This window comes from Bufo gargarizans, chromosome 3 (assembly GCF_014858855.1).
Source record: "Bufo gargarizans isolate SCDJY-AF-19 chromosome 3, ASM1485885v1, whole genome shotgun sequence".
Lineage (NCBI taxonomy): Eukaryota > Metazoa > Chordata > Amphibia > Anura > Bufonidae > Bufo > Bufo gargarizans.
Genome location: NC_058082.1, coordinates 609,851,447 through 609,912,394, shown reverse-complemented (window position 1 = coordinate 609,912,394; position 60,948 = coordinate 609,851,447). Strand labels below are relative to the sequence as shown.

General features: G+C 43.1%; 1 protein-coding gene and 1 long non-coding RNA gene across 4 annotated transcripts; one reads left to right on the top strand and one right to left on the bottom strand.

The window, feature by feature from the left end:
- Positions 1–368: 368 nt before the first annotated feature.
- LOC122930856 lies at positions 369–10,719 on the bottom strand. Its single transcript, XR_006388181.1, has 3 exons — positions 10,589–10,719; positions 2,844–3,023; positions 369–567 (listed from the first exon to the last, which is right to left on the bottom strand). It is a non-coding gene; the product is annotated as an uncharacterized LOC122930856 (long non-coding RNA).
- Positions 10,720–10,830: 111 nt separating this feature from the next.
- Positions 10,831–56,747, top strand: LOC122933078. Of its 3 annotated transcripts, none has more exons than XM_044287831.1 (11): positions 10,831–10,996; positions 24,564–24,736; positions 24,856–25,035; positions 45,964–46,083; positions 49,713–49,823; positions 52,890–53,018; positions 53,162–53,269; positions 53,590–53,700; positions 55,356–55,484; positions 55,628–55,735; positions 56,042–56,747. In XM_044287831.1, the coding sequence occupies exons 1-11, from the start codon at positions 10,873–10,875 to the stop codon at positions 56,483–56,485; spliced, it is 1,737 nt and encodes a 578-aa protein (XP_044143766.1). In that variant the 5' UTR covers positions 10,831–10,872; the 3' UTR covers positions 56,486–56,747. The 3 variants fall into 3 exon arrangements, with proteins under 3 accessions (XP_044143766.1, XP_044143768.1, XP_044143767.1); XM_044287832.1 differs by lacking the exon at positions 10,831–10,996 and adding an exon at positions 22,294–22,355; XM_044287833.1 differs by lacking the exon at positions 24,564–24,736 and having other exon boundaries at positions 10,861–10,996.
- Positions 56,748–60,948: the final 4,201 nt, after the last annotated feature.

The window sequence follows — 60,948 nt, the reverse complement described above, 5'->3', positions numbered from 1 at the left end:
GTTGTAAGATATTGATTGGTGGGATTTCAAAACCCTGTGGGCAGTACTATGTTTGTTTTTATGAATAAAAGGGGCTGTACCTGAAGTACAGTCAGAGCACTGCTTGACCCTCGACACGGAGCCTTGTCTCGTTATTGGGGGGATTCCCTTTATGCTGTTAGAGACTGATTGCCAGGAGTGTAAGCCGATTGTATGCTTTTCCTGTTCGTCTGCTGGCAGCTATCCGCGAGGTTCCAGTTTGGACTGCTATTTTGTATCCAGTTCGGGAGGTTGATGTTTTGCAGTAGCTGTGCCTGTCTCTCAGAAAGGGGCATATCGCCTAAACGGATTTTAACCCCTTGTCTGCTGAAACGGTCCGTTACATTCCAAATTCAAACAATACATCCATGGTAATAAAGGAAACAAACCTATGACTCACCTGATTAAAAAGAGACAGGAAGCCCATTTCGTCTCTTCCATTAAGACGAATCGGGGAAGGATGGTCTCGTCTTCACAAGAAATTGCGGATGAATTCCGCTCTTTCTACAGTAACTTGTATAACTTGGGACCCCACGGGTGCAAGTAACCCTGAAAAGGAAAAACGCATTGATAATTTTTTACAAGCCTTAAAACTCCCCACACTCGGCATAGACGATCGTCAACAACTTTTAAAACCAGTCACGGAAGAAGAAATTAAAAAGATCATTAGAAGTATGCCCCAGGGTAGAGCCCCAGGCCCTGACGGTTTGCCAATAGGCTATTATAAAAAGTTCCTACCCACCCTCCTTCCTCATCTTAGAAAATGGTGTGGCTCAATGACCATGGGAGAGACTCCCCCCAAACAGACTCTAGAAGCTACAATAACTATCATACCCAAGGAAAATAAAGATTCTAGAGATTGCAGTAACTATAGGCCAATCTCATTATTGAATCTGGACATAAAAATTTGGGCTAAGATTTTGGCCTCTATGCTTAACATTATATTACCCCTAAGATAATTAATAAAGAACAGGCTGGCTTTGTCTTGGGGTGGGAGGGGAACTTCCAGTCTAGTAGGCTAATCAATGCTGTCCAATGGGCCAGAGAGAAAGGAGTCCCTTTAGTACTCTTAAGCACAGATGCAGAAAAAGCCTTTGACAGGGTTGATTGGCTGTATACTCAACATACACTGCATAGATTTGGTGTCCCCGCTTCATTCATCCAGGCAATAATGTCTCTGTATAGCACCCCAAGTGCCAGGGTAAGGGTAAATGGGATTCTATCCAAGCCGTTTGCCATCTCCAATGGCACGAGGCAGGGCTGTCCCCTGTCCCCGTCCTTATTTATTATTGTAATGGAAACACTTCTCCAAGCATTTAGGGAAAATACCCAAATTAAAGGGCTTCAAATACAGAAGACAGAGCATAAATGTATAAAAGAATGGAAGTGGGGCACTCACTGAAAGTATAGGGATCTTTTATTGAGCAGCAGAATACAATAAGAGCACAAATAAGAATACAATATAGAAATACAATAAGATATCAGCAATATAATAAAAGAAGATAAAAATTGATGCTGACGATGATATATATGATGATAATATAAAACAGCAATAAAAAGAGATTAAATACAGCGATATTGATGCATTAATAAATAGGATCCCAATATATATTAAAGGATATAATAATAAATCCAGATATTAAATAATGGAAGTATTCAATAATTGAGCTCTGATGAGTAGTTCCATATATGGTAGTCCACTCCGACGACCAGTCTTTATAGCAGGTCTCTCATATAGGGAGAGTCAAAGTCCCAGGCGTATGCAGCTGTAAAGTTTAACTTGGTAATAATTCAGCTGCTAATACGCACACCGGCGTCCCACTGTATTGGAATAGAGCGATCGCTTTGGGGTGGGATAAGCAAGTTCTTACCCGAGGCTCCTTTGCATTGGATTATGTTCCCTTGACTCGGCGTGTGGTATTCAGCTCCGGTCTCAAGGGTTAGTATCCAGATTCAAATTTTGGCGCCAGTGGAGATGTTTGTTACACGTGGTTGTAACACCGATGTACTCCGATATTCTCTGGCCCACGGAATAAGGCTTCCAGGTTTCCTCGGACTTGCAGACCCACTCCTCCTGGTGGGGGGGGGGATACCAAACGCGTTTCGGGGATTTACAAAACAGACCCCTTCCTCAGTGGTTAACCACTCATCAGAGCTCAATTATTGAATACTTCCATTATTTAATATCTGGATTTATTATTATATCCTTTAATATATATTGGGATCCTATTTATTAATGCATCAATATCGCTGTATTTAATCTCTTTTTATTGCTGTTTTATATTATCATCATATATATCATCGTCAGCATCAATTTTTATCTTCTTTTATTATATTGCTGATATCTTATTGTATTTCTATATTGTATTCTTATTTGTGCTCTTATTGTATTCTGCTGCTCAATAAAAGATCCCTATACTTTCAGTGAGTGCCCCACTTCCATTCTTTTATATATTTATTTCTATCAGACTGGGTGCTGTCTGTTAGTGGGAGCACCTCTCTTGGATCCCTATCTCATTTTTAGTGCGACATTTCCTATATTGTAGAGCATAAATGTGCTGCATTTGCAGACGTTCTCATGCTTATGATCTCAAACCCTACACAGGCCTTCCCGCAAGTTATGGAAATGTTCACTACCTTTGGTAGACTATTGAACTCTAAAATAAATTACACTAAATCTGTAGTGATGGGAGTGGGACTCTCGCCCCAGACGAAAAACATATTACAGAATTCCTATCCCTTTAAATGGCAGGATTCTTCTCTTACATATTTAGGTATAGAACTTATTAACGACCCCTCTGCACTTTATAAAACCAATTACTTACCACTACTGAAGAAGATTCAGGAACAGTTGAGGTCCCTAAACATCCCATGGGTTTCATGGATGGGCAGGAAAAATCTCCAATCATACATTGTTCCCAAACTTCTATATCTTCTCCAGATGATCCCCATACATCTCCCCCTGTCTTTTTTTCCAGCAGGTGAGAAAGGTCTTCACTTCATTCCTGTGAAAAAACAAGAAACCAAGAATAAAATATGACCGTTTGATTATAAACCGCTCACAGGGGGGCTTTGGATTGCCTGGCATCGCTTACTATTACAAGGCTATTCAATTAAAGCATTAGCTCCAACTTTGTATCCCAAGATTCCGTAACCTAGGCTCGGATATTGAACTGTGCATGCTTTCAGACAGACAATTTGCAAGTCTCAGGGGGGTCATAACCCCTCATGATTTTCCTACGGGGCTAACTAAAGGCCTGCACCTCAATGTCACTAAAATCTACAAAGAACTGCACCTCTTTGCGAACCCACCCAGTAGCTTGCCAACTGATGTAGTCCCTTTCTTGACAAACCCAGATAGGACAAGCGTCCCCCCGTGCTGGAAACTTTTGACAGGATTCACCATGGCCTCTTTATTGAAAGAGTTAAAAGCAACGGGAGATGTTTCCCCCTTCTGTGCTAAATTTACCGGGGAAAGAAACTTTCTGGCTACAAGGGAGCTCCAGAATGTCTGGACTTCGTTGTCCTCCATTTACCCCTCCAGCCCCTCTCCCACCTGGTTCGAACAATTGGCACTACAGAACACGATCCCGAAACATTGTATGTCCCTTTTTATATAATCACCTTTTAAACAAACAGGGGGATACCACACCTGCATTCATTAGAGCGTGGGAAGCGGATCTCAGTGATTCATTCACTCCCCAGGAATCGGCTCAGATAATGCTAAACTTACATAGTTTCTCTAGGTGTATCTCAACACAAGAACACTCCTACAAGACCATGACCCGGTGGTATAATGACCCTGTGAAACTTTTCAAGATGGGTTTGTCCTCACATGACTTATGCTGGAGATGCAAGGCAAGTAGTGGTTCGTTAGGTCATATAATGTGGCGTTGCCCACTTATACGAACTTTCTGGGAACAGGTGGAACACAAAACTAACGAAATTTGTGGTACCTCCATTGAACTGACCTCTAAATCAGTACTGCTTTGGCTTCACTCGAAAAATTGGCATCCTTCCAGGTATAATCTTCCAATTATTATCATTCAAGCAGCAAGACTGTTAATACCCCTTAATTGGCTAAATACCTATCCTCCCGGTAGACCAGGGCTGGCCAACCTGCGGCTCTCCTGCTGTTGTAAAACTACAACTCCCACCATTCCCTGCTGTAGGCTGATAGCTGTATGCAGACTGGGCATGCTGGGAGTTGTAGTTTTGCAACAGCTGGAGAGCCGCAGGTTGGCCAGCCCTGCGGTAGACGATTGGTATAGTAAAATTGACCAAGTCTATTCAATGGAGAAATTAGCAAGTTGGGCAAACAGATCACACTCCAAATTTGAGAAATGATGGAAACCATGGTCGGAGTTTAGGGCCAAAATGCCTAACTGGCCGAAGTGTGTATAGCCTTGGGCGTTTTGAGACCCCCCCAGACACATTGAATAGTAGTAACCCCCCACTCCCCCCCCCCAGCTACAATATAGGTTCAGGTATAACATGCAAGACAAGTGTCAGTTGTTTGTGTTACTTCCAGTTCTATTAATTTTCTCTTCCCCTGTTACCCATAAACCCAAAGGTTGGTAGTTGCAAATGCTAAAGCTATGGCAGGTCTAATTCATTTCAGGGGGTTTCGAGTTGCTCATTTGTTTGCATATCCGATACAGCATCAAATGTTCTATCGTATCTTTGATTATCTTCATCATTTATGTCTTAGGCTGTAAGTTATAAAGGTTGGAATGAACTACACCTATATTTTATGGATTCTGCAATGTCTTTATGCCCTGCATTATGTATAATGTCTTGTACTACTATCCTTTTAATAAAAAGAGATTTAATAAAAAAATAAATGTCCCCCATAGTTTACATGTCTGTATTCCCATTTTTTTTTTTTTACATCATTACAATATAGCAAAAACAGCAAAAAAAAAAAAAGGTTGCTTACCAAAAGGATTTGAAAAATTTACAATTTAGGCCTCATGCACACGAATGTATTTTTTTTTTCCATGTCAGTTCCGTTTTTTTGCGGCGAGGATTCAGACCCATTTATTTCAGTGGGTCCGCAAAAAATGCGGACAGCACACTGTGTGCTGTCCGCATCTGTATGTCCGTTCCATAGCCCCGCAAAAAAATAACCTGTCTTGTCCGTTTTAAGCATTGTTACAATGGATCCGAAAAAAAAAAACGTATGGCATAAAGATGTCTTCCTTTTTTGCGGACCGCAAAACTCATAGGGTCGTGTGCATATAGGCTCATAGTGAAATCCAGAACAAAGTGGATGCAGTTCAGAACCAATCAATGGAAAAAAGCTGTAGAAAAGATCCATACCGTGCATCTGTATGTCAACCATTTTTTCATACTCAAGTTGGAAGGACCTTTACTGCTTGTAAAAAGAAGGTCTGGCTGCAATACCAAGCACAGCCATTTTCTGGAAGAGAGCAACCACTCCGGATTGATGGTAGTTTCTCTTTGGGTATGTTCATTTTGAAAATCTGCCTACAAAAATCTGCGCAGAATCAGTTTTTCTTGATTTTTTATTTTTTTAAACCAGTGGGTGTTTACTTCAATAGAAAACTGCATTTTCAGTTTATAGTTGTTGCCACAGATTTGCGCCAGAAACTAAGCAGAAAATGCACAAATAAACGCACGGACACGTATGGAGCTGTTTTCTGATGCTTCACATTGATTTCAGTTGGAGATTCAGCGTGGATACTGCCCCAAGGTTGGGCATGCTGCTTCTTTTTTGTGTGTGGGGGAAAAAACTGCAAGTGCAGCTTCTCATTGAAAAGACTGAGGAGCTGTTTTGAGGCCGGTTTTGAGGCAGAAACGCGCCAAAATCTCTGTGTGAACTGGCCCTTAAAGATATGGCTAGGATATGCCCCCAATGTCTAATAGGTGGGAGTCCCACCTCTGGGACCCGCACCGCACCTATACTGAGATCGAGCCAGCAACGTCCCAGAGGGTACACCGTGGCCTCCCTCCATTCATTCCTATGGGAGCGCCGCTGACTCCGCTATTTCCTTCAGCCCCCATAGAAGTGAATCAAGTGGTGGCCGCGCTTGCATTGTGCTCCTCCTATTAATTTCAGTGGGACTTCTAAAAATAGACAAGTGCGCCACTTGCCTTTTTTTGGCACTCCATAGGAATGAGTGGAGGGTGGTGTGCTCTCTGGGACTTTGCTGGCTCCGTTCTAAGTATAGCTGCGGGTCCCAGAGGTGGGACCCCCACCTATCAAACATTGGTGGCATAACCTAGCGATATGCCCCTAATGTCTGAGGTACAACCCCAGTAGTGGTCTCTTTTAACCCCTTTCCATCTCTGAGCTTCTGTCACATTCTGTTTAAAAAAATATATTTGATAAAAAGGGAAAAAGAATGAAAAGTACTAGGTATAAGTAGTATGCAAATTTACCCATACCTCTTAATTTTATGAATAGAAAGTACCCCATGCCCCCCCCCCCCCCCAAGAAGAGAAAGAAACAAAGCCTCATTCAGCTGTGTCCCCAAATATACATGATCCAGAATGATGGGTGGTCAGATAATATCTATAGATGTTCTGCTTTGCTGTTGACTTGCATAATGTTATATGAAAGACCAGTGTTTGACTTGTGGCTCGCAAGGGTTTGATTCTCACCGTAGATTGTCTGAGGCGCCATTACATGGCATTGTTCTGGTGGAGTCTTCTTTCGCACATGCCCTGGCCGCAGCACGGTTCCTCTTTTGACTTCCTTCACTTACATCCAGAAGCCAAATCACAGCAGCTTACAAAATATAATAGGATTTCCAGCTGCAATGTATTTCTAAAGGCATGGAAGACAAAGCAGGATGAAAAAATGCTTACCTCTCTTCTGTCCAGGGGCTGTATATGATATTGTAGATTATTCCCATTCAAGCACAGTCTATGGACAGACGTGGTGCTGCTCCCTTTTTGGTATTTTCACAAACCTCTTATTTTAAGCATTGGTAGGATATCTCCTATTTCCTAATGTGAAGGAATGGCAGTACACCCATCGGAAATAATGACCATATGGGGCATGTGGTTAGTACTGTATATTAAGGAAGATTTCTCAATGTAAAAGGAGTTTTTGAGGTAATAAAATTATCATTTTTAATCTCAGCTAGGAGCAAACAAATAAGATAGGCTCGCCTCAACAATCCCTCACTGATCTCGTTCCAAGGAGCCCTGGTTTCCCACTTTTCTTAACTGCCTGCTGCAGCAATCACATCCCAGCACAGAGACGTGACCCCTGTAGCCAACCACTGGCTTCAGCAGGAATCGGAGAACGGGATATCCTCCAAATGGCATGGCCGGGTGTCACGGCCTATGGTGTGTTTTGTGACACTTTCCTTCACTTGGCTGCCCGTGGCAATGTGGGGTGTTGTGTGCATGTGGAGGCAGTGTCTCAGCCCTATGGCTGATCCCCAGGACATGGTTGCCACACATGCCATTGCCCGCAGCAACAGGTGAAGTGTATGTTTATGTGTGTACTTCCCCTTTAAGTGGCCGTCTTCCCTTGCCTGGTTTTGGAAGGGTTAAATCTCTTTTGTGTGTGTGTGAACACTGGGTGTATCTGTGTGGGTGTGGCTACTTGGGCCTATAAAGCCTCAGTGAATATCTTTAGTCTGAGGGGTACTTCAGCCATGGCTAGCTGGAGCAGCCTCCTGTGTATTCCATCTGCCAGTGGGGGCCACCCTTGTGGTCATAGGTTTATGTATGGTGTTTAGAAGATGTTTGTTTGGTCTTTATTTATTGCAGAATAGGGTTTCCTGGGTTCCCGTGTGATGTCTGGTGTGTGCGGTGTCCTTTGTGTTGTTGTGGACAGCAGCACTTGCACGTGGGTTCCAGGTTGTGTGTCTGTGGCAGGTAAGTGTGGTACTAGTCTCACTTACCTGTCATTGCCATATGTCTGTTCATGTTCCCCCTTTCTATGTAGCTTGGCCAGTGAGACTCCTGTCCCTCCGTGTCTAGGAGGAACAGGTCGTCTTACCCTGCTCCTAGTCCAGGGCCACCCTGAGGGCTAGCAGGAATATTAGGTTCCGGAGTATGAGCCCTCCTACCATCAGGGTCGGCTCATACGGATAGGAGACAGGGTCAGAATTAGGGATGTGTAGGAGGTGACCTGCTCCCTGATTCGTGTCCTGGCCTGGCATTGACCATCCGCCTTCTGATACCGCACGGCTGAGAGTTTTCCCCATCCTCAGCCGTGACACCGGGGGATCGTTGAGTATGTAAGTAGCTAGTCACAAGGATGGTTACACACTCGTGTTAAAACCTTCTGGCAGTCTGTTACAGCAGAGGAGCCCAAAAGGGCAGTCACAGTTTCATGTCAGGTCCACGTTATTGAGGGTGTTGTCTCCTCAAAGGGCATCTGTCAGCAGACTTTTATCTATGAAACTGGCTGACCTGTTTACATGTGTGCTTGCCAGCTGAAGGCATCTCTGTTGGTCCCATTTTCATATGTGTCCGCATTAATATATTCAAATGAGCCTCTAGGAACAACGGGGGGTGTTGCCGTTACACCTAGAGGCTCAGCTCTCTGTGCAACTGTCACACCCTCTTTACTTTGAGAGGACCAGGCAGTGTAAGCATAATCACACCTGGCCCTGTCAATCAAAGTACAGAAGACGCGGCAGTTGCAGAGAGAGCAGAGCCTCTAAGTGTAATAGCAACACCCCCGTTGCTCCTAGAGGCTCATTTGCATATATTAAAACATTAGTTTTTTCAGCAATGCGGGCACATATGAACATGGGACTGTGATGAATACCGTACTCCAACTGACGTCGGACGTTAACTATGTAGAGCCAGCGAGATACAGTATGGTCACTGGTTACCAAGGTGTGACGTTATGCTCTCCTGAAGGTACAGTGTTGGTACAGTGTTCACAGACTCCTTCTGTCCACGTGGGCACAGAGAGGCAACAAGCTGAGAGAGCCTTTTCACTGCCCCAGTGAAACAGCGCTTTCTCAGCCCGGGTATACTGCCACCAGTTTCTTGTTTGATATAAGCCCGTTCTGCTACCAGGATTATACAGGGTAAAAACCAACCCGCGGTAGCGACTAACTAGGCCGGAACACGGACGTGGGGTTTCGTGATCGTGATCGAGATAGAAGACAGCACAAGATTAAATTATATATTTAATCGCCTTAAGGGCTCACTAGAATTAACATTATACACACAAAGAATATATACAGTGGTTTGAGGTTACAAGTACAGATGGTGTGGTACAAACAGGGTTAAGCAGAACAAAAGTCAGTTTACCAGGTATAGGGGTCCTTTGGGTTGTGATGAGTTCTTAGCTGTGGTCACATGGGAAGCAGTGATGGCAGCAGGTCCCTCTAAACACATGGCATGATGTGACCTCCCTTCAGAGAAAGACACGCCCGCTTGCTGGCACAAGCCTTTTAATCCCGTGGTCCATTTGTCAACCGCTCTCAGCAGGGCCCGCATGTATTCGGCCCAGCTCTGGGTAGGACCCCGCTACAAACTTCTGAGCTTTTTCTGGTATGTCTCAGGGGTCAAGTTGTTCTGACGGACCAGAGCCTGCTTGATGTCCTCATAGCTCAGGATGGTCTCGCTGAGCAGGTAACTGAAGATTTCAAGGGCTTTTCCCCTGAGACGTGGCATTAGGAATCTGACCCACTGGTCCTCCGGCAACTGGTACTGATGGCAGGCCGTCTCAAACAACAAAAAGAACGTGTCCAAGTCAGATAATTTTATTGAATGTGAAAAATCGGCAATGTAAAAATCGCGTAATGTGAATTCGTAACATGAAATACATGTCTGGGTCACTTTGGCAAAATGTTTCAAGCTGCTAGAAGTTTCATGAGATTCTCCTGAGACTGGAGAAAATAGTTGGCACGGCAGAACATTACAATAGCTTTATATGCAAATAGAGTCAAGTGCTCCAATATATTTGCGATTGCGCTAATCGGCAGTGATTAGAATATTTTTTCGCACTACGTGCAACTTCACATTTTAGCAGGTCTGACTACAGATTACTGATTGGCGCACTAGGTATTGTTGTGAACTTGACATTGCTTCCTTCTCATTGACCCACAAGCAAGAAGCAGAGAGAAATCTTGTGTTCAGATGGAGCAAAATGCTGAATATTCGATATAACGAATATATAGCACTATATTCAAAATATTTGCAAATTCTCAAAGTGGCGATATTCGCAAAAAAAATCGCTATTCGAATATTCGTGCTCAACACTATTCATAAATGTCAAGAAGGGCAAAGCAAGTAACCATGATGGGGCCCCCTAGCAAAACTTGGTATAGGCCCCCACTTTATACGACTACTTTTATCAGCAAAGCTCATGAGTGGTCTACTTAAAGCTGATGGGATAATGCACACACTGACGTCACAATACAGAGATATTGTACACGGTGATGCTACAACGCACGTATTATACAAACCCTGATCTCACAGTACAAGCGTAACGCACACAACATTGCATAGCACAGAAATAGCATAAAAAACAGCACCATGTTCCTGTTTCCTCATTAAAAAACCATAATGATGTCACATGTAGGTATAATACACACAGGACGCACAATATCTTAACATAGCTAACCTTGGGGCCACGTTCGATGTTTCATGCCATTTTCCATACACTTCGTTACTAACTGCACCAAATGTTTGAGTTTGGGCCCAATAGCAACTGCTACGTCTGCTTCCTGGTAGTTACGCCTATGAATGTGAGACTCTCCACACTCATCAGTAGTGAAGATTGTCACTGGTGACCCCTGATGGCAAGACCTGTTATTACATTGGGCTTCAGTTTCGTTTCCCCTTTCGTCATTTGACGGTCCGGACTGGTTTGGTTGCTTTCACTATAGTCTCCACAATACTGGGTTCATGGGGCTGAGTGCACGGGAACAGGTGGGCAGCCGGAGGCTGCTGGAGTTACTGGACACCGCAGACTTACTCTCCTTGGCTGGCACTGTCACTAAGAAGAAATCTACAACATGCACGAGGGCAGGTGAGCTGCTGGCGCACAATTATGTATAGAGTGTATAAGAGTCTATAGCTCAGGGGCAGACACAGCATCCGCTCCCTGGGCAAGAACAGTGTGGCCACTTACTCCCCAATGGTTTCACATAGAATACCTCCTCCTGTCTCTGTACAATCCACAGGTAACTGTGAGCTGTTAAATTCATTACCTCTGTCTCTTACCCAGTGGGGTAGCGTGGGTTGCCAGCACCCGGGGCAAAGTCAAGTATTGTGCCTCCCCTCCCCCAAACTTTGGTCACGCCCCTTTTTGCAGATAATGCAGTAGATGTCACCTGCAGTCCTATGTAACACCACAGGTAACACAGTGATAACGCTCTGAGTACAGATAATGCAGTAGATATCACCTGCAGTCCTATGTAACACCACAGATAACACAGTGATAACTCTCTGAGTACAGATAATGCAGTAGATATCACCTGCAGTCCTATGTAACACCACAGACAACACAGTGATAGATCTCTGAGTACAGATAATGTAGTAGATATCACCTGCAGTCCTATGTAACACCACAGATAACACAGTGATAACTCTCTGAGTACAGATAATGCAGTAGATATCACCTGCAGTCCTATGTAACACCACAGACAACACAGTGATAGATCTCTGAGTACAGATAATGTAGTAGATATCACCTGCAGTCCTATGTAACACCACAGATAACACAGTGATAACTCTCTGAGTACAGATAATGCAGTAGATATCACCTGCAGTCCTATGTAACACCACAGACAACACAGTGATAGATCTCTGAGTACAGATAATGTAGTAGATGGGTGTGAGGTCCCAGAATTCGGAACACATACAGTATGACCTGAAGTCTGGGGCTGGACTGCGGCAGTGTGGGTCATATTCTATATCCAACCCTACTGTAAACAGATATTTGGATGGACATTTCATACATCGCTACAAAATACACAGTAGAATACAGCAGAACATACCTCTTACATCCAGTGACATCTCCTGTGATGTAGATTCTTTCCTCAGCGTCTTCATTCCGAGATAAGACTGCCATGACACCTTCTGTCAGCCGTGTCTCGTGTCTGCAGAGTTTCACAGATTTTTTTTTTGATTTTTTTTCACTTTACTATCATCCTCCCCTCCTGGTGCCTCAACACTGTCATCCTGCTGCTACCTCCTATACTGTGGTAGAGCCATACAGATAGTTCCCCATAATGCCATGCTCCCAAACTGTCCTCAGTGGTAATAGCATTCCCTACACCAGTGTTTCTCAGCTCAGAATTTCCTTAGTATTGAGCAAGTGATATGCAGCGTGACAGGGCTCCCTAAGGATTATTTCGGGTGTGAGCATACTAGGGAAGGAGGTGCTGAGGATAGTAGTACTCACGGTTTCGTTGTCCCTTGGGGCCGGCATTGCAGTGGAGGGGAAGACAGCACGAGATCTTCCAGGCACTCTCGGTTGCAGGGAACACCAGCCAGATGGAAGTTGAGGTGCCCTTGATGGTGGTGATGTTTAGGGTGCTTGTGGTGGCTGGGCCCCTGTGTTTGTGACTCCAGCACTGTTAGGTGCAAATGTTGAGAGTAGTGGTAGTAAGAATAAGGAGTCGGTAGTTGTAAACCAGTTGAACATTTACTAACAATCAATAGTCTCTGGACAGTTGGTACAGTTCATCAATGGAAAGTTTTTTACATAGTATGATTACAAGTGAACTTACTTATGCTATCAGGCAATGGCAGTTGTCAATGAAGGAGTTGTCCCTTTTAAAGTAGACACTTTACAGGCAAGGATCCAGGTGGTAATCCTACGTTCACTTTACAGCACTCTGGCACTAAGGATGCTAATACCTATTTATCTAGGAGTTATCCTTTAAGGGCGTTCCCCTCAAGGCAGGCAAACACATCTGCTTTATTCTTTGGCAGGAAACTCATCTAGAAAGATTTAGGTTCTCACTACCACCCGGAAGGTTTAGTTAGTGATAAAGACAATTCTGGCCTTAAATCGTCTAGTTGTGATCACTTGTGCTAATGAGGTCCATAAGCTTACGTTTAGCTGTTACCCTCGCTAGGCTCTCTGCATCTCGGTGTATAGACTCACTGTCTGGTGCTTGTCTTCTGTAGATATCTTCTCTAGGCTTGATCAGGGCCCAGAGGAAAGTGAAGCAGCTACATGGTGAATTTGGCCTGTCTCCTTCCTCCATGAACTTGCTTCTTCCTCCTCCAACTTCCTTCTCTACATTCTCTACATTACTCTGCTATAAGCAAGACACACCCCACTATATATACTATGTGGTGCCAGCACCACCTAGGGGCGAATGGATGTAATGACATTGCCAGCCAGAAAATAGAAAATACCATACAATGCAATTACAGATGTTTGAAGCGTCCCATTTACACACATATGTGGGACGCTGCAGATATAATTAGTATCAATGCATCAGGACTTACCTCAGATATTCATTCTGTGGGATATTCTTACATCATGACCAGCAGGTGGGCCCTGAGGACTGGAGTTGAGGAACACTGCCCTACAGTACCTCCAATAGCATCCCCATTAATATGTGCTAAATAAAAATGCCCCCATAGGGCCCAAGTAGAAATAAGGCCTCATATAGTGCCCCCAGCATTAACAAGGCCCCTCTATTATTATTATAATGGCCCCCTCTATATTAGTATTGTGATATATAATGGCCCATTCCGTATTATTAATAATAATAATACAGAGGGGGTCATTATAATAATAATAATAATAATACAAAGGGGGTCATTATAATAGTAATAATACAGAGGGGGTCATTATAATAATAATAATACAGAGGGGGTAATAATAATTATAATAATAATATTATGACCAACCTCCTCTTTATTATTATTATTATAATGACCCCCTCTGTACTATTATTATTATAATGGACCCCTCTGTATTAGTATTGTGATATACAATGGCCCCCATTCTTTCTACATAATTGCCTCCTTGGTATGCTTCCTCCTTTGTCACAGTGAGGTAATCACGATCTCCTGCGCCACTATACTGCCTCATAGGCTTTAGGCCTTGTGGCCTGAAGCCTATGTGGCAGAACGGAGGGGATGGGAGCCATAGGCTCCCATGGCCCTCATTGAAATGCCTGCTGCTCGGCGCCACCTCCAATTTGGCCCCCCGGCCCCCTCCACGCTATGCCACTGCTCTTACGCACCATGAACTAAAGGGTAAGAAGCAGATTTTAAGGTGCCAGTAGGTCCTCCAACCCCTTTGCAGCTGCACAGGTTGCACATATGGTTTTCTCCCCCAGATATATCTAAAGTACTATAGATAACTGAGAACCTTTATCTCACCACCGATGTGTTCTTGTATGAAAGAGCGAGGATGGTTCTTGGAAGAGGGGCTCAAGAGTAACACACTGATTTTGGAGTTTTAAAGATTTATTGAATTTAGGCGGCACAATGCATTGCAGAGATGGCCAACCTGTGGCTCTCCAGCTGTTGTAAAACTACAATTCCCACCATGCCCTGTTGTAGACTGATAGCTGTAGGCAGCCTGGGCATGCTGGGAGTTGTAGTTTTGCAACAGCTGGAGAGACGCAGGTTGGCCATCCCTGCACTATAGTGTGGTCCCTGACCAGGGATATCAACCTCCGCAGGAAATTGTGACTGTAGGCTATGCTGCCTGTCCTAATAAGCAGATTTGGGTCTCTGAGGATACTACCCTACCTCACCTTAACAGGAGCTGCCATGGGTCATTATGGCCACCACTTTTTGCAGTCCCCAACCTCTCATGCCCATTTTCACATACGGGAGCTTGGGGTGCGACTGCCAAGGGTCAATCTATTTCACGCACTCAATCTCTCGCACCTCTAAACACCGGCCTCAGATTGAACTCAGATCACACCTTTCATGCACCCCAACATGCTGCCTCCATCTAATACCAATTAATTAGGGGCTCATAGAAAGCCCCACAGCGCCACACTTGCATGCAGGCCCACAGTAGCACAGGCCACACTTATAGCAACTACATGGTAGCGCAAACCGCACTCATACACTTAACCTCTTGCGACATAGGGCGTACAGGTACGCCCTGATGTCCCGGTACTTAAGGACACCTGTACGCCCTGTGTATTTCCGATCACCGCCGCACTGCGGGCGGTGATCGGAACTGGGTGCCTGCTGGAATCAATCAGCAGGCACCTTGGGACAATGCCAAGGGGGGTCCTGTGACCCCCCGTATCAGCGATCGCTGTGGATCAACCCCTTCTATGCCGCTGACCGCGGCATAGAAGGGCTTTGTGTTTGAGTGAGCCCAAATATATCACATGATCCACCCTGTCTGATAAATAGAATAAAAAAATAAAATAAAAACAGTCAAATTTTTTTTGTCACCTTACATCACAAAAAGTGCAACACCAAGTGATCAAAAAGGCGTATGCCCCCCAAAATAGAACCAATCTAACCATCACCTCATCCCGCAAAAAATAAGCCCCTACCTAAGACAATCTCCCAAAAAATAAAAAACTATGGTTAAGAATATGGAGACACTAAAACTAAATTTTTGTTTGTTTCAAAAATGCTTGTCACCTTACATCACAAAAAGTGTAATAGCAAGCGAACAAAAAGTAATATTCACCCCAAAATAGTGCCAATCAAAAAGAAACCTCTCAGGCTATGAGCTGAGCACTACGATTAGCCAGCGCTACAGCCTGGGAGAAGGAGACGCCGGCAGGCTCCACCCAGTTGAGCCGAACATATGAAGATACCGGAGCCTATACAGGGAGAACGGAGCCACGCCCAGGGATAACAGTAAGTGCAGGGGGTCCCTGGGCGCCGCTCTCCATGTCTGTATAGTTAGTTTAGAAGTTTTATTCTAGTGAAAGGTCCTCTTTAAGCCATGAACAGAATGAATAGAGGGGGAGATTTCTAATTTCCCTTGTTTCTGAAAAGTGGCGTTAAAAAGTTGCAAACTATGTGTTTGCGACTTTTTCACTGTGCCTAAAAAAAGATAAAAGGGCGTGACAATGGCAAGTAGGGGGCGTGACCAGTCACCCCAACAAATTTATGTTAATTTTTGCCAGTTTTCTGACTCAAATGAAGCCAGAAGTCCACTGCAGCTCTGAGCTGTCATAGAGTTCTGTTTAGGTGCATGCACTGCCATAGGAGAGGGGTTGTTAATTGGGGAGACAGATCTTTGTTGCACAAGAGCTCTGATGAATAAATTTGTACAAATCGATCTGCTCACATAGAGAAGAGCATCCTATTATCACACAACTAAGGCTACTTTCACACTAGCATTAGTTGGGTCTGGCAGGATGTTCCCCTGCCGGATCGGCGCTAACGCTAGCCCACGAGTGCCATCGGAAGTCCGCTCCGGCCCCATTCACATTCACTGATGCCCAGCACGCTGCGTTTTTTGTCCTGCCGCCTCTAGACATGTTTGCTGTGCTGCAGCCGCATCTGAGACCTGTCCCCATTAAAGTGAATTGGGCCGGAGCGGACTTCCAGCTGCACTCGTAAGCTACTGTTAGCACGTATCACTGTATACAGTGTACAGGGGGTCACGGATCTCTGTATGCAGTGGTGGGGGTCACATATCACCATATACAGAGTGCAGGAAGGGGAGGGCACACATCTACAGATGGTGAGACCAGTGACTGCTGCTGATATCACTGACCTCAGCCATACTGACAGCTCACAAGCGGTTAAAGCTCCTAAACTGTTTGTCTGGCTGTAATATCACATCTGTGATAAGAACTTTTTAATTAGGGTACTCTGTTCTTCTGAACAATGTCTGGAACAACCCACCTTCCTCAGAATTTCAGAGAGAAATGCACTGTAACCAGCATGTACAACATTTTCTGCCTTCCTTCCTTAAATAAGGGCACTGATTGGCACCTGTTTTTTAAAGAATGAATGACCTCACTCATTGAACTCCACACTGCTATTATTTTGAACATGCCCCTTTCAATTAGTGATTCAATTACACAGAATCAGCAGCATGCATGTCATGACTGTTGGGTCTGTTGCATTTCTAATACTCTACTACACCTGCTAGTAAATTATTTGCCATGTAGAAATGTAATTTCTACCAAAAACAGTGATTGATCAGGTTAGTGATGTCTGACTGCTATTATTTTGAACACAACTGTATATATAGAGTCCTGGTTCTTATCATTTGTGGTGACTGCTATTGGAGGACAATATTTTGTATTTAATTCCCAAAATGAAAACGAAAAACAGTAAAAATGTATAATTTTTTTTAGTTTTCTATGAATATTGAGTTAAAACATATCCTTTTCTGATTAAAGTGTTCCTTTAAAGGTCCTAAAAATTTTGGTTGCTTTCTATATAAAAATAATCTCAATAATACTAGGATACTGGGATCATGGGGATGAGTGCATGGAAAAGAGCGGGCGGTGAAAGGGAGTTACTGGACACCACAGGGAGGCTGTTCATATGATGCTTTTAATGTATGCTTAGAGTATATGATAAGCGTACATGAAAAAGCATAGAAATGCATAGAAAATTTCAGGTATATGACTTTTTTAATATGTTTTTTTTAAAGGGAATGTGTCATCAGAAAATGACCTCTTTAAATCAGGTTTTTATGTTAAGCTCATTTCTTTTTTACAACTTTTAGTGTTTTTTTTTTTTTTTTTTTACATTTTGTATAATCTCTACAGGGTGATGCAAAAAGAACGGTGCGAAATTATAGCTCCGGTATTTATAACTGAGCGAACATAACAAATTTATTAACACACATACTATCTATCCAAGTTTTGCCTTTATATCACAAATGTAAATTGGGTTGGAAGTGATAGCAGTTGACAGTGAAAGAAGATTTCAGCTGCTTTCATTCCTGACCTTTTTATAACAGTTATATCTCCTAATGTAGCGGAGATAATACTGTAACTTTGGTCTTGTTTTTAAGCTTAGATTACCAACTTTCAAACAAGACCATATCTCTATCTGCTACCCAGCCCAAGATATAAAGAGTTAAAGCAGCCCCCCACACACACACATATACACACACTTCAGCTGGTTATGATCTCAGCCAGCCTGGAGGAAGAGGGAGAGGAGGGTTGACAGGCTGATGGGAGAAGAGAAAAAAAATATGAAAAAAATATATAAATTTAGCAACATGATAAGCATAGTGTCCCACAGAATCAAGTTATCATTTTATTTATATCACACAGAGAACACCATAAAAATAAATCCCAGAAACCAATGTTGAAATTGCTCTTTTCCCCTAAAAATAAAATAATAAGTTATTTAATACATTATATGAACCCCAAAAAGGTTCCTAAAAAACTACAGCTCTTCCTACAAAATTCAAAGTCTCACACAGCTAAATTGAAGAAAAAAATAAATAAAATTATGACTACTGGAACACAAAAGGAGGAAAATGTTACTAGTTCTTAAAGACTAACTAAACTTTTGATTAAGTTTTTGGTAAAATGTCCTAAATGCCCTAATAATACTTTTTGTAATATATTTTATTAAGGCATTTTGTACTTTTAATAGACTCCCTAAAGCGCACTTTTCCCTGTGCACTTAAAATCCACTTTTCTGTACACCGCTGACTTCTCAGTTCTGCAGTTTATAAAGGGGGCCTTAGCGCATGGAGTACGGGCAGAAGCACACATTGCTACTCCTGCCCATGACCCCCCCCCCACCGAGTTCCTCGCTAAGCTAAGAGCTGACATGCCGGACTTTTAGCTTAGCTTAGCGAAGTAGGCACAGGCAGGAGCAGCTCCGCTCAGCTAATCCTGGCATAGCATATGGTTATGTTATGTGTTGCCTCACTGTGACTGTGTTGCTGTGTCGTCTGGCTGCACGTTCCCGAACGTATCGGCTGCAGGTTGCCGCCTGTGGAGGCTGGTTGCTCGGGGCTACATGCTGGCGCCGGTTCGGTGGTGTGCGCAATCCGTGTACTTTTGTCTCCTCTTGGCAGTATGATCTCCTAGAGGGTATTTCTGGACTGTTGCTATTGGCAACATGTGGTACTGCGGTTTCTGTTACCTCTGACCTGCTTGTAGTACATCCCATTTGGTTCTGAAATTCTGTGGGTGTGTCCTTGCAGGTGCGCTCCTTAACTGGCTATTTCAGCCTGTGAGCGTGGAGTCTCATGGTCAGTCTTGTTTGTTCTGTTCCTGGTTATGATGTATTCACCCCTTGCTGCGGACCCTTGGGGTCCCTTCTGCCGTTTATATCTGTCCATGTTTCTGTGTGGTATTCCTTGTTCTGCATTGATGTTTACGTTTATTTGCCATGCCCTGTCTTTGCCTGCTCAACGTACTGCTGGTACCTTCAGGTTTTCGGTTCCTTCTGCCACTGGCTGGTTTATGTTCTGGAGTCGCCCCTGGCAACTACTGACGGTTAGACTATCCTTACCATCAGAGGCTCTAGTGAAGTCCGGGTAGTTACGCCCCCTCCCCCCACCAGAGTATGGCTAGTCAGTGGCACAGTGGGTTACTCCCGCTGCTCGGTAGCAGTACATTGGGGTTTCCTGTTCGTTTCATTGTTTCACTGTCTAAAAGAAAACTTTGTTGCCTATTGAAAAAAGATTGAGATTCTTCAGTGGTTGATCAAAAGATGATGACTCATTGGCCCACAAGCAAGAAGCAGGGAGGAATCATGACTTTAAATAAGAAAAATGATGAATATTCTAAAAAACGAATATATAGCACTATATCGAATATATATATTTTTTTCCAATATTCGTAATATTCTAAAACAAGAATATGTAGCAATATAGCGAATATTCAAAACAAAATAACCGAATATAGAGCAATTTAGCTAATGTAGTGCTATAATCTTCTTTGTCTAATAGTTGTAATTTTTTTCTCATCTGGAGTTCAGATTGGAAAAAGATTTCAACTGTTGAAAAAAAAGATTATAGCACTATATTAGCTAAATTCCTGTACATTATATATTTTTTTTTGAATATTCGCTGTATTGCTATATATTTTTGTTTTAGAATATTACGAATATTCGAAAAAAAAACTAATATAGTCGATATAGTGCTATGACTCATTCGCCCACAAGCAAGAAGCAGGGAGGAATCATGTTTCTGCTCGGCAATTGAAAAATTTGCATTACAAAAATTTGCATTACGAAAATTCGCATATTACGCTATAATTACCTTGTCGATTTTTGGAGTAAAAAAATCGTAGAATATAATAAATATTCAAATTCGTGAATATTCAATGAATATTATACAAAATATTCACGAAATATTGCGAATTCGAATATGACCCCTTCCGCTCATCACTACTCATTATTCCTATGTACTTTGGTGTATAAATATGTTAATCTTCAGACTGTCTTAAGAGACTGCTAACGAAGAGCCCCAAGTAGCCTTGAAAGCTTACAATTTTGTCATCATCTTTTCAGCTAGCCATTAAATAGTATCAACCACTGAGGAATCTCAATCTTTTTTCATCTTCTATTTACTGGCTAACACAGTACAAATATATATTTTTTACTTTGTTACTCATTGCAACTAATCACAGACACAGCTTTTGTTTTTCAAGCGCATAATTTGTCTATTTTAACTACAGGCCTTTACTTTTGTAGCATCCTTTTTGAAACACCCTGTATTTTAAAAGGAACCCTAATATCATGCAATTTTCACTCTGGCCTCTAGGCTTAAAATATGTCAAGACTTACCATTCTTTGAAAGCAGCCACATTAGCCATAGACACAATGGAGAGGATCTGACCTCACTGACTTCTTTGAGAGATGTGACTGCAGTCGGTTTGAAACCACTGTGTCAACAGATTTCACTTTGGGCTACTCCTAATGGAGTTATCCTGGCAGTCCTCTGGTTTTCACCCTTTAACCACAATACGGGGATCTGAAGTTCGCTGTAAGGTTGCCACCAAGCCACTACCTCTTGGAGTAGTCCCGGATAACTGACCCACTGGGATCAGAGACACTAGTGTGAGGAACTGAGGGTCAGGTCAGGCAGCGAAGAGTCAGAATCCGGAACATAGGCCAAAGTCAGTACACAGGCAGACAAACAGATATAGCACACCCTTGTAGGAACTAATAAACAAGACAACCTATGGGAAAGGTGCCTTAACTACATACAGGTGACCAGCCATGGGCTGGCATTACAGTTTGTAGAATTAGTTTGTGTGCACCCTACGGGCAGGATGGATAGGCCTGGCTGGCAGAGAAAAGGTGGTGACCTGCAGGGGAACTGAAATTCCCAGCAGCCAGGCTCACTGCTGGAAAGCAGAGGAATTCCAGCAGGTCCAGACTGCCGGGACAGCAGCATGATGGTGAGTGGAGCTGCGCCTGTGCTCGCTTAAAAGGAACAGGATGACAGTGGGCACGGGCCGCCGACATAACAGGAGATTTTTCTAGGCATGCTCTGTGACCTGTTCAGAAGTCAGGAGAGAGTAAATAAGCTGTGATATTACCTACAGTGAGTGGTGGATCCTTTTATATATATGTACAGTATATATGTTACATGGAAAGTTAAAAAAAACATATAAAAAAATCTAAATAATAATAAAAAAAATATATTATTTCTTTTTGCAGAACAGAATAGCTTGATATGCTACACCAGGGAAGCTCAATATGCGGCCCCCCAGCTGTTTTAAAATTACAACTCCCACCAGGCCCTGCTGTAGACTGCCAGCTGTAGACTGCCTGGGCCTGCTGGTAGTTGTAGTTCTGCAACAGCTGGAGTGCCACAGGTTGGGCACCCCTGTGCTACACAATTTTATCCTTAAATGTCACATCTTTTGACCTACATTTTCCCAATTACCGTCTATGGGAACGGCATAGGGTTATTTCGGGTATCGAAATTTCGATACCAAGTCAATACTTTTTTTCTGGTATCGATACGATACCGGGATTTGCCTTTAATCGATACTAGGCTGTGCTACTGCACAGCCCAGTATCAGAGAATATGGATCGCGCTGCTATCAGCGCAGCCATGTTCCCTCAGCAGCATGGGGAGAAGGAAGCAGTCTCTCCCGCCCTCTGTGCTGCTGCTGCCACTGCCACCAATAAGAGCACAGAGGGGCGGAGGAGGGGAGGGGCTGTGGCCACTGCGCCACCAATGATTACTAACGTTTAATACATTACAAATACAAGCGGCAGATACACATTGCCGACACCTTGCCTCTGACATATCTGTAAAGAATAAATCAAGGCAACTGGACTTACTGTAGATTTCTTGAAAATGTTTCAATCGTTCTTCCAACGAGATTTCTCAATTCTGAGTGACTGTACAAGAATTCTCTGGGAATAAATATATAACTGAATCAACATCTGGTAATCAAATATTTATTCCCAGAGAATTCTTGTGCAGTCACTCAGAATTGAGTGAAAGCTCGTTGGAAGAACGAGTAGTTTTCAAGAAATTTACAGTAAATCCAGTTGCCTTGATTTATTCTTTACATATATACCATGACCTGGATAAATGAGAACCTTCACAGACACCTGCCTCTGACAGTATGAAAAACATTGGTGGCGCAGTGTCCCCCCCCCTCCTCCACAGAATTAAAATCGTTGGTGGCAGTGGCCACAGAGTCCCCTTATCTCCTCTCATTGGTGGCAGTTGTGTTTAGAGCCGAAGCTGTGTAATCCTGGGGCTCCGATCGGTTACCATGGTAAGCTCCCTGCTGCTGTGTGCACTATGCACAGGGCAGCAGAGACAGTGTAAGATCCTATTCACCCTAATAGAGCTCTATTAGGGTGAATAGGACAAGGCAAAAACACAGAAATAGTGGCAAATCTGGGGGAGCTGCTCAACCCCTAACACTGTAGCGTGTTTTTCATTGGGGGAGCAGCCCCACCGCATGTGGACCGCAGCAAACGACTATCCCCAGCAAAAAATATTTTGCATACGGTGGAGGATGTCAGCGCGGTCCACATGCACCACAAAGGCATCCTACACAAAATGGAGCATTGTGCGGATGAAAATATAATCATAAATCACAGAAAAAATGCACCACACGGATATGCCACTGACTATACTGGCTAGTCATAAATGCAGATATTAAAAGCTGAGACTTTTGCCAATATATTCCTGTCAGGAAGATATCGGAGCCCCAAGCACCACGTCACGGTTCTCAGCATGGCAAGGGGTCCTACCACTACGCTACCTATGGTGTGAACAAGGTCTGAAGGTGATGTAATCCAGCTCACAGCCAAGCTTCCACACAACCGCCTAGCAGGACAACTAGTGCAATGTGAACAAAGCCAGACTGTAAGCCACACCCATACCAGACCATGTAATGGAGGCTACCAGGTGCAAAGGAGAGTGTTTAAATGCCAGGTAAAGGCACATACACTACATATAAAACAAGACAGAAACACAGAAATAGTGGCAAATCTGGGGGAGCTGCTCAACCCCTAACACTGTAGCGTGTTTTTCATTGGGGGAGCAGCCCCACCGCATGTGGACCGCAGCAAACGACTATCCCCAGCAAAAAATATTTTGCATACGGTGGAGGATGTCAGCGCGGTCCACATGCACCACAAAGGCATCCTACACAAAATGGAGCATTGTGCGGATGAAAATATAATCATAAATCACAGAAAAAATGCACCACACGGATATGCCACTGACTATACTGGCTAGTCATAAATGCAGATATTAAAAGCTGAGACTTTTGCCAATATATTCCTGTCAGGAAGATATCGGAGCCCCAAGATATTTGTTTAGAGCCGAAGCTGTGTAATCCTGGGGCTCCGATCGGTTACCATGGTAAGCTCCCTGCTGCTGTGTGCACTATGCACAGGGCAGCAGAGACAGTGTAAGATCCTATTCACCCTAATAGAGCTCTATTAGGGTGAATAGGACAAGGGATTAAAATATCCCAGGTTCTACCCCTAAGGGGGGAAATAGTTATTAAATAAACTGTAAAAAAAAAATACATCAAAATATTATAAATCACCCCCTTTCCAAATTTTACATATAAAATATATAAACAATAAATAAATAAAATATTACATATCGCCACATCCGAAAAGTCCCCAAAATTTTAAAATCTCTCTTATGCGGTGAACACGATTCGCGGTGAGCGATTCGCAATTTAGTTTTTTTAGTCACCTTGTCCCCCCAAAAAATAGGATAGGTCTGTTCTATAATGGGCCGGCGTTCCATAAAATGCGGAATGCATGCAGCTTTTTTTGGCATTTTTTTTTTTGCGTGGTATCGAATGGTATCGATTATCGCAATACTTTTTTATGGTATCGAAACCGAATTAAAATTTTTGTATTGAAACAACCCTAGAACGACAAGCAATATGTTCCTTCAGTGCGTTCAAATGCATACGCTTGGTGAAGCAAAAATAAAATGTGAACAGCCCCTACTCTCCTTGGCTGGCACTGTGACCACGAAGAAATCTACAGTGCGCACAAAGGCAGGTGAGATGCTGGGGCATTCCTTACATAATGGTTATATATGTTATATGTAAAGTATATAACAGTATATTGCCAAAGTACATAATTGAGAAACACTGTCTCTGTACATAACTGGTATATACCTGAGAGATATATGAATCTTTTATATTGGTGTGTCCTTAGCCTGGAATACCTCCTTAAAGTTTGTGCCTTTGATTTACTTTTAGGAGCCATTGATGCAATACTGCAGAACAGTCAGAGTGCCTACGAGCTCTTAAACCGTAGAAAAGTTCTCCGTGACATCATTGCTACATACCTAAAAAATGAAGGCGTATCAATACCCCAAAAAATCACAAAGGCTGAAGTTGTTTTGAAAACTCTTGCATTTTGGAGTGAGCTGGTCAGTATGAGTGACTCCTGCAAAGTCATGCTCACAGGCCTATGTGGGGGTCTGAGTTTTTCTAAATTAACCTGAATATATTGCATAAGTACAGTATATTTTCTTCTCCAATGTTGCAGGATTCCTGTATGCCAACAGCAAGAGTATTTGCTCCATCTTCAATAATGCAACCACAGGCAGCCTCTGCTTCTGATTTCTCTCGCTCATTCTACTTTCATACCGTTAAACTGTCTACAAGTACCCCAATAGAATATTCCAGCAAAATATGGACTCTTGGCGCTCAGACATCAGATTTGGAAGTAAGTCTACACAACATCAGCAAAACATTACAAAATGCTGGAGTACCTGATGCTCATAGTATGCGTATCCTCACAGGAGATTGGGGAAAATCAGTTTCTAAAATGTTACTTGTGGTAGTATTTGTGTTCAACAAAGACCAAAATAATTAAAGAAAAAATGGGTATACTGAAAAGAAAAAAGAAGTTGAGCCGTAAGGAAGATCACTTTGACTCTGATGCACAAGGGCCCAAGTAAACCTTGAGTCGCCCCTGATTCTTAAAATAAAATCAGGGCCGGCTCAAGGTTTACTTGGGCCCTTGTGCATCAGATTCAAAGTGATCTTCCTTACGGCTCAACTTCTTTTTTCTTTTCAGTATACCCATTTTGTAAAAAAAATCTTGAATTATTTTGGTTGTTCCTTGTTAAGGCCTCATGCACACGAATGTTGTTCTGGTCCGCATCTGAGCCGCAGTTTTTGCGGCTCGGGTGCAGACCCATTCCGTTCAATGGGGCCGCAAAAGATGCGGACAGCACTCCGTGTGCTGTCCGCATCCGTTGCTCCATTCCGTGGCCCCGCAAAAAAAATATAACATGTCTTATTCTTGTCCCTATTGTTACATGTTTATTGTTTTACTGTAAGTCATTGCAGTACTCTACTGAATGTATAATGGGTTATCAGTATCTGATCGGTGGAGGGTCGACAACTGGGATGCCTGCTAATCAGCTGTTGGAGAAGGCACCGGTGATTGTGGTAGCGCCATGGCCTTCTCACAGCTAGGCGATATTATGTCACGTTCATTGGTCACATGGTCTAGGTACAGCTCAGCTCCATTGAAGGAAAGTAGGGAAAGCTGTGATACCAAGCACAGCTCCTATACAATGTACTACACTGGGCTTGCTGGGCAGAGAGAAGGCCATGGCACTACTGTGAGTGCCAGTGCCTTCTCAAACAGCTGATCGGCGAGGGACCAGGGTGTCTGACCCCCACAATAAGATACTGATGACCTATCTAGAGGATAAGTCATAAGTAAAAAAATATCTCAGAAAACCCTTTTAAAGACCAAATTAAGATGGCTAGATGACCAGGGCATCTCCCAAATGGAAGATCTTGTGTTGTTCTTCTGGTATATTGTGGTTAGTAAATACCAATAGTTGTCCAAGGAAGGACAACTGGTGAACCTGCTCACTGATGCATTTGGAGAGTGAAAGCTAGCCCGTTTGGTAGCTCAGGAGAGATAAAAAGATGTCATAACACAAAATGCATCACAGCTTTCTGTTTATGAGGCTGCTTGGCCATAGTCCGGTCACATTGTCTATACTAACCCCTGTTCACTACTAAATGTGCCCACAATGGATATGTGAGCATCACAACTGGACAGTGCAGGAATGGAAGGTGACCTGGACTCAGGGCCGGCTCCAGGTTCTAGTGGGCCCATGGGCGATAAATTCTCAGTGGGCCCCCTTGTGGCACTTTGCACGGCGCTTACAGCAATGAAAACTGCATGTATTATAGATTAAATACCTTACTTTGCTACAGAGCGGATATATGTAAATCAGTCCTTATGTGCCTACTTTTATTTTCTACCCAGTGTTTCAGTCCCTTAGGTCTACTTAAAGATATGTGCCCCCTCACAGTAGATATGCCAAAATATGTGCCCCCTCACAGTTGTATGCCAAGATATGTGCCCCCTCACAGTAACTATGCCAAGATATGTGCCCCCTCACAGTAGATATGCCAAGATATGTGCCCCCTCACAGTGCATATGCTAATATATGTGCCCCCTTCACAGTAGATATGCCAAGATATGTGCCCTCTTACAGTGGATATGCCAAGATATGTGCCCAGTGCCCCCTTCACAGTGGTTATGCCCAGATGTGCCCCCCTATGCCAAGATATGTGCCCCCTCACAGTAGATATCACCAAATATATGCCTCCTCACAGTTGATATGCCAAGATGTGTGCCCCCTTCACAGTAGATATGCCAAGATATGTGCCCTCTTACAGTGGATATGCCAAGATATGTGCCCAGTGCCCCCTTCACAGTGGTTATGCCCAGATGTGCCCCCTTCACAGGAAGTAAAAAAAAAAAAAAACAATACTCCACTCCTCCCATGATCTGCGCTCCCCATCAGCAGCAGCAGGATACTGTGACACATCGCGCTGCTGTGTAGGAGGAGCAGAGGCTGATTCCCAGCCTGCCCTGCTCCTCCTCCTACAAAGATCAGCAGAACGATGTGTAACGACATTGTGCTGCTGATGCTGTGGAGTGCTGGTGGCTCAATGGCGCAGCGGGGAGAAAATAGTTCCTTGCTTCAGTGGTGTGCCTATGGTGTTTGACACCCGGTGCGGGTCCTTTCTCTGGCACCCCCAAATACTTTAAAAAAAAACTGTACTCCCTCACAGTACTATTGCCCTCATTGTACAACCTTCACAGTAGTTTTGTACAGAAGTGTGCCCTCTCACAGTAGTTATGCCCACATTGTGCCCTTTCACAGTTTTAATGCCCTATCTGTGCCCCCTTCACAGTAATAATGCCCACCATGCCCCCTTCACAGTAATAATGCCCACTGTGCCCCCTTCACAGTAATAATGCCCACTGTGCCCCCTTCATTGTAGTAATGCCCTCTGGCTCTGTGCCCCCTCTATAGTAGAAATGCCCATTGTGCGTCCTTCACATTAGTAATGCCCTCTGTGCCACCTCCATAGTAGAAATGCTCTCTGTGCCCCCTCCATAGTAATAAAGTCCTCTGTGCTCCTCTATAGTAATAAAGACCTCTGTGCCCCCTCCATAGTAGAAATGCCCATTGTGCGCCCTCCATAGTAATAAAGACCTCTGTGCTCCTCTATAGTAATAAAGACCTCTGTGCCCCCTCCATAGTAGAAATGCCCATTGTGCGCCCTCCATAGTAATAAAGACCTCTGTGCCCCCTCCATATTAGAAATGCCCATTGTGCGCCCTTCACATTAGTAATGCTTTTTGTGCCGCCTCCATAGTAATAAAGTCATCTGTTCCCCCTCCATAGTAATAAAGCCCTCTGTGACCCCTCTATATTAAAAACAAAAAAACACAGTAACTACTCACCTTGTCCCGTTCCTGAAGCTCACAGTCCTCTCTTCCCTGCAGGCACAGATCACTCTGCAGCACTGTGTGGGTGAAGCCTATGCAGATTACCGGGCGACAGGCTCTGCCCACACATGCCAGCAGCGCGATCCGTGCCTGCAGGCTGAATGGTGGAGAGGGGAGAAGTCTTCCTGCTTCACCATTCTGTGCACCACCGGCCTCAAGGAGGTGAGGAGCGCGGGGAGCTGATCGGTGAGTGATAGGACCCAGCTCCATGCGCTCCAGCAATGAGCGCTTCCATCTGTATTGATGAAAGCGCTCAATGCTTCTGGCCTCTGGCAGCTGTGCTGTTTGCCCCTGCAGGAGCTTTGGGCCCTGGATCTTGCCTGGGTATGCTGGGTGCTGACGCCGGCCTTGCCTTGACTGATAAATCATGTTTTCTTCTACATCATGTGGATGGGAAGATTCAAGTGCATCACTTACCTGAAAGAGATAACACCAGGATCCAGTAGTCAATGTTCTGTTAGGAAATCTTGGGTGGATGTTATTATTACAGCTACCTACCTTCCTACATACCTAAATATTGGACATACCAAGTACCCTCCTCATGGCAGTGGTGTTTCATATTGGCAGTGCCCTCTTTCAGCAGGATAATGCACCCTGTCACACTGCAAAAATAGTTCAGAAATGGATTGAGCGAAATTGGCCTCCAAATTTCCCACATCCCCATCTAAAATCTGGGACATGCTGTAAAATACACTGACAAGCAAAAGAGTAAGAATGTTTGAAATTTTGACTTTCAGGCTCTATATCTCACCATCCACTACAGCTTTGAAGATGAGACTACTTGGCTATCTCATACATTGACAACACCTGCCTAATATTATGTAGATACACCTCATGCAACCAAAACAGCTTTGACCTGTTGAGACATGAACTCCACAAGACTTCAGGAAGTGTTCTGTGTACCATTATCTGGTCCCAAGACGTTAGTAACAGATCCTATAAGTTGCGGAGTGTGGCCTCCATTTATCAGACATACACCGATAAGCAAAAGGGCAACAATGTTTTGAACTCGTACATAAATTGGACTTGCAACTATTTAGCATATGGTTAGTTATGCAGATTCTTGCCATGTAACTGCATTGATACTGCTTTGCACCTAAAATTCTAAATTTCTATAATTTTTTTTAGTACTTTGTAAATCCACCTCAGGCGTCCAACACTGCCTAAATCCTTCTGGGAATGCTCTTGATCAGATTTAAGCATGTCTCGACTGAAATCTGTTCCCAGGTCTCTTCTTCACGTTCCCAATGTTGGTGGACACTGGTCGACTCACTTGGGTACAAATACAGCTTTTTCTTCAACTCTACCCACAAGTGTTCGATTGGGTTGAGGTCTGGGGACTGTGGGGGCCAATCCAGAACCTCTACTTCATTGTCATTGAACTATTTCTTCACCAAACTCGACGTATGCTTCGGGTCGTTGTCCGGCTAGAACACTATGTTGTCCTTTTATACCCATAGTACTCGAGTATACGAAATAAATCATCTTGTAGGATACTCACATATAGCTCAGCACTGAGACCATCATTGATCCTCGTCAACTATCTAACACCTGTGGCTGTGAAACAACCCCATATCATCAGGCTCCCTGCACCGAACTTGATAGTTCCTTAAATTTCTCGATCCGTGAGCCCCTTTTTTTCCTTGTTTCTTCTAGCCCTATTTGCACCCATCACACCCCAGTCTATTGACTTTTGTCTGATCTCTCCAAATCACCTGTTTCCAATCTTCTACTGTCCACTGTTCATACTTTTTGGGAAACGTGAGCCGAGACTTCTTTTGATAATATTGAAGCTGAGGCTTCTTCACCTTTTTAGGCCAACATTCCTTGTGTAATGCGCGTTGCACGGTACTTGCATGGACATCTGTGATCTCACTATTACAAAGCATACGAGAATCTTCCACTGCCGTGTTTGTCACACCAGAACTGATAGACCTTGTGATGAGGACACTTTCAGAAGTCTTATGGAGTTCATGTCTCGAAAGGTAAAATCTGTTTTGGTTGCATGAGTTGTCAATGTTAAGACTGACCATGTATATTTCTGAGCTTAGTGTCTCCTCCTCTATTCTATCTACCCTAAGACTAGGTCAGTAACTTCTGGTTGCCTGTATGTATGTGTAGGTTGATGTTGGCTTAAGTGTTCAGTCTCTAAGTGATTGTGGGTACTATGGGACAATATTTACTATGTGCATGCTAGTTTTTAGTTTAAAGCAATAAACTTCTAACTAACTAAATTTAGATAAAACAGTTAGTCTATGTGTTACAGGAAATCATTGCAGTAGCGAACTTTAGTGTAGATCCTTTGATTTCTCCTTCAATAACAAAGCAACAGAAGAAGGTCTCCGATGTGTCAGTTCAGCAGCGAAAGAAAGTCTCCAGTAATGTGTCTTCCTGCCCAGTCTCCACTGATATTTTCAAAATGTCGACATGCGGCTGTCAAAAGGAAGATAGAAAAGAGTAGAGACCAATAAAGTTGAGCCTTTCATGCCACCATATGTAAAGTAGCTAGCCTATAAGTAAATGCTCAAACTTTTAAACATATATAGCGGCTTACCCTCTCACCAATTGGACCTAGGTGCTCTTGTGTATGGACTACCCCACAGTCCAGAGAGGAAAATCGGTAATGGTATTAATAACAGGCACTCAATCACCCAGAACTGTATTAAAAAGCGGTATTTTATTAAGCAGTAGAACTAAAATAGAATAAAATAAACCACAATATACCAAGAAATGGGGCCCTAATAGATTTTATATTATACACAATATACAGTTCAGTTAAAAATTTGTATATTTTGCTATATTCCTTGAAAAAATCTCTTTAAAAAGCCAAGATAAAACAGAGAGATTGCAAATGAAGTAGCTGGAGTATTCAATAAGTCCTTCACAGTAAATCTCTGAGAGTCCAGGAGAAAGTCTCACGTTCCAGTATCTATTGTGTATCCAGTTCATCAAACAGTAACACTGTTCCACCTGGTTAAATTATGTTATATCCAAGTGTCAATTCATAAAGCTTTCTCATGTCCAAGTAAAAGACCAATTCATAAAATGTTATAAAATGTCACAAATAGGCACTTGTTCATAATTGTATAGAGTTTATATAATTGCATGTATGGGTTAGTAATTGCTAGTGTTGGTCGAGCACCAAAGTGCTCGTGTGCTCGAGTTGAACACCTCGGGATGCTCGGGTGCTCTACTGAGCACCCGAGCACAATGGAAGTCAATGGGAGAACCCGAGCATTAAACCATGCAAGAGGGGAGGGTGTCTGGTTCACAGGAAAAGGTCAGAAATTGATGGAAACACCACTGAAATGGTTCGGGAACAGCATGAAGAGGATGTCTGGATGCATCTTGGACTCCCAGGTCGCTGCTGGGATTGATGTTGTCCGAGTAGTACGCCACTTTTACAGACTGACAATAATACGCACCAAAAATTGATTTTAGAGGAAAAATTGTTAGGAAACATTCTTTCCTGTATATTTACTTGTATATAAAGTGCAAGTGCTGCTAAGAATTACAAGGAAGAGGCACTCCGATACAACCTATATATCACATAATGGAGGGCCTCATTCACATTGTAGTACAATTGTTCAGGTAGTGGGACTCCTACACTCATAAAGCCTATGCACTAAGTGAAAGAGCTGCCAAAAATTACAAGGACCCGGCACTCCAATACACCCTTTGTTACACATAAAGGAGGGCATCATACACAGCCTTAAAAAAATATGACCCTCTAAAACATTAAGGGTGAGGGCCTGCTGCTGAGCTGACCATCTAAACAATTTTGTGGGCGAGGGCCTGCTGCCGAGCTGACCATCTAAAAACAATTTGTGGGTGAAGGCCTGCTGCTGAGCTGACCATCTAAAAATTTAGGGGTGAGGGTCTGCTGCTGAGCTGACCCTCTAAAACATTATGTTTGAAGGCCTGCTCGTGACCCTCAAAAACATTATGAGTGAGGGCCTGTTGGTGACCCTCTAAAACATTATGGGTAAGGGCCCGCTGCTGAGCTGACCCTCTTTAAAATTAGGAGCGAGGGCAGCCTAATAAGCATGTTGATATGGAGGAGGACGAGAAAAGGGAGATTGAACATAGAAACATAGAATGTGTTGGCAGATAAGAACCATTTGGCCCATCTAGTCTGCCCAATATACTGAATACTATGAATAGCCCTTGGCCCTATCTTATATGAAGGATGGCCTTATGCCTATCCCATGCATGCTTAAACTCCTCCACTGTATTTGCAGCTACCACTTCTGCAAATACTGCTCTCAGTAAAGTAATACTTCCTGATATTACTTTTAAACCTTTGCCCCTCTAATTTAAAACTATGTTCTCTTGTAGCAGTTTTTCTTCTTTTAAATATTCTCTCCTATTTTACCTTGCTGATTCCCTTTATGTATTTAAAAGTTTCTATCATATCCCCTCTGTCTCGTCTTTCTTCCAAGCTATACATGTTAAGGTCTTTTAATCTTTCCTGGTAAGTTTTATCCTGCAATCCATGTACTAGTTTAGTAGCTCTTCTATGAACTCTCTCCAAAGTATCAATATCCTTCTGGAGATATGGTCTCCAGTACTGCACACAATACTCCAAATTAGGTCTCACTAGTGCTCTGTAGAGCGGCATGAGCACCTCCCTCTTTCTATTGGTAATTCCTCTCCCTATACACCCAAGCATTCTGCTAGCATTTCCTGCTGCTCTGTGACATTGTCTGCCTACCTTTAAGTCTTCTGAAATAATGACCGCTAAATCCCTTTCCTCAGATACTGAGGTTAGGACTGTATCACTGATTTTATGTTCTGCTTTTGGGTTTTTACGCCCCTGGTACATTATCTTGCACTTATAAACATTACATTTTAGTTGCCAGATTTTTGACCATTCCTCTAGTTTTCCTAAATCCTTTTCCATTTGGTGTATCCCTCCAGGAACATCAACCCTGTTACAAATTATTGTGTCATCAGCAAAAAGACACACCTTACCATCGAGGCCTTCTGCAATTTCGCTGATAAAGATATTAAACAATATGGGTCCCAGAACAGATCCCTGAGGTACCCCACTGGTAACAAGACCATGGTCTGAATATACTCCATTGACTACAACCCTCTGTTATCTGTCCTTCAGCCACTGCCTAATCCATTCAACAATATGGGAGTCCAAGCCCAAAGACTCTAATTTATTAAGCCTTCTATGTGGGACAGTATCAAAAGCCTTACTAAAGTCTAGATAAGCGATGTCTACTGAACCTCCGCCATCTCCGCCATGAACCATATACCCTTTTTAGTGGTGGAAGGGGTGCATGGGAATACAGTGTATTCTATACACCATAAAAGCCACATTTAGAGTGCCTTTATGTTCAGCCGCTTTCCTCTGGTGGAGTAGAGAAGTCAGGGGCAATCCAGGCCTTGTTCATATTTATAAGAGTCAACCGGTCAGCATTTTCAGTTGACAGGCGGATGCGCTTATCAGTTATTATGCCCCCAGCAGCACTAAATATCCGCTCTGACAAAACGCTGGCCACCACAGGAATGAGAGATGAGAAGTTCTCTTTGTAGCGGGGGTCGAGAGGAGTGAACAACCAGTAATCAGTGTTGGCCAAAATGCATACAACGCGATAGTCACGGGAAAGGCAGCCTATCATAAAGCCATGTGTGCCAGTCCCAACCATCGAGAATTCGCTGTCCTCATCAGGTGGATGACTCAATCTCCTCATCCTCTTCCTCCTCTTCTACACATCCACGCTGAACAGATGGAATAAAACTACCATGGGTACTACCTTCTGTAGCGGAGGCAACCATCTGTGTTGATTCCTCAAAGTTACGTCAAACCTCACAGAGGTCAGACATCAATGCCCACTCCTCGCTTGTGAAGAGCAGAAGCTGACTGGAAAGGTGACGATTATGTTGCAGCTGGTATTCCACTACTGTCCTCTGCTGCTCACAAAGCCTGGCCAACATGTGGAACGTGGAGTTCCAGCGTGTGCTCACGTCGCACAAAAGTCGAGTTGGCAATTGCAAGCGCTGCTGCAGCGTTGCCAGACTAGTGTAAGCCATCGATGACTTTTGGAAATGGGCATACACGCGGCACCTTCAACAGTAGCACAGGCAAATTGGGGTAGTTTTTGAGAAACCGCTGAACCACTAGGTTGAACACGTGGGCTAGGCATAGTATGTGTGTGAGCTTGCCGAGTTCCAAAGCCGCCACCAAGTTACCGCCATTATCAAACACAACCATGCCTGGTTGTAGGTTGAGTGGCGAGAGGCACAGCTCAGTCTGGTCCCTTATCCCCTGCCACAGCTCTGCGGCGGTGTGCTGTTTGTCACCTAGGCAGATCAGTTTAAACACGGCCTGTTGCCGCTTCCCCACTGCAGTGCTACACTGCTTCCAGCTACTGACTGATGGCTGACTGGTGCTGCAAGATGATAATTAAGAGGTGGAAGTGGAGGAGGAGGCGGAGGAGGAGAAGGGAGGGTTGCAGCCACTAACGTAGGTGGCGGCGGAGACCCTGATGGAAGTAGGGCCCGCAATCCTTGGCGTCAGTAGCACCTGTGCCATCCCAGGATACGACTCGCTCCCAGCCTCCACAACGTTCATCCAGTGTGTCGTCAGGGAAATGTAGCATACCTGGCTAAAAGCACTTGTCCATGTGTCAGTCGTTAAGTGGACCGTCCCAATTACTGCTTTGGTCAGGGCACAGGTTATGTTACGGGACACATGCTGGTGTAAGGCTGGGACTGCACACCGTGAAAAATATTGGCATCTGGGGACAGAATACTGTGGGACAGCCGCTGCCATCAGGCTGTGGAAAGCCTCAGTGACCACAAGCCTAAATGGCATAATTTTCAGGGCCAGCAATTTTGAAAGGTGCGCATTTAGTGCTATGGTCTGTGGGTGGGTGGCTGGGTATTTGCGCTTTCGTTCAAGGGCCTGGGGTATAGACATCTGTATGCTGCGCTGGGACACAGAAGTGGATGTGTTAACTGATGGTGCTTGCAAAGGTCCAGGTGCATGGCGGGAGGCATTCGGGCCTGCGTCTTGGACAGGGGATGGGTCAGCACGTAACACAGGGGAAGAGGAGGCAGTGGTGTGACCCGCAGACACTGGTTGTGGACCCAGGCGTTCGGCCCACCTATTAGGGTGCTTTGATGCCATGTGGCGGATCATGCTGGTGGTGGTGAGGTTGCTAGTGTTCACACCCCAGCTCATTTTGGTGCTGCACAGATTGCAAATGACAATTCTTTTATCGTCTGCACTTTTCTCAACAAAGCGCTAGACTGCGGAACATCTACCCCTTGGCAAGGGAGATTTCCGCAAGGGGCGCTCCGGGGAACAGTTGCGGGTCTGTTTGATGTGACCTACCTTTTCCCTTTTGCAACCCCATTGCCTCTTCCAGCCTGTTGCGGTGCTGCAGATCCCTTTCCCTCTGTACTGCTGTCCTCGCTCGGTTTGCCACCTTCCCAGGTTGGGTCAGTGACTTCATCGTCCAGCACCTCCTCTTCCACTTCCTTACTCTGGTCATCTTCCTGACTTATTGACCTAACAACAACCTCAGTTATGGACAACTGTGTCTCATTCTCATCATGAACCTCTTGAGATACTAATTTCAGTTGACTTATTGGCAACTGTGTCTCATCATCCACCTTGTGAAACACTAATTGCCATTCCCATCGTCATCTTCTTGTGACTGTGGATGCTCCAGAGTTTGGGAATCAGGGCACATGATCTCCTCATGTCCCTCTTCAAGTGGGCTTGGCGAGAGGCCCAAATTGAGGAATGGCGATGAAAACAGCTCCTCAGAATATCCGAGTGTGGGATCACTTGTTTGCCGAGACTCTCTATGGTGGGTGGAAGGAGTATCAGGGTGAGGATTCTGTTGACCAGACACTTGGCTACTAAGACTGGACTTTGTGGAAGACAGGGTGGTGCTTAACTGACTGGAAGCATTATCTGCTGCAATCCAACCGACCACCTGGTCGTACTGGTCTGACTTTCAGAGTGGTGTCCTGCGCCGCCCTGCAAACTGGGACATGAAGCTAGGTATCGTGGATGAGTGTGTTTCTTGTGCTCTGGCAGCAGGCACAGTTTCACCGCACCCAGGGCCACGGCCTCTGCATGCACCATCAGCAGCATGCCCACTTCCCCGTCCCTTACTGCTTGCCTTGCACATATCAAATGGTATATAGCTTGGAAGTATGTCACACGTACAGTAGTGCAGGTTTTGTAAGTGTATGCGCAAATAAAGTACACAGAATGTCACAGATATTTTTAGGATGCGCACACGTTAAACAGGAGGTATAGCGCAAGTAATGTCGCTGTCACCACCGGCTAATAAAAAATTACACTGAATTAATGTCACTGATATTTAGGATGGGCAAAGGTTATACTGGAGATTTAGCGCAGGTAATGTCGCTGCCACTAGCAGCAAAAAAATTTGACTGAATGTCACTGATATTTCGGATACGCAAACGTTGTACAGGAGATGTAGCGCAGGTAATGTAACTATCCGCAGCGGACACCTTCTACAGAAAAAGTACACTGGATGTCACATATATTTTTAGGCTGCGCACACGTTACACAGGAGATGTAGCTCAGATCATGTCGCTGTCACCAGCGGAGAAAAAAAATGACACTTAATGTCACTGATATTTCGGATGGGCTAATGTTATACTGGAGATGTAGCGCAGTAAATGTCGCTGCCACCAGCAGCAAAAAAATTTTACTGAATTTCACTGATATTTCGGATACACAAACGTTATACAGGAGATGTAGTGCAGATAATGTAACTGTCTTCAACAGACACCATCTACAGAAAAAGTACACTGGATGTCACAGACAGTTTTAGGCTGCGCACACGTTACACAGGAGATGTAGCGCAGATAATGTCACTGTTTGCAGCGGCCAAACAATTGCAAGCTATTTAGCGCAGGTTGCGCTAAAAATATATATTGCTGCCAGATATAACTATAGTCCTTAAAAGGACTTTTGTGTCTCTAGCAAATTTTAGCAATTTAGTGCAGGTTGCGCTAAAAATATACAGTATATTGCTGCCACACACAACAATAGTCCTTAAAAGGACTTTTTGGTCTATAACAGATATAATAACTAAAATATTCCTATTTCACTTGTACACTATCTCTCCTTTCTGCTCTCCAGCTCTCCCTGACTAAGACTGAGCCAAACACGTGTCATCGGGTGCTATATAGCATCCGATGACGCGTTCCAGCCAGCCAATCACTGCAATGCCAGTAGCCAACATAGCTACAGCATTACAGTAAATGGCAGTACTTATCTGCATGTTTATTGGCTGGAAGGAGACTCGAGCATCGCCCTCGAGCACACGCAGTATTCGGCCGAACACCGCGATGTGCCGAGCATCGTGATGCTCGAGTACAATTAGTGTTCAGCCGAGCATGCTCGCCCAACACTAGTAATTGTATTTAATAATCAAAATAGATTAGATGGTTAGTCCCATTTCATAAATCATTACTCGCGATCATATGTACTTGGTAATCACTATTCATGATTCTTCATATCTGTGCCTCTTTTGTTTCATAAGATAAATAGTATCAGACCTATAAAGTGATATTCTATTCAGTTTTACCGTAGTGATAGCTTTTGTGGAGGAGATCCCTGGCTAGAACGCTTGTGTCTCGCTCCCCGATAGAAGCGTCCGGCTCCTTGTACCTCGGACTGAAGGTTGCCTCTGATCGGCGTGTCACGTGTTGCTCGGCGTGTCACGTGGCGTCCCATGTGTCAGGCTTACAAGCCGAGCCTTTGATTCAGCACGCTGTCTCAGTATAACTTCAAGCCTTGTCGGAAAAGTGTCACATCATAGGTTGTTATTGCTCCATATTGTAAGGATATCCTTTAGTGTATTATAATTCTGCCATACGCGTTTCGGAGCACCCTGCTACTTCGTCAGTGGCTAGTTCACATACCCCATACATTTGTGCCTTTTATGTCCCTAATAGGGGTGGAGTAACGTTTTCTCATACAGATGGATAAAAGAGGTGGACTGGATCTCCATATTGGTGTATACTGTATATATATTTTTTCATCTCATAGGAAAAATAGATTGGCTTCTATAGTATCATATATTTTATAAATAACTCTTATGTAAAGTAACAAAGAGCTTTTTACCTATGCATAAATGTATAAAATCAATAATACAGAAAATAGAATAAAATAGAAAAGATTAATAAAACAGTTATGAGGAACGCACTAAAACACATCATTAACGCAACTTTAATATATCTTAATCTATTATTTTGAAATCTCTTGTCTTTTATTTGTCTTTTTTTCTTTTTCTAAACTTATAAATAAAAACTGAAGGATTTAAAGGTAAGGGCAAAAAATATATAAAGGAGATATAAAAAATAAATAAAAAAACAAAAACAGAAGGATTTAAAAGGTAAGGGCTTGGTTTAAAGGCTCAGCTTGTAAACCTGACACGTGGGACGCCAATCTATCGTTGAGCGAGACACGAGTGTTCTAGCCGGGGATCTCCTCCACAAAAGCCATCACTACTTTAAAACTGAATAGAATATCACTTTATAGGTATGATACTATTTATCTTATGAAACAAAAGAGGCCCAGATATGAACAATCATGAACAGTGATTACCAAGTACATACAGGTCCTTCTCAAAAAATTAGCATATTGTGATAAAGTTCATTATTTTCTGTAATGTACTGATAAACATTAGACTTTCATATATTTTAGATTCATTACACACCAACTGAAGTAGTTCAAGCCTTTTATTGTTTTAATATTGATGATTTTGGCATACAGCTCACGAAAACCCAAATTTCCTATCTAAAAAAATTAGCATATTTCACCCGACCAATAAAAGAAAAGTGTTTTTAATACAAAAAAAGTAAACCTTCAAATAATTATGTTCAGTTATGCACTCAATACTTGGTCGGGAATCCTTTTGCAGAAATGACTGCTTCAATGCGGCGTGGCATGGAGGCAATCAGCCTGTGGCACTGCTGAGGTGTTATGGAGGCCCAGGATGCTTCGATAGCGGCCTTAAGCTCATCCAGAGTGTTGGGTCTTGCGTCTCTCAACTTTCTCTTCCCAATATCCCACAGATTCTCTATGGGGTTCAGGTCAGGAGAGTTGGCAGGCCAATTGAGCACAGTAATACCATGGTCAGTAAACCATTTACCAGTGGTCTTGGCACTGTGAGCAGGTGCCAGGTCGTGCTGAAAAATGAAATCTTCATCTCCATAAAGCTTTTCAGCAGATGGAAGCATGAAGTGCTCCAAAATCTCCTGATAGCTAGCTGCATTGACCCTGCCCTTGATAAAACACAGTGGACCAACACCAGCAGCTGACATGGCACCCCAGACCATCACTGACTGTGGGTACTTGACACTGGACTTCAGACATTTTGGCATTTCCCTCTCCCCAGTCTTCCTCCAGACTCTGGCACCTTGATTTCCGAATGACATGCAACAGTCCAGTGCTGCTTCTCTGTAGCCCAGGTCAGGCGCTTCTGCCGCTGTTTCTGGTTCAAACGTTGCTTGACCTGGGGAATGCGGCACCTGTAGCCCATTTCTTGAACACGCCTGTACACGGTGGCTCTGGATGTTTCTACTCCAGACTCAGTCCACTGCTTCCGCAGGTCCCCCAAGGTCTGGAATCGGTGCTTCTCCACAATCTTCCTCAGGGTCCGGTCACCTCTTCTCGTTGTGCAGCGTTTTCTGCCACACTTTTTCCTTCCCACAGACTTCCCACTGAGGAGCCTTGATACAGCACTCTGGGAACAGCCTATTCGTTCAGAAATTTCTTTCTGTGTCTTACCCTCTTGCTTGAGGGTGTCAATGATGGCCTTCTGGACAGCAGTCAGGTCGGCAGTCTTACCCATGATTGCGGTTTTGAGTAATGAACCAGGCTGGGAGTTTTTAAAAGCCTCAGGAATTTTTTGCAGGTGTTTAGAGTTAATTAGTTGATTCAGATGATTAGGTTAATAGCTCGTTTAGAGAACCTTTTCATGATATGCTATTTTTTTGAGATAGGAATTTGGGGTTTTCATGAGCTGTATGCCAAAATCATCAATATTAAAACAATAAAAGGCTTGAACTACTTCAGTTGGTGTGTAATGAATCTAAAATATATGAAAGTCTAATGTTTATCAGTACATTACAGAAAATAATGAACTTTATCACAATATGCTAATTTTCTGAGAAGGACCTGTATGATCGCAAGTAATGATTTCTGAAATGGGACTAACCATCTAATCTATTTTGATTATCAAATACAATTACTAACCCATAAATTCAATTATATATGAACTCTATACAATTATGAACAAGTGCCTGTTTGTGACATTTTATAACATTTTATGAATTGGTATTTTATGAATTATTACTTGGACATGACAAAGCTTTATGAATTGACACTTGGATATAATATCATCTAACCAGGTGGAACAGTGCAACTGTTGGATGAACTGGATACACAATAGATACTGGATCGTGAGACTTTCTCCTGACTCTCAGAGATTTACTGTGAAGGACTTATGGAATATTCCAGCTACTTAATTTTCAATCTCTCTGTTTTATCTTGACTTTTTAAAGAGATTTTTTCAAGAAATATAGCAAAATATACAACTTTTCAACTGAACTGTACACTCACCTAAAGAATTATTAGGAACACCATACTAATACGGTGTTGGACCCCCTTTTGCCTTCAGAACTGCCTTAATTATACGTGACATTGATTCAACAAGGTGCTGATAGCATTCTTTAGAAATGTTGGCCCATATTGATAGGATAGCATCTTGCAGTTGGTGGAGATTTGAGGGATTCACATCCAGGGCACAAAGCTCCCGTTCCACCACATCCCAAATATGCTCTATTGGGTTGAGATCTGGTGACTATGGGGGCCATTTTAGTACACTGTGAACCCATTGTCATGTTCAAGAAACCAATTTGAAATGATTCGAGCTTTATGACATGGTGCATTATCCTGCTGGAAGTAGCCATCAGAGGATGGGTACATGGTGGTCATGAAGGGATGGACATGGACAGAAACAATGCTCAGGTAGCCCGTGGCATTTAAACGATGGCCAATTGACACTAAGGGGCCTAAAGTGTGCCCAGAAAACATCCCCCACACCATTACACCACCACCACCAGCCTGCACAGTGGTAACAAGGCATGATGGATACATGTTCTCATTCTGTTTACGCCAAATTCGAACTCTACCATTTGAATGTCTCAACAGAAATCGAGACTCATCAGACCAGGCAACATTTTTCCAGTCTTCAACAGTCCAATTTTGGTGAGCTCGTGCAAATTGTAGTCTCTTTTTCCTATTTGTAGTGGAGATGAGTGGTACCCGGTGGGGTCTTCTGCTGTTGTAGCCCACCTTTCTTTCCCATTCTGACATTCAGTTTGGAGTTCAGTAGATTGTCTTGACCAGGACCACAACCCTACATGCATTGAAGCAACTGCCATGTGATTGGTTGACTAGATAATCGCATTAATGAGAAATAGAACAGGTGTTCCTAATAATTCTTTAGGTGAGTGTATATTGTGTATATTATTGCAATCCCACAACATATTTTTTTATCTACAGTAAGGAACAGAAGTGTTTGAACACCCTGCAATTTTGTAAGTTCTCCCACTTAGAAATCATGGAGGGGTCTGAAATTCACATTGTAGGTGCATTCCCACTCTGAGAGACAAAATAAAAATAAAAAGTTCAGGAAATCACATTGTATGATTTTTAAAGAATTTATTTGTATTGCACTGTTAAACATAAGTATTTGAACACCTGAGAAACAGCAAGAATTCTGGCTGTCAAAGACTTGTTACTGTGTCTTTAAAAAGTCCACCTCTACTCCACTCATTAATCTAACTTAATAGCACCTGTCTGAGCTCTTTAAAGACACCTGTCCACCCCACAGTCAGTCAGATGCCAACTACTACCATGGGCAAGACCAAAAAGCTGTCAAAAGACACCAGAGACAAAATTGTGGACCTCCACAAGGGCTACAGGGCAATTGCCAAGCCGCTTGGTGAAAATAGATCAACTGTTGGAGCAATTGTTAGAAAATGGAAGAGGCTAAAGATGACTGTCAGTCTCCCTCAGACTGGGGCTCCATGCAAGATCTCACCTCGTGGGGTATCACTGATGATAAGAAAGGTGAGGAATAAGCCCAGAACTACAAGAGAGGAGCTGGTCAATGACTTGAAGAGAGCTGGGACCACAGTTTCAAAGGTCACTGTCGGTAGAAGACTACGCCGTCATGGTTTCAAATCATGCATTGCACAGAAGGTTCCCCTGCTCAAGTCATCACATGTCCAGGCCCATCTGAAGTTTGACAATGACCATCTGGATGATCCAGAGGAGGCATGGAAGAAAATCATGTGGTCAGATGAGACCAAAGTAGAACTTTTTGGTCTAAACTTCACATGTCGTGTTTGGAGGAAAAAGAAGGATGAGTTGCATCCCAAGAACACCATCCCTACTGTGAAGCATAAGGGTGGTAACATCATGCTTTGGGGGTGCTTTTCTGCTAAGGGGACAGGAGGACTGCACTGTATTAAGGAGAGGATGAATGGGGAAATTTATTGTGAGATTTTGAGCAACAACCTCCTTCCCTCAGTCAGAGCATTGAAGATTGGTCATGGCTGGGTCTTCCAACATGACAATGACACGAAGCACACAGCCAGGATAACCAAGGAGTGGCTCCGTAAGAAGCATATCAAGGTTCTGGAGTGGCCTAGCCAGTCTCCAGACCTAAATCCAATAGAACATCTGTGGAGGGCCAGTCTCCAGACCTAAATCAAATAGAACATCTGTGGAGGGAGCTGAAACTACGTGTTGCTCGGTGACAGCCCCGAAACCTGACAGATCTAGAGAAGATCTGTGTGGAGGAGTAGGCGAAAATCCCTGTTGCAGTGTGTGCAAACCTGATCAAGAACTACAGGAAACGTTTGACCTCTGTAATTGCAAACAAAGGCTTCTGTACCAAATATTAACACCGACTTTCTCAGGTGTTCAAATAGTTATGTTCAGCAGTGCAAGACAAATAAATTCAAAAAAAATCATACAATGTGATTTCCTGATTTATTTATTTTTTATTCTGTCTCTCAGAGTGGGAATGCACCTACAATGTGAATTTCAGACCCCTCCATGATTTCTAAGTGGGAGAACTTGCAAAATCGCAGGGTGTTCAAATATTTCTGTTCCTCACTGTATTAGGGCCTCCTTTCTTGGTGTTTTGTGGTTTATTTTATTCTATTTTAGTTGTACTGCTTTACAAAATACCGCTTTTTAATACAGTTCTTGGTGATAGAGTGCCTGTTATCAATACTATAATTTGGGTAATAGCTAAGTAAGTACCTCCTTTGCGGACAGTTGTTTTGGGGTATTTGCTGCTCATTAGTGCAGAATAGAGAGTACTGTTTTTTGCCAGGATTCAAAGAGTTGCTATTTCTCTTTAAGGAGAGCGCCTAGTAGGCTTAAAGGGGTTATCTCATCTGGGACATTGGGGTTATATCGCTAGGATATGCCCCCAATATCTGATAGGTGTGGGTACCACCTCTGGACCCACACTTATTCTTAGAACAGAGCCCGCAAAGTGCCGGAGGGTGCAGTCTGCATGTGCAGCAGTCCTTCATTAATTTCTATGGGACAGCCAAAAATAGCAGAGTGGTGCTCCCCATAGAGGTGAATGGAGCGGTTGCCGTGCTAGCTCTGCGCGCTTCCCATTAATTTTAGTGGGACTTCCGAAAATAGTCGAGTGCACGCTTGGCTATTTTTGGCACTTGCATAGGAATGCTGGCACTTTTCGGGTTCCGTTCTAAAGATAGGTGCGGATCCCAGAGGTGGAATCCGAACCTATAAGACATTGGGGGAATATCGTAGCAATATGACCCCATTGTCCCAGATGGGACAACCCCTGTCACAAACTTACCTGTCCGGGTTCCAGCGGCAAGATCTCCAGCTTTGGGGAAACTGTACCTGGAAAGACAGACTAAGCCACACCCCATGGTGATGCGACAGCGTCATTAGCAATAGGATGCAATTCTCTTTCTCCCCACAGCGGACATGTGCTAGAGGAGACTAGGAGTGGGCTGATTGCTCAGCTGATCTATTCCTGTGTGCTAGTGTTCTGACTAATGAAGTGCAGAGTCATGGACCTATCAGGTTCTGATCCTGGGACTCAGTGCTCTATTTAAACCCCTTCCTGGCCTTATACCAGTCATTGACTGCCTAGCTGTGCTCCTGGTTCCATTTCTGTGTGCGTTTGGATTTCTTCTATTATTGACCTTGGCTTGCCTTTGACCACTCTGCCTCGTGTTTTGGTACTGTGTTTCTTGTCTGGTTCTGACTTCGGCTTAGCTATTTTACTACCTTCTGCCTTGCGCTTTGGTACTGTATTGTCCGCTTGATTTTGACCCATTTCCATACGACTCCGTCTCTGTGTGTTTATGTCTTGCACTTTAGCATAGTAGGAAACGTCGATTAGTTGTGGACTTGCCGCCTCAACCTTGCACTGCAAGTAGGCAGGGAAAGCGGGCGGGGTTCCCCTTAGGACTCACTGTCGTTGTAATCCTGCTTACTGTGGTTTCAACCTCTTTAAGGTGTCTTATAGACCAGACAAAGTTTCTCTGAGTTTCTAGGGAAAAAGATCTGCAAATTAGCACTCCTTCCAAAAAGAATAGAAAGCTAAGCTTCAAGTTATGCCTCCAAGCTTTTTTAAAGGACAAGCATTAACTTATAGGATAGCTATCTTACATCTAGTGGCACCAGAGGCTCAGCTTTCTTTTATTTTAGGAAGGAGAGCTGATTTGCATATCTTTTTTCCCAGAAATCCAGAGGCGCATTGACTGGCCTATAAGACTTCTTACACCTAGTGGGTGCTCTCCATTAGGATAAATAATACCCCCTGAATACTATTCTTATTTAGTTATTTTTGACCATTTGGTGATTTTGGTTAAAGATTTTAAAGGGTGGAACTTCTTTAAGTCAGATTATTGGTAATGGTCCATTGAAAATTGTCTGAGAGCTTCCATCACATAGTAACGTTCACCACCTGTTTTCTTGTTTTCAAATATTTTTTTTAAAGTGTTTTCACATAAAACTGAATAATTCTTATTTTTGCATCTGTAAATAGTGACCCACATTTACTAATGTGAGTGCACCTAGATTTTGGTGTAAATGTGGCACATTTGGGTTTACAGAAGTTATCTGTGTCTTGTCTGAAAGGGGGTATGGGTTAACAGGAAAAGAGCATGGTTTCATAGGGAAGGGAGTGTGGTATAAAATGCAACATTTTGTGCCACACTTGATTCACAATTCTGGTGTAAAATTCTGTTACAGTTGATATAGAGTTAACGTTCTATTAGTCCTGCTCATACCCTATAATTTGCCTATATAATTGGGCTGCTGATAAACAAGCAAGCGCTCTTTTGTCGGCTGATTTTTATCTCTTATCAGAATGGAAAATGCATGATTATCAGCAGCATATCTCCCTGTGTAATCAGGGATGTCTTGTTTATAATCAATTGATCTAAATGGGGAAAAAACTATTACTGTAGCAATCATTCCTCCCCCATTCACTTTAGATCGCCTGTGTAATAGGCTGATGCAAACAAGTGTCAATTCATATGTTTATTATCGATTGGTGCTCATCTTGCCCAACATTCAGCAATCTAATAGGGCCTTTAGACAATAGTGTCTATCACTGCACCACATTTTTCATCCAGTTTGATGCACTGTGATACATCTGGTGCCAGTCTATACCACCTAGACTTACACCATCTACAGGATTAGTAAATCTGCCCCATTGTTTTTTTCTACTACAGTATTATGTCAGCCAAAGAATTCGAACAACCCCTTCTCCTCTGCAAACTGATGAGGGATATACTGTAACTGAAGGAATGAAGGGTACACCGCAGAAATCTCAGTCATCACCTGTCAGTAGGGTAAGTATAACTTTAAAGAGTCACTGTACTTTTACACAATTTCATTTAATTTAATAGAGAATGGTGTAACTAGCAAATTTATATATCACTTATTTTAAAGTAATGCCTGCATCCACCTGAAAAAATCTGCAAAGTTATGGCCACTAGGGGTCTCACATCCACCTAATTTGCAGTCCATTGCCTGTTGTCAGGCAAAATCAGTCCTTAGCAACAGAGACACAGAAGATGGTTCACAGGAAATGGGAGCATGTCAGAACTAGGCAAGATTGTGAGCTTGATAAAAAGAACTGCTTTTGAAGATTATAGGAGCCTCCTGTGTGCATGTCTGTAAGTATGATTTATCCCTTAAAACAAACATTATGGGAAATAAGGTAAAGGATGTCGCAGCAGCACAGTGATGGCAGATTTCAGTGAAGGGAGATGCCTCCTGCTTGTGAGAGAAATGCATCTAGCTGTGCAGATAAAACAGGGAATAATATGACTGAAAGAGACATTCGAGAAGCCCAAAAAGACTTGTTCCTTCACAGTTGTACAAAGAAGCACATCCTCTATGCAACCTTTTTTATTTATAAAAAGCAGGTACGCTTTAAAGTAGTCACCAAATGTAAAGCCATTTATGATATTCATGCCTGACAGTAAGGTAGTGTGATAGTGTAAAATAATTCGAGTCTAGAGATGAAGGGGAAATTAGAAATAGGTCGGTAGTTAGCAGCACAAATCAGTTCAAGAGATTTTTTTATTTTTAGTTATAACAGAATCTTTGAAAGAGGACAGAAAGATACCAGAAGAAAGAGTGAGGTTAAATACTGCAGTGAGGTGGGTGATGATAGCTGGGGAGAGGGACTGAAGAAGGTGTGAGGGAAAAGGATCACTGCTGCAGGTTGTGGGTCGAGAACAAGAGAGAAGCCTGGAGACTTCTTCATCTGTTATAGGGTCAAAAGAGGAGAAAGAGCATGTGGAAGTGTGGGAGGGAGGAAGATTGAAATTGGTTGGGAACAGTACGCCAGCATTTGTGTACCCTATGTTTATTGCAATCTCTAATATTTTCCCACACATACTGTAAGTGTGGCAATGTATAATACTTGCTGCTAGGGGATACCAGCAGGGGTACCACAAAAGAAGGTATTGTTTGGTGAAAGGACCTTGTATCTAGGTGTCTAATAGTGGGATAGTCTCTAATCGTGTATAAGCAGTCTAAAACTTTGGGCAAGATATGATGGACATTGCAAGAGCCGCAGTGGAAAGCACATTTTGAGACTGGACTGCACTGTTATGTACTGCACTACATATACAGTACAGACCAAAAGTTTGGACACACCTTCTCATTCAAAGAGTTTTCTTTATTTTCATGACTATGAAAATTGTAGATTCACACTGAAGGCATCAAAACTATGAATTAACACATGTGGAATTATATACATAACAAAAAAGTGTGAAACAACTGAAAATATGTCATATTCTAGGTTCTTCAAAGTAGCCACCTTTTGCTTTGATTACTGCTTTGCACACTCTTGGCATTCTCTTGATGAGCTTCAAGAGGTAGTCACCTGAAATGGTCTTCCAACAGTCTTGAAGGAGTTCCCAGAGATGCTTAGCACTTATTGGCCCTTTTGCCTTCACTCTCACCCCAAACCATCTCGATTGGGTTCAGGTCCGGTGACTGTGGAGGCCAGGTCATCTGGCGCAGCACCCCATCACTCTCCTTCTTGGTCAAGTAGCCCTTACACAGCCTGGAGGTGTGTCTGGGGTCATTGTCCTGTTGAAAAATAAATGATGGTCCAACTAAACGCAAACCGGATGGAATAGCATTCCGCTGCAAGATGCTGTGGCAGCCATGCTGGTTCAGTATGCCTTCAATTTTGAATAAATCCCCAACAGTGTCACCAGCAAAGCACCCCCACACCATCACACCTCCTCCTCCATGCTTCACGGTGGGAACCAGGCATGTAGAGTCCATCCGTTCACCTTTTCTGCGTCGCACAAATACACGGTGGTAGGAACCAAAGATCTCAAATTTGGACTCATCAGACCAAAGCACAGATTTCCACTGGTCTAATGTCCATTCCTTGTGTTCTTTAGCCCAAACAAGTCTCTTCTACTTGTTGCCTGTCCTTAGCAGTGGTTTCCTAGCAGATATTCTACCATAAAGACCTGATTCACACAGTCTCCTCTTGACAGTTGTTCTAGAGATGTGTCTGCTGCTAGAACTCTGTGTGGCATTGACCTGGTCTCTAATCTGAGCTGCTGTTAACCTGCGATTTCTGAGGCTGGTGATTTGGATGAACTTATCCTCCGCAGCAGAGGTGACTCTTGGTCTTCCTTTCCTGGGGTGGTCCTCATGTGAGCCAGTTTTTTTGTAGCGCTTGATGGTTTTTGTGACTGCACTTGGGGACACTTTCAAAGTTTTCCCAATTTTTAGGACTGACTGACCTTCATTTCTTAAAGTAATGATGGCCACTGGTTTTTCTTTACTTAGCTGCTTTTTTCTTGCCATAATACAAATTCTAACAGTCTATTCAGTAGGACTATCAGCTGTGTATCCACCTGACTTCTCCACAACGCAACTGATGGTCCCAACCCCATTTATAAGGCAAGAAATCCCACTTATTAAACCTGACAGGGCACACCTGTGAAGTGAAAACCATTTCAGTTGACTACCTCTTGAAGCTCATCAAGAGAATGCCAAGAGTGTGCAAAGCAGTAATCAAAGCAAAAGGTGGCTACTTTGAAGAACCTAGAATATGACATATTTTCAGTTGTTTCACACTAGTCATGAAAATAAAGAAAACTCTTTGAATGAGAAGGTGTGTCCAAAGTTTTGGTCTGTACTGTATGTATGTTGTAAATGGCACTGAGGTTGTGGTACCATCTAGTGGCCAACTGCAGTGTTGGATAATATATTGTTAGGTGCACAGGACCCTTTAGTCACATGATCTAATTATGCAGGTTTTGGAGCTATACTGAGAGCACCTGTGTATGAGATGACAACTAGCACTGCCCTGCAGATCTAAAGTGAGAAAGAGAGAAAGTGTGTGCTGGAGAGAAGCAGCTGCTGGTGACAAATCCAGCCATACTCCTGCTTGTACTCAACTTGCAGTGGAGGTGTGAGGTGGTAGTCATAAGGTTACTCCTCCTCAGGTAGTAGGTTGGACACTATGTAGATTGTTCAGTACTGTGCTACATGGAGATATACAGGATTACTGTGGTTTTTGCCCACATGTGAGACCAGTAACCTGTCTTGTTTAAATGACACCTATGTCTGACTGTGTCCTTTCACCATCCTAGAGTAGGGGAGCCATGCATACAGCTCAGGGCCAAAAAGATTATTTCTGTAAGCTCCGACCCCCTGACAAACCCCTTTAACTTGTCACATCTGATGTCCCATTTTCACTGTCCAGTACACCGATACATCCTATAAGACTGTTGATACCAACCTCTAATCTATTTTAATATAGTTTACAAATTGTTTGATTTATGGATTTAGTTTAACATTGTAGAGGCAAAATTCTTAATTCTAAAGTCATGGATTCAGGTTTGCACAGGAGATTGTAGATTAGTTATTTCTCATTATGATATTGATCAGTAAAACCACACTATTATATTAAAATTGTATAATTTCACATTTTCAGCAACATAAGAAAAAAGTTTCCCTGCCTCCACCTGTATATCAATCTACACATGATGAAAAAAGTACTAGAGAAGTGGTGACCTCCCAGACATCCCCGTCCTTAGCTGGCGAGGTAAGGCTTCATAATGCAGTGTATGCTGATATATACACAGATATGATTTTCTATAGGTGCACAGCCATGTAAAACTCAAAGACAACCTGCAATATATCTGTTTCACTAACTACTTGCATTCTCCATGTTATGAAAATTCTGGAGCATCTATACCTATGGCTCTACAGTTGCAAGAAAAAGTATGTGAACCCTTTGGAATGATATGGATTTCTGCACAAATTGGTCATAAAATGTGATCTGATCTTCATCTAGGTCACAACAATGGACAATCACAGTCTGCTTAAACTAATAACACACAAAGAATTAAATGTTACCATGTTTTTATTGAACACACCATGTAAACATTCACAGCGCAGGTGGAAAAATTATGTGAACCCCCTGGACTAATGACATCTCCAAGAGCTAATTGGAGTGAGGTGTCAGCCAACTGGAGTCCAATCAATGAGATGAGATTGGAGATGTTGGTTACAGCTGACCTGCCCTATAAAAAACACACACCAGTTCTGGGTTTGCTTTTCACAAGAAGCATTGCCTGATGTGAATGATGCCTTGCATAAAAAGCTCTCAGAAGACCTACGATTAAGAATTATTGACTTGCATAAAGCTGAAAAGGGTTATAAAAGTATCTCCAAAAGCCTTGGTGTTCATCAGTCCACGGTAAGACAAATTGTCTATAAATGGAGAAAGTTCAGCACTGCTGCTACTCTCCCTAGGAGTGGCCGTTCTGTAAAGATGACTGCAAGAGCACAGCGCAGACTGCTCAATGAGGTGAAGAAGAATCCTAGAGTGTCAGCTAAAGACTTACAAAAGTCTCTGGCATATGCTAACATCCCTGTTAGCAAATCTACAATATGTAAAACACTACTGGCATATGCTAACATCCCTGTTAGCGAATCTACAATACTTAAAACACTAAACAAGAATGGATTTCATGGGAGGATACCACAGATGAAGCCACTGCTGTCCAAAAAAAACATTGCTGCATGTTTACAGTTTGCACAAGAGCACCTAGATGTTCCACAGCAGTACTGGCAAAATATTCTGTGGACAGATGAAACCAAAGTTGAGTTGTTTGGAAGAAACGCACAACACTATGTATGGAGAAAAAGAGGCACAGCACACCAACATCAAAACCTCATCCCAACTGTGAAGTATGGTGGTGGGGCATCATGGTTTGGGGCTGGTTTTCTGCAGTCAGGGCCTGGACGGTTTGCTATCATTGAAGGAAAAATGAATTCCCAAGTTTATCAAGACATTTTGCAGGAGAACTTAAGGCTATCTGTCCACCAGCTGAAGCTCAACAGAAGATGGGTGTTGCAACAGGACAATGACCCAAAGCATAGAAGTAAATCAACAACAGAATGGCTTAAACAGAAGAAAATATGCCTTCTGGAGTGGCCCAGTCAGAGTCCTGACCTCAACCCGATTGAGATGCTGTGGCATGACCTCAAGAAAGCGATTCACACCGGACATCCCAAAAATATTGCTGAACTGAAACAATTCTGTAAAGAGGAATGGTCAAGAATTACTCCTGAACGTTGTTCACGTCTGATCTGCAACTACAGGAAACGTTTGGTTAGAAGTTATTGCTGCCAAAGGAGGTTCAACCAGTTATTAAATCCAAGGGTTCACATACTTTTTCCACCTGCACTGTGAATGTTTACATGGTGTGTTCAATAAAAACATGGTAACATTTAATACTTTGTGTGTTATTAGTTTAAGCAGACTGTGATTGTTTATTGCTGTGACTTAGATGAAGATCAGATCACATTTTATGACCGATTTGTGCTGAAATCCATATTATTCCAAAGGGTTCACATACTTTTTCTTGCAACTGTATGTTGTGCCATTCCTGTAATATTCCTGGTAGAAGTTCTGAATTGCTATCAGTTGGCAATGAAGGTCCAGCTGGGTGTTTCCATTTGGAGGTGCGTCACTGCACAGTCTGATACTGACAGCACTGATATAATAGTGTCAGACTATGCAGCCTCCCCCCCCCACTGGTAACACCCATCTGGACCTTCACTGCAAACTGCTAGTAATTCATTTATAACTTCCAGCAGGAATAATACAACAAATGGTACAACATAAGAATAGATTCTCCAGAATTGTTATTACATGGATAATGCAAATGTTAACTACAAGAGACATGTAAGAGAGGTTACAGTGTAGTGATAACAAGGGCGCACCTTTTACTCCCTTTCGGGGCACTCCCTGGGTTTGGGGTTCTTCTGCCTGTTAGCGGTTCAGGGTTCCCTTGATGGTGATGAAATGAGGGGCGCAAGGCAGGGTCCCATGGCAGCTGAAGATGTCGGTGCAGTGTAGCAGTGCAGGAAATAATGAGGCCAAGTTAATAGTAGAACGGTTCTTTACTGAAGAATCAAGTTGAGGTACATTAGTCTCAGTTCTCAGCATGCATGGACTGGCAATTCTTACACAGAAGGGGTTTCCCGGGATTTTAATATTGATGACCTATCTATAGGAAGAGAAGGCAGCGGTTGTGTGAGCGCTGCCTTCTCTTCAATGTTTACCTGCTCGCCATCAACATCCCAGCGGTGAACACTGTAATTACAAGAAGCCGTCCAATTCACTTCTATGGGGCGGCTCTGTAGCACACACTTGAGTAGGAACTAGCCGTCCCACTGAAGTAATTGGGGCGGCTTCTTCTAATTACACCTGCTCAGCGCTGCGATGTTGACGGCGAGCAGGTAAGCATTAAAGTAATATATAAGGCTGCGCTCACACAAGCGCTGCCTTCTCTTCCGACATCCGGCACCCTTGCAGATCTGATATTGATGACCTATCCAGAGTATAGGCAATCAATATTAAAATCCCGGAAAGGCCTTTTAATATCCCAAGATGTTCTTCTCACACACCGTGTTTATAGTTGATCGGTGCTCGTCTTGCCCCAGCACTGGGCAATCTAATAGGGCTTATACACAAACGTGTCCATCACTGCACCGACATTTATCATCCGGTCTGAGTCACTGCGATAAATCTGGTGACATCCTCTATCCACCATCTATAGGGTTAGTAAATCCGCTCCATTGTTGTTCTCTGCCGCAGTACGACTTTGGCCACAGTGTCCGATCATCTAAAAGATCCACTCTTCCTCTGCGAATTGATGAGGGATATACTGTAAGCGAAGGAGTGAAGGGTACACCGCAGAAATCTCCGCCATCACCAGTCAGTGGGGTAAGTGTGACCTTGAAGTGGTCACCAAATGGAAAGCCATTTATGACATTCATGCCTGACAGAGAGGTAGTGTGACAAGTCCATCGAATTTATAAGGAACCGCTCAGCCCTCAGGTTTTCCAGTGTTATTTTATCTTTTACAGAATGTGACGTACAGGACAACCCGCTCCATGTCACAGACAGCGCGACAATCTGCAAATGTTAAGTTGAAGACCGAAACAGCGGCAGCCGCTCCATTCACAGGCGTTATGGTAAGGCTGTACAGCGTGGAATAATGGTAATGTTTTTAGGGAAGATTTTTAGAAATCTCCAAAAATGCTGATCTCAGACACGTAACCCCTCAGATGCTGACCACAGCATCTGAAAGAGAGCAAAACCTCTTTTCTATTTTAATGCAGTTTGCAAATTGTTTGATTGATGGATTTATTTTAACATTGTAAAGGTAAAATTCTTCATTCTAAAGTCATGGATTCAGGTTTGCACAGGAGATGGTAGATGAGTTATTTCTCATTATGATATTGATCAGTAAAACCACAGTATTATATTAAAATTGTATAATTCACATTTTCAGCAACATAAGAAAAAAGTCTCCCCGCCTCCACCTGTATATCAATCTACACATGATGAAAAAAGTACTAGAGAAGTGGTGACTTCCCAGACATCCCCGTCCTTAGCTGGCGAGGTAAGGCTTCATAATGCAGTGTATGCTGATATATACACAGATATACGATTTTCTATAGGTGCACAGCCATGTAAAACTCAAAGACAACCTGCAATATGTCTGTTTCACTAACTACTTGCATTCTCCATGTTATGACAATTCTGGAGCATCTATTCCTATGGCTCTATGTTGTGCCATTCCTGTAATATTCCTGGTAGAAGTTCTGAATTACTATTATCAGTTGGCAATGAAGGTCCAGCTGGGTGTTACCATTTGGAGGTGCGTAGCTGCACAGTCTGATAATGACAGAACTGATATGATAGTGTCAGACTATGCAGGGACACCCCCCCCCAACTGGTAACACCCATCTGGACCTTCACTTCAAAGTGCTAGTAATTCATTCATAGAATGAAGAATAGATTCTCCAGAATTGTTATTACATGGATGATGTAAATGTTAACTACAACAGACATGTAAGAGAGGGTTATAGGTCCATCCAGATTATAAGGAGGGCAATGGGGCAAATGTCCAGGAACTTCCACCACCTAAAGTTCACTGGCCCACTACCTGATTCCTTCATCTCCTCTGTAATACTTCAAACAACCAGATAGAATGGGGAGGGGGGGTGGGGGGGTCTTGTGTCCTCTGATTGAATGGGGCAGCGGCCGAGCATGCACACCACCGCTCTATTCTAACTCTGTGGGGCTGCCGGAAATAGAGCTGTACTCGGCTTGCTTAGACGGTCTTATGGACTGAATGGAGTGGTGGTGTGCATGCTTGATCCTCGCTCCATTCAAATGGGGGCATGTGGGGAGTACCCCTTTAAGAAGAACAAATCAGTACAGCATCTTCTGCTGCATTGTATGTCTTGTAGTCATCTCATCCACCGAACATCTGACAATATGTGAGCTGCAGAGGCAGTGTGGAGGATAAGAGTAGTTGTACGGACACTTCCTAGGTCGTGTAGTGATAAGAAGGGCACACCTTTTACTCTCTTTGGGGCACACCCTGGGTCTGGTGTTCTTTTGCCTGTTAGCGGTTCGGGGTGTTCTTGATGGTGATGAATTGTGGGGTACAAGGCAGGGTCCCATGGCAGCTGAAGATGTCGGTGCAGTGTAGCAGTGCAGGAAATAATGAGGCCAAGGTAATAGTAGAACGGTTCTTTGCTGAAGAAGCAAGTTCAGGTGCATTAGTCTCAGTTCTCAGCATGCATGGACTGGCAGTTCTTACAGGTTAGGCTGAGTTCACACTTCAGTTATTTGATCAGTGATTTCCATCTGTGATTGTGAGCCTAAAACCAGGATTGGAGGCTCCACAGACATCAAGTATAATGGAAAGATCTGCACCTGTTCTGTGTTTAGACCCACACCTGGTTTTGGCTCACAAGAACTGATGGAAATAACTGAAGTGTGAACTTGGCCTTGTACACGGCTGCAGTAACAGTTAATAAGCCAAGATGTCTCTTTTAAGGGGTTCTTCTCACACACCGTATTTATTGTTGATCGGTGCATGTCGTGCCCCAGTACTGGGCAATCTAATAGGGTTTTTACACAAAAGTGTCTATTCCTGCACCACATTTATCATCCAGTCTGAGTCACTGTGATAAATCTGGTGACATCCTCTATCCACCATCTATAGGGTTAGTAAATCCGCTCCATTGTTGTTCTCTGCCGCAGTACGACCTTGGCCACAGTGTCCGATCATCTAAAAGGTCCACTTGTCCTCTGCGAATTGATGAGGGATATACTGTAAGCGAAGGAGTGAAGGGTACACCGCAGAAATCTCCGCCATCACCAGTCAGTGGGGTAAGTGTGACCTTGAAGTGGTCACCAAATGGAAAGACATTTATGACATTCATGCCTGACAGCGAGGTAGTGTGACAAGTCCATAGAATTTATAAGGAACCGCTCAGCCCTCAGGTTTTCCAGTGTTATTTTATCTTTTACAGAATGTGACGTACAGGACAACCCGCTCCATGTCACAGACAGCGCGACAATCTGCAAATGTTAAGTTGAAGACCGAAACAGCGGCAGCCGCTCCATTCACAGGCGTTATGGTAAGGCTGTACAGCGTGGAATAACCACAGCATCTGAGAGAGCAAAACCCGGAAGTACTTGTGGGTCTGGAAAAGCTCCCCAGGCGGCGATCGGGGAAGCTATTTATTGTCTGTTAAAGGCCAGGGCCTGCTGAGGCTCTAATACCTTTAACAGCTATATTCCAATGTAGGGCAGCAGGTGGCAGCACTACATTGGAATATACCGATCTTTTTATATTGTAATGGATACAATTCCATTACTTTATACAATCCAATGATTGCATGTTATATTCACCTAGGCCTAGCTTATGTTGCATTTGTTTACAGGGGGAAGAAGGTGTTTGGCCAGTTGACTGTGAAAAGTTTACCCGTGATTTCTGTGAATGGTACTACAGTCTCCTTAATTCCCAAAATACCTCGTCTGGACCACATAAGAAAAACTGGGGCCCTCAGCACTTCCTGGAAAATGCTGTACTTCATCTAACATACATGTCAGCCAGGGGGAAATACAAAGGTGGCAGGAGCGTGAGTGCGTGTTTACTTGCTCTAGTACAAGAAGACAAATTTTGTTTTCAACCAAATATTACTAGTAGGAAGGTAAAATGTGAGAGGTCCCCAAAAGGTGTGGTGGTGGTAATGGTTTATGGTACCCTGTTCCGGAATAAGTCATATGTGGGTACATTTGATCAGGTCTTTGAGGTGGTTGGGAACTTGAGGAACAATAACTGGAAAATACAATTTACTGATCTGAAAATCATAAATAATTCTTAAGAGTCTACATCATTGTGTATCATGAAATAAACTTCATGGATTGTATAGCCAAATGTATACCTATCCCTATGGCCAGTGTCCTGCTCTCCATGGTCGCTCTCCCTTTTCATGGTGTTGCTTGGTCCATGCACTTGTGTGGCTACTCGGCCTTTGACAGGTCTAGCGTGCTCCAATCGTCCTGACTTCTTCAGCTAAAGCCCAAGTGCCCCAGGCTGAACAATAAGGTCAGATTGCTAAAATATGGGTATTTTCAACTCAATTGTGTAAATAAAAAATGTAAACCATCCTAGATAGCATTATCACTAGGTGTGAGTATATTGTCAACTACTTGTCAAATTACTCAGACCAAAACCTAGGACTATGTATACACAAAGGGAGCAGATAGATAACTGGATATCAGGGGGGTGGAAATATGGCAATGAGCGCTCCATACACCCCCACCTATAATCCCCCAACACACAACAAGTTACCAATTTGCAGTGTATCTATGCTGATTTGCTATCCCTTGTCTACAGACTAATAGAATTGGCTACAAATAAGTCTTGCTTTCTTCATTGAAGGTCTCCCCTATCTCTTAGGGTAGGCAACAAAAGCCTAATTTGCTTGACGCGTTTCTTTAGTTGCTTTAATTATGCAACTTAGTCATCAGGAGCGACTGGAAGCTGATCAAGACAGACAAACAAACAGAGAGTGCTGCACGCTCTGGTACATGGCGTGCAGACACGTAGCCTGCGGCACTGGAACACAAATCAGCATAGCTACACTGCACCTTGGTAACTTGTGTGTTGGGCAGTGGCGACTCTAGGAACAATATATAGGGGGGGGGGGGCAGATAAGATACCACAGTCAAAAATGGGGGGGCACTAATAATTTTCACCACTTAATCATACTACTGAAAATAAATGAAATAAGTATATATAAATTAGATTACAAAATCCGAGAGTATTGCGGTATGCAGGTATACCTTTTTATTGTACTAACCTAATACATTTTTTTTGGTATGAGATGACGGTTTGATTGGTACTATTTTTTAAGGTGCATATGACTTTTTAATCGCTTGGTATTACACTTTTTGTGATGTATGGTGACAAAAAATGGCTTTTTTGGCACAGTTAAAACATTTTTTTTTATGATGTTCACCTGAGGGGTTGAGTAGTGTGATATTTTTATAGAGCAGGTTCTTACGGACGCGGTAATATCTAATATGTATACTTTTTTTAATTTTATTTTACTTTAACACAATAAAAGCATTTTAGAAAAAAGTTTTAGGGTCTCCATAATCTGTGAGCCATATTTTATTTATATTTTTTGGGCGATTTTCTCATGTAGGGGCAAACTTTTTGCAGAATGAGGTTGCGGTTTGAATGGTACCATTTTGGCATACATACAACTTTTTGGATCACTTTTATTACCTTTTTTGGGAAGTGAGGTGGGCAAAATTTAAATTTCATCAGTTTTTTTTTTTTTATGGCGTTCACCATGCGGGGAAAGTAACATGACCCGTTTAGAGATCAGGTTGTTACGGACGTGCTAATATCAAACATGTGTAGTGTATTTTATTTTTTAATCTGTGATAAATGTGCTGCTATAAGAATTTTTTTTTTTTTTTACTTTTTTCACTATTTTTTTTGACCCAGAGCCACTAGGTTCTTGAAGATTTAGTGGGTCTGATGCCTATATAATACACTACAGTACACTACATAGTGTACTGTAGTATTTTGTGACTTTACATTTAGCCAGATCAGGCTGCTGCCTTTAGCAGAAGCCTGATCCGGCTTAGCTATACCATGGCAAGCCGGAAGCCTGTGAAGGCGTCCGATTGCCATAGTAACCATCGGATGCTGCCACAACAGAGCAGCGTCTGATGAGGGAGGGAGCTCCCTCCCTCTGTGATCCTGTCAAGTATCGGGTGGCTCCAACAGCACAGCAGCGCCCGATGGGAGAAGGAGGGAGCTCCCTCCCTGTTAACCCCTTCCATACAGCGGTCCCTATGGACCACGGCATGGAAGGGGTTAAACAGCTGACATCGGTGCCAGCACTAATGTTGGCCATTTCAAGCAGAGTGTCAGCTGTATGCTGACACTCTGCGAAACTGCTCGGCCATCCTGAAAATGGGGGAAGTGGGGGGGGGGATCGCGCGCGGTGGTTCGCACGCCCGCCTGGCCATCCATAAAATGAGGAGGGGGGATATTATATATTCATTTTAGAAGGTTCTGATCCCCGCAGTCACGGAATGCGGGGATCAGAACCTGTCAGCCGGCATTAGGATTGTCTGATTGGCTAGTCTGTACAGTTTTAGGTTTTGGTCTGAGTAGTTGACAATATACTCACACCTAGTGATAATGCTATCTAGGACGGTTTACATTTTTTATTTACACAATTGAGTTGAAAATACCCATATTTTAGCAATCTGAATATAAGTTATATTTTAATGACAGAACTTTAATAGTTAAATGTCATTTTCCTGTTGGTTGCCTATCTGTTACAAAACTACTTAGTGAACTTGAAGAATAAGGTCCTTTTGATTCCTTAAGTCTGCATAGGTTTGCATGTTCCTGTTCCTTTTGGCATCAACTTGGCTTGTATACTTGACCACATCTACTTGTCTGCTGCCAAATATGGAGCCCTTTTTTCAGTACAGGGCTGAGATGCTCTAATAGAGGGATCTGAATTTTCTCTCTGCTCCGCAAGCCAGCTAATCTGACGGCCTCCTTATCTCTGCTCTCTGCCCTTATAAACACTCATTAAAGCTCGTTTTTTTTTTACTTACTGAAAGAATGTGGCTTAAATGTGGCTTAAGTGTTTATGACCTCTTAGTAAATTAGAGATAAGGGTTATTAAGGGCACAAAGTAAAAGTAAAAAAGCTCGATTCACACAGCTAGACAAACAGTTAACCCTTTGTGACAGAACTGCTCAATATTTGTAATAAAGAGTAAAATGCAATCATTAAAAAAAAATTACTCCCAAGGTGTACATAGCCTTTAAAGAGGACCTTTCACTAGAATAAATCTAAACTAACTTTACAGACATTGAGAGAGGCGCCCTGCACTTACTGTTATACCTGGGAGCCGCTCCGTTCTCCCGGTATAGCCTCCGGTATCTTCATAGTTAGGCTCCACCCAGGGGAACCTGACGGCGTCTCATTCTCCCATGCTGTAGCGCTGGCCAATCGCAGCGCTCAGCTCATAGCCTGAGAGGCTTTTTTTTCTCTCAGGGTATGAGCTGAGCGCTGCGATTGGCCAGTGCTGCAGCATGGGAGAATGAGCCGACGGCAGGTTCAACTGGGTTGAGCCGAACATATGAAGATACCGGAGGCTATACCGGGAGAACGGAGCGGCGCCCAGGTATAACAGTAAGTGCAGGGAGATCCCTGGGCACCACTCTCCATGTCTGTATACTTAGTTTACATGTTTTATTCTAGTGAAAGGTCCTCTTTAAGGTCTAAAGCTGGGCATGCATGGGACAATGAGGTAAATATAAAGTCATTGGTATGGTGGGAAATATTATCCTTGGCAATAATTGTAATATAATGTACTATAGACAAGAAATATTATAAAGCATGCACAAGTGTTACAGGTTTTTAGCAAAGCATTATAATTATTACGTTATAATAACGTGAATGACCATTTTAAATAAAAATTGGAGGTCTGGTTTAGTCCCTACATATACATATGTGAAAATAGTAAAACAATAATATCATTTAGTGTAAAAGTAGTGAAGACTGTTGCAATTTCTATCCATGGACAATTTTGCCCATGCCTCCATTACACCAATACACTTTCTCTTTCTGTATTGTTTATGCTGAATTTATCTTAAACAGAGTTATCCAGGAAAATATATTTATGACCTATCCTCAGGGTGCGACATCCGGGACCCCCGCTGATCAGCTGTTAGTAGAGGCCTTGAGTGCCACGGCCTCCTCCTAAGCCAGTGACATCACTGTTCATTGGTCACATGGCATAGTTACAGCTCATCCCCATTCAAGTCAATGGGACTGAGCTGCAATCCCAGAAACTGCCACTATACGATGCGCTGTCCTTGGAAAGCTGCTGGAAGCCTGCTTCGGTGAGCACAGCAGCTCCCTGAAACAGCTGATCAGTGGAGGTCACTTGGACCCCTCTAATGTGATAATGATGACCTATCCTGAGGATAAGTCATTATCTTTTCCAGGATAACCCCTTTAATTGCATAGTAGTTACTGTATGATAGGTTGTCTCTGACATTTGTGGCTTCCTTGGCTTGATATTTTATTACCATGCACATTATACGTTAGAAGATTTGATATTTTTTCTTGCCATCAAATAAAAAAATACATTTTATTATTACAAAGTAATAAAATCTTTTTGTACTCCTATTCAATAAAATGAATTGTACATAACACTTTGTGAATATTTTTTAAAGCTGAAAATATAGTAGCTGATAATTAAGGAATGTGTAATTAGTAATGCTTTTCTATGCAGAG

Bases quoted from the DNA above. Each gene is read 5' to 3' on its own strand.
- LOC122933078 (XM_044287831.1), top strand. From the start codon at position 10,873: ATGGGGCTGAGTGCACGGGAACAGGTGGGCAGCCGGAGGCTGCTGGAG. The intron at 53,701-55,355 runs GTAAGGCTTCAT...TCTCTGCCGCAG, and splicing joins CCCCGTCCTTAGCTGGCGAG to TACGACCTTGGCCACAGTGT. The intron at 55,736-56,041 runs GTAAGGCTGTAC...ATTTGTTTACAG, and splicing joins CTCCATTCACAGGCGTTATG to GGGGAAGAAGGTGTTTGGCC.